This window comes from Narcine bancroftii, chromosome 2 (genome assembly GCF_036971445.1).
Source record: "Narcine bancroftii isolate sNarBan1 chromosome 2, sNarBan1.hap1, whole genome shotgun sequence".
NCBI classification, from domain to species: Eukaryota; Metazoa; Chordata; class Chondrichthyes; order Torpediniformes; family Narcinidae; genus Narcine; species Narcine bancroftii.
In genome coordinates this window covers 233,667,141-233,728,088 of record NC_091470.1, presented here as the reverse complement: position 1 = coordinate 233,728,088, position 60,948 = coordinate 233,667,141, and the positions used below count along the sequence as shown (strand labels likewise).

At 39.6% G+C, this 60,948-nt stretch overlaps 1 long non-coding RNA gene across 1 annotated transcript; it reads left to right on the top strand.

Moving 5' to 3' along the window:
* The first annotated feature begins 3,702 nt into the window (after window positions 1-3,702).
* Window positions 3,703-36,186, top strand: LOC138752628 (uncharacterized). The gene is made up of 5 exons (XR_011350783.1): window positions 3,703-3,812; window positions 5,214-5,452; window positions 11,806-11,940; window positions 23,107-23,261; window positions 35,042-36,186. It is a non-coding gene; the product is annotated as an uncharacterized lncRNA (long non-coding RNA).
* Window positions 36,187-60,948: the final 24,762 nt, after the last annotated feature.

Here is a 60,948-nt window from a genome sequence, read left to right as displayed (position 1 = left end):
AGTTTTAAGTTAAAAACCAGACAAGTGGTCAAGGAATCTACCATATGCGCAACTGCAAGGACATTTGAGATGAGTGTGAATTCGATAAAAGATTGGAGAAAGAATGAAGATGCTTTAAGAAAAATACCAAAGAAACAATGCTGTCTTTGGTGTCTCGGGTTGTCTTATATGCCAAATCTACATTGAGTATCTTTTGTTTTTGATGAATTTAAGAGATTATTTTTGTGTATGGTGTATAAGACGACGTTGATCTTTAAGTGCTTTTTGAGGATTTCAGGGGTTGACTGATGCACCAAAATATTTACTCGGTAACAGTTAATCAATCGCACATCCTGCAGGTAGTAGCTGATTTTCAGGCTGATTTTAATGCTCCTGTACCTGCATCAAAGATACTGCTAGATGAAAATTCTTTGAGCCCTATGCAAACAACACTCCTGGTAAATGTTGTCGAGTGAATTTCTAGCCATTTTGATAATCCTCTCTATTGACTTCTGGTCTGATGCTTTGCAGATACCAATACTACACAATGATGCAGCCAGACAGGACACTCTCAATTGTACTCCTGTGAAAAGTTGTCAAATCGGGGGTCAGTAGCCTTCCTCAAACTTCTCAGGAAATGTAGGCACTGCTGCACCTTTCTTATTAATGAGGGGGTGGGGGTGTTGCAGGGCGAGGCTAGTTTCCATTAACCCCCTCCCCTATCTCTGTCTTTTCCTATCCCTCTGCACCATTTCATCCAACTTAGTACCCCTTTCCTTCCTTTTATCAGAGAGCTACCCTCTTGCCCTAACATCTCAGCTTTTTCCTGATCTACCCTCGCACCTATATCCACCTATGATCTCTTAACCGTTAGCTTTCAACGTTCAAATCCATTATCAGAGTGCATACATCACATCACATAGAACCCTGAGATTCTTTTTTCCTGTGGGCTAGGCAGAATTTCTACCTATAACCTATAACATGAATTCAAGAAAAAAAGATATGCATACAAAAATAAAAATGTAAACAAAGAAAGAAACATAAAAAAACTGACTGTACAATGCACAAAAAATAAATATTCAGTAATAAATCATTGCAAAGCAAGAGTATTTAAATGAGTCCCTGATGGAATTTGTTGTTTAGGAGTCTGATTGTGGAAGAGTAGCAGTTCTTCCTGAACCTGGTGGTGTCAGTCTTCTGGAACCTATATCTCATTTCTGATGGCAACAGCGAGAACAGAGCATGTCCTGGCTGGTGAGCATCCTTGATGATTGCTGCTGTGCTCCATGGCAGCATTCCATGTAGATTTTCTCGTTGGTGGAGAGAGTTTTGCCTGTGATGTACTGGACTGTGTCTATCCCATTTTCCACTCAGATGTATTGGTGCTCCCATTCCAGTCCATGGTGTAGCTCGTCAGCACACTTTACACAATACATCTGGAGAAGTTTGCCAAGTTTTGAATGTCACACCAAATGTCTGTGAACTGAGAAAGTAGAGGCACTCTTCACAATGACATTTGTGTGTTTGGTCTAGGAAAGGTCCTCTGAGATCTTGACTGCCAGGAACTTAATTTTAATTTTGCTCACTTTCTCCAACTCTGATTCCCCCAATGATCACTGGATTGCAAACATCTGGTTTTCACTCCTTAAAGTCGACCATCAGCTCCATGTTGTTGGACTGAGCCACACAGTCAGAGGTGTAAAGCAGAGATTGAAGAACACAACTCTGCAGCGCTCCAGTACTGACGGAGATTGTGGAGATGTTCTTACTAATGGTAAGTGATTGTGTCTAGATATGAGGAAATCCATGATCCAATTGCACTGTGGGGAACCGAGGCCCAGGTTTTGGAGTTTGCTGATTAGTTTTGAGACAAAGATGTTGTTGAAAGCTAAAAAGTATCCTGATGAATGATCTTTGTTGTCCACGAATTCCATGGCTTTGTGTCGAGCCTGTGGAGTAGTATCTGCTGTCAACCTTTTGCTGTGGTCGGCAAATTGAAATGGATTGATGTGGCCACTCAGACAAGAGCTTGAACTCCTCCCCCTGCTGCTTCCTCCCTCCTCTCTTCTTCACCTCCCCCTGACTTTCACATTTTTATTCCAGGCCCTGCCTGGTTTTGCTTCTTCCTGAAAAAGGGTCAGGCTCAAAACAGTGGTGCCTCTTCACTTCCTCCAGATGCTGTGTGACCTGCTGAGTCTCTCTCACATGTTCGTGTTTTGCGCTTGAGCCCAGCATCTGGAGACTTTCTTGTTTAATCTCAAATTACATTGACTCCTTTGATGGTAACACTTGATCCCCTCAATCACACCTGAGTCATATTCCTCCATTTTCTCTGTGGGTGTGGCCAGTGCCAATGAAGATTTTGTCATTGGTTCTCTAGGACTGTAATTAAGATATGGTATAGCCATGTGCAGAGTGAAAAGTTTTCTTTTGCATGACATTTAAAGCTGAGCAAAGAGATGCCTTGCTCAGGTGACATTATGAAGAAAACAAAACAAGTCATGAAGAAAGTCCCTTCGTGGACGTCAAGTGGTCAACGATCATATTGTTTCGCAGTGCATAGCTGCCTCTATTTCCTGTCATTGTTCCAGCAGCAGTGAGCCTCCAAAAGCTGAACCCCAGCCCCCGTACCCAGCTGCCTGCTCTCTGTCTCCTCCACCCCTGGTCACGATTTCCCGTTGGGAGCCACTGGCATCTGTGGCCTGGTTGGACGTCTGCTGTTCAGACTTAATCCTGATCCTGGTTCCATGAGGCCAACAGGAACTGAGGGAACCAGCAACCTGGTGGAAAGCTTGCAGCTGCCGAGACTGAGCTCAGGGTTCAGTCAATGGTCTCCAGGTTACAGCATTCATAACCAGCAGGTCCAGCTGAGCAGATGAGTGAGCATGACACTCATTTGAATTCTCCAACTCTGTCTCTCTCACCACATTCTGGTATTCTCATGTGTGAAATGTGACTGTTACATCTCAATCTGTCGGATCCCAGACGAATCCCCACTTTGTTACGTCTCAAACCAGCAACAACGGAAGACACGATTAAAAAGGGTTCAATTTTAACTGTAAATTTATTAATAACTATTAACAATATAACATCTTAACCCAATTAACCTCACTATAAGTATCTATAACAAATATGCAGATGTCATATATTTATAAACAGTGTATATGTAAAAAATAACCCTGACCTTAACAGTCTGTGCTCAATAAAAAAAATAACCCAGACCCTAATAGTCTGTGTTCAACATAAAAAAGAGAAAAATTCATCCCAAAAAAAAACCCAGATCAGCCAGTCAAGTCAGTCAGTCTGAAAACACAGTCCACATAATTCAGTCCCAAAGCTCAATGTCCAAATTCAGTTAACTGAATAAAAAGGGTGCCGTATTGAATGTTGGAGAGAGAAATGACTGATGTTAAGTTGCTGTAAGATTATGGCTTCTTTCGATGACTTCCCTCTGTTCTCAAATTGTGGTTTTTAACCCTTTATTTACTTATGAGGCATGTGCCCCTCACACAGCTCTCCAGTTAGTTTCCACCACTCCAACTGCAGTTCTGCTGCTCCAACTGCTGTTCCAACTATCGTTTGAAACGTTCCATTGTTTCTCTGTCTCTGCAGCTCGGCTCAGCTGCACGACAAGTCACACAGATTTCCCAGCAGAATTCCATCCTTTATGATGACAGTCCAGTCCAAAGGGTCAGTCCACAGTTCAGAACATGACTCACAAAGTGAAAATCCAACTGGCGTAAGTGTATGCGGCGCACACAACAAAGACAAGAGCTGTGATGATGTATCCACAGATCGACCTTCAACTTTTCTGTAGTTTGCAACACTCTAGGGTGATTGGCACTGTTCTACATGGGAAATGGCTGCTGGGGGGAAATATAGGAACGAAGACAGACATACAAGAATATTTCCTATTATTTTTATGAAGAGAATTGTGTAAAAGTTCATGTTGAAACTTCAATGTAGCACTGAGATACTGATACACTGTCAAAATTATTGATCTTCAGCTGTTATTCTCAGCTGAAACACCATTTCAGCATTCTGGCTGATACAAGAGGTCCCACTTTACAATTGTGATTCTCCTTTAAACAATACTTAATTGACGATAAAGACTGACAATGAAGCATTTCAAAATATCCTGAAGTGGTGAAGAAAGTGATACATAAATCTTTTTAAAGCCATTTACTGTTGGTGCCCATTAAACATCAGTCACTGATACTTAATTTGGTCCACACATAGTTGATAGATCCCTGTGTCACTCTCTGCCAGACTTAGATGCTGATCTCCAGTATTTCCTCTTATGTAGTCAGTTTGGCGGGCAGCAACCTCCTTTTTGAAGAAGACCGCAGAGCCCACCTCACTGACAAAAGGCAAAGGAGGAAAAACCCAACACCCAACCCCAACCAACCAATTTTCCCCTGCAGCCACTGCAACCGTGTCTGCCTGTCCCGCATTGGACTTGTCAGCCACAAACGAGCCTGCAGCTGACGTGGACTTTTACCCCCTCCATAAATCTTCGTCCGCGAAGCCAAGCCAAAGAGTCAGTAACTGTAAGATCGGTGATGAGCCATTGTCCCCTTGCTTGTCATATATGTTCTCTTCATTGCAAAAAAAAGCTAGTGGGTAATGATGGAAGTTTGCCTAATGCATGTTGTGCACTTGTTGACGCTGATGATCAGGAAAAGCATGAGATTGTATGTGGATGAGAGTGAGTGGCAGCTGGAAATGGCTAAAAATGTCCAGGTGTGCATGAAATGAGAAGGACCAGCCTGCTTGAGAACCAAACGTTTGTGATAATTAGTGAGATGGATTAAGGCTGGTGAAACAGAGGAAATTGGGGGTTCATTGATTGTCATGAATGGAATTTAGGTGCATGTATTATTATGCCCACCATCTCTGACCTCATTAGGTCATTCAATCACATCATGCACTAAATGCAGGAGTGTGTTGCAGTGAATCGACTTCTGATTCCTGGACCTCTTTCAACTAGGTTTTCTTTATGACAGCAGGTGGTTTGTTCAAATGCAGTAGAACGGATCCCTCTCCAAGACCTCACTGCTAAATACAGTGTACCAAGAGAGGCATTGTGAAAAGAGAGAGCATTAGTTGGGGCAGTGGGTGGAAGGTGATGTGGGCACAAGGTGCAGTGGTTTTTGATAACCTGACCATTTGATAATCTTTTTGTCTATGCAACCATTCTTCCGATTTCCCAAAATGTTATCCTCACGTTGTAGGTTCAGCACTGAACAGGCTTTTGGATTCTCCACAAACTGGTGATCTTCACAACTGATCAATCAATGCCAAACTTGTAAATAGAATTCCATGTCTGTCTAGTTTACCTTGCTTCTAGGCTTTGCACATTGAAGAAGGAACCTCCAGAAAGAATAAGTGAACTGGGAACATGTAATATTGTCAATCTAGAAGCTACACATACTGGAAAAGGATCATGGCAAACATGGACCCTCATGAGAAGGTGACTCAAAGATTCATTGTCAAAATATTTTAAGAAAATACTCAGATGATAAGGCTCAGCTAGCAAGAAACATGTAAAGGTTGGAATGTAGACTCAATGCAGGAGAGTTGACCACTTGATGAGCAAAACAATACCATAAAATCAAGTACATCAATTATAGAGAGAATGGGGAGAAAATATTACCAATCTGAAGTCAAGTCACAACAGTTAAGCAGAGATAAGCCACTGCAAATACCACAAAGGAAAGTTGGTTAGCACAGTACAGGCCCTTTGGCCCTTGTGCTGACACATATATTCCTTTAAAAAAAAACTAAACTTTTTCTACCCTGTAACCCTCGATTTTTCTTCCATCCATGTGCCTGTCTAAGAGTCTCTTAAATGCCTCTAATGTTTCAGCCTCCACCACCATCCCTGGCAAGGCATTCCAGGCACCAACAACTCTCTGTGGTAAAAAACGTACCCTTGATGTCTCCCCTAAACCTCCTTCCACTTTGTACAGATGTTCCCTAGTGTTTGCTGATCCTGCCCTGGGAAACAGGTGCTGACTGTCCACTCTATCTATGCATCTTATAATATTGTAGATCTCTATCAAGTCTCCTATCATCCTTTTACTCTCCAAAGTGAAATATCTCAGCTCTATTAACCCTGCCTCATGTGTTGTTTCCCATTCCAGGCAAATCTCTTCTGTACCCTATCCACAACCATCCTGTAATGAGGTGACCAGAACTGAACACAAATCTCTAAGTGTGATTTTACCAGAGATTTGTAGAGTTTCAACATGACCTCGCTACTTCTGAACTCAATCCCCCTATTAATGAAGCCCAGCATCTCATAGGCCTTCTTAAGTATCCTATCAATCTGTGTCGTGATCTTGAGGGATGTAGAGATTTGAACCGAAAGGTCCTTCTGTGTATCCACACTCTTAAGTTACCCTGTATTCAGCCTTCTAGTTAGTCCTTCCAAAATGTATCACCTCACACTTATCCAGATTGAAATCCATCTGCCACCTTTATGCCCAAATGTGCATCCTGTCTGTATCCTCTTGTATCTGACAAAAACCTTCAGCTCTATCCACAACTCCTCCAAATTTCATGCCATCTGCAAACTTACTGACCCATCCTTCCACCTCTTGATCCAGGTCATTTATAAAAATCACAAAGAGCAGGGGTCCCAGAACAGATCCTTGTGGCAATCCACTAGTCACCGACCTCCAGACAGAATACATTTCTTCCTTTACTTTTCTCTGCTTTCTTCCTGCAAGCCAATTTTTTATCCATACAGGTTCCACTGTTCCCATACCTCATTAGTCTGACATCGGTGGTTGGGAAGATATTAGGGTTGGTCCTCAAGGATGAGGTTATGAAATACCATGAGATGCATGACAGGGTAGATCCAAGTCAGCATCGTTTTTTAAAGGGTAGATCCTGCCTGACCAACCTATTAGAATTTTTTGAAGAAATCTCAAGTAGGATAGACAAAGGAGAGGTTGTGGATGTTATCGATTTAGATTTTCAAAAGGCTTTCAATAAGGTGCTGCATATTAGGCTGCTAAATAAGATGAGGGCCCATGGAATTACAGGTAAGTTATTAAACTGGATAGAAAAGTGGCTGATAGGCAGGAAGCAAAGTGTTGAAATTAAGGGTTCCTGTTCTGGATGGCTGCCTGTAATTAGTGGTGTTCCGCAGGGGTCGTTATTGGGGCCGCTGCAGTTTGCAATTTATATTAAGAATTTTGATTGTGGTATTAATGGTTCTGTGGCCAAATTTGTGGGTGACACCAAGATAGGTGGCGGAGCAGGAAGTATAGTAGAAACCGTAAAGTTGCAGAAGGATATAGACAGATTAGGAAACTGGGCAAAACTATAGCAGATGAGATTTAACATAGAGAAATGTACAATTGTACATTTTGGCAGTGGAAATAAACAGGCAGAATACTATTTGGATGGGGTGAAAATTCAGAGCTCAGATGTGCAAAGGGACCTGGATGTCCTCGTGTAGGGAAACCTAAAAGTTAATGACCAGGCGAAATTGGTAGTGAAGAAAGCGAATGCTATATTGACATTCATTTCAAGAGGAATAGTGTACAAGAGTAAAGATGAGTTGATGAGACTCTATGGGGCACTGGTGAGACCTCATTTGGAGTACTGTGTGCAGTTTTGGGCCCCTTATCTTAAAAAGGATGTGATATTGTTGGTAAGGGTGCAGAGGAGATTTACTAGGATGATTCCCGGAATGCAAGGGCTAATGTAAGAGGAGCGTTTGGCAGCTCTTGGATTGTATTCATTGGAGTATAGGAGAATGAGAGGAGATCTCATAGAGGCATTTTGGATTTTGAAAGGTTTAGATAGGGTGGATGTGGGTAAGATGTTTCCCTTGGTTGGTGAATCGAGGACAAGGGGTCAAAGTCTGAAAATTAGAAGTTATCCACATGAAACAGAGATTAGGAAGAGATTATCCAGAGGGCCGTGGATCTGTGGAACTCACTGCCACATACAGCAGTGGAAGCCAGATCATTGGGAGTATTTAAACAAGAAATAAACAAGTATCTCATTAACGAGGGCAGCCTTTTTATACTTTTCCATAGCTATGCTGAAGCTAAAGGAGTTTAAGTCACTCTCACAAAATGCTCCCCCATCAAGAGGTTCGCCACCTGACTACTCCCAGTACAGTACAGTGATAGCTCCCTTTGCATTTCTGACTTCCACCCACACCAACTAAGCGGACTCTCCCTCTGCAGCATCCACCCCTTTCTATAGCTATGATAATATCCTTGACCAGTAATGCTACTCCACCCCCTCATACCTCCGATTCTATTCTTTTAAAACACCTAAACCCCAGTATCTTCATCAGCCAATCCTGCCCTTCCTCCAGCCAAGTTTCAGTAATGGCCACAATATCATACTCGAAGTTCATTCCCTTTATTCCTAGCATTGAAATAGATATATTTCACCCCTTCTAACTGGCTACCTTTATGTTTTGTCCCCTGCCTGTCCAACCTCACCAATTTAGAAAACATAGCATCATGCTTTTGTCCTTCTACCCTAATCTCTGAACTCACATTCTGATTCCCACCCCCCTGCCAAACTAGTTTAAACCTTCCCCAACAGCTCAAGCAATCCTGCCCACCAGGATATTGGTCCCTTTCCAGTTCAGGTTGAGCCATACTTTTTGTACAGGTCAGACCTTCCACAGAAGAGATCCCAAACATCCACAAATCTGAACTCTTCAGCCTTGCATTCATCTGCCACAACTTCCTGTTCCTGTCCTCTCTGATACGTGGCACAGGCAGCAATCCTGAGATTACCACCCTTGAGGTCTGCTTTTTAATTTCTTTCCCAACTCCCTTTATTCCCTCTTCAGGACCACCTCCCTATCCTATCTACTTTATTGGGCCCCACAAGGACCAAGACATCTGGCTACTCAACCACCCCCTCCAGAATGCTATGAACTCAATGATAGACATCCCTGACCCTGGCACCTGCGAGGAATCATACCATCCTGAAGCCTCGATCTCATTCACCAAACCTCTTATCTGCTCTCCCAATCACCATAGCTCTCCTCTTCTCCCCCCACCCTTCCCTTCTGAGCCAAGGGGCCAGCCTCTGACCAGAGACATGACCACCAAAACGTCCCTGGTAGATTGTCCCCCCAACAGAATCCAAAACAGTATACTTATTGTTGAGGGGAATGACCACAGAGGGTGCTCTGCATTGTTTGCCTCTTCCCCTTCCCTCTCCTAATAGTTACACAGTTAACTGTCTCCTGACCTTTAGGGGTGACTGTCTCCCTGAATTTCCTCTCTATCACTGCCTCTGTTTCCTGAATGATCCTGAGTTCATCCAGCTCCAGCTCCTTAACAAGGTCTCACAGGAGCTGCAGCTGGATGTACCTCTTACATGTGTAGTCATCAGGGACAATTGTGCTGTCCCAGATTTCCTACATCCTGCAATTGAAGCATTCGACTGCCCTAGCTGCTGATTCCATAAACCCTTCCTAATTTAAAGTTAAAGATCTTACCTTATTGGGATCAAGTTTGTCCTCAGCCTCTGCTCAATGAAGCCTCTTGAGCCAAAGCCTTACCACTCTGACTTAGTCCACTCCCTGAGAATTAGCGCAGAAATTTAAAAGCAGCATCTGAATATTGTAACCATTGCAAAGCTTGTACTATAATTTGCTGGAAGATTTTTGGGTTGTTAGAATATAGTTTAGCCTTCACTTGAGCATACCTTCCAATGGACAGGACCAGAATAAACCTACTTGTTCAAGAGCTTCTGCACAAATGAATGGGTTTTCTTTTATGAATCATCTCAGTCTGAGACATGTGAATGAGGGTAAACATATAAAATCCTTTGAAAACATATAATTCCACATCATCATTACCACCTCTCTTCCCATCCCACTGCCACATTCCCAACCTGCTTTTTGAGTGATTATTTGGCACAAGCCTGGATTTCCCACATTTTTTGAAAATCTATTATAGGGCCATGTATTAGGTTTAAGATTCAATCAAATCAAGAGTTGGCTGAGACTTCCATTATCACCAAAGGTACTTTGATTGAAATCCAGTATGCTCAAAGTACATTTCACTCTCATATAATAAAACACAGATGAGTTGTGCACAGGATTGTAATATTTTCATATTATAATGCATTTTGAAACTCATTCCCACTGCAGGCACTTATGTTGATAAACCAAGGGCACTTGCATATGTTGTGAATTTCTAAATTTGTTACCATGTTAATGCTATCACATTTTATAAAGAGTTTCTGCAATAAACGTGCTTTTAAAATTCATAACAACCTCTACATGAACATGTAGTAAAGGCAGGAATCAAGAGAGAGCTCCACAGTAGTTCACATAGCTGCTGGCATCTTAAAGTCAAGCACAAAATTTAAAGAAAAAACTAGCCTGATTCTCTTTTTTTTTCTTTTTAAATATTATTATTGATTTTCATAGATAAGCATGTACATAGAAAACATTTGTGAAATACATAATATTAATAATAAATGACAACTTTTTAAGTCATCAAGCTATAAAGCATAAGTAACCATCATTCCAAATTACACCAATAAGAATTTTTTTTTCACCTACAGCATTCTAAACCTTATCCCGATCCCATGGTGTATGACTAAAGAAAATATGTACTTCGTTCATAAAATATAATGGCAACTATAAAAAAATTTAAATAACACAATGTTTCGAGGTTATTAAAGTAATTCAAGAATGCTCCTCATAGCTTTTGAAGCTTTATATTTGAATTATTAATTGAATAATGGATCTTTTCTAAATTTAAGCAGGACATCATATCCCTCAGCCATTGAGCATACATGGGGCAGCATCCTTCCATCTAAACAAGATTGCACGTCTAGCCAGGGGAGATGCAAAAGACAGAGTATGACATTTAAATGGAGATAGAAGAATATCATCTTCTCCAGATGGACCAGAAAGAACAACCTAAGGATTAGGCTTTAAATTTACATTTAGAATTAAAGTTTGAAATACCACCTTCCAGTACTTTTCAAGACTATGACATGTCCAAAACATATGAATTAAAAAAGCCTCTTCTCTCTTACACTTATCACAATAAGGATTTATGACTGAGAAGATACGAGATAATATAACTTTTAGCATATGAGCCCTATGTACAACTTTAAATTGTAATGAACTATGACGGGCACATAATACAATTAACTGTCTTAAAAATTTGATCCTAAACTTCACCTGTTAATGTCAGGTTTAAATCCTGTTCCCAGGCATTTTTAATTTTAACTAGAGGGGCATTTCTCAAACCCACCAGTTTATCATAAATAATGGATATTAAACCTGTGCAAAAATGTTGTAGCTTAAGTAACACATCAATAATGTTCGCATTAGGTGCCCAAGGAAAATCCAGTATCTGAGATTTAAGAAAATGTCTGATTTGCAAATACCTGAAAAAAAAATAGTATTTGGTAAATTGAACTGTTCAACTGATGCAAAACTATTATTAATGAAAAGATCTTTGAAATGTTCAATCCCTAATCTGAACCAATCATGAAAAACAGGATTTTGTAATGGTTGAAAAAGATGATTGGATAAAATCAGGCTTGAAAGAGAAAAACCATGAAGTCCAAAGTGCACCCAAACTCTAACAGTATATCTGACAGTAGGATTATCATTTGATTTATTTAAAGAGAGGGGAAGTGATGATCTAAGAGGAGCTGGAATGGAAAGGTTTTTAGCAGAATTCATTGCTACACATACTGAACTGTTCACTCGATTATGAAAATGTAACCAGAACATAAAGTTGTGTATATTAACTGCCCAGTAGTAAAATCTGAAATTAGGTAAAGCCATATCTTCGTTCCTTTTAGGTTTTTGAAGATGAACCTTGCTTAGAAGAGGGTGCTTACCCTTCCATAAACAAGACAATATAATTGAATCAAGTGAATCAAAAAATGATTTAGGAAAGAAAATTGCTATAGACTGAAAAAGGTATAAGAATTCAGGTAAGACATTCATTTTAATAGAATATGACCGAGCAGTAATAAAGAGAGGAGAGACTATTGTGTTAGAGACTGTTTCACTTGGTTTCTTAATATAAGAAATGTTTCTTTAAAAAGGAATTTATTATTTTTTGTAACTGTAATTGCAAGATATTTTAAATGGTCTTCCACAATCTTAAAGGGGAAATTGGCATATAGTGATGCAGGTGTGTTCAAAGGGAAAAGTTCACTTTTATGCAAATTTAATCTATATCCTGATAATTTACTAAATTGGGAAAGTATTGACAACATGGACAGTAAAGGAGTTCCAGTGTTTGATCAAGAGAGCAGAAGATAATCTGCATAAAGGGAAACTTTAATTCCCTTTCTACTGAAATGTCACTACACTCTCGAAATGCAATCGTTAATGGCTCTAAGATAAAATAAAATAATAATAGACTTAAGAAGACACCCTTGATGGGTTCCCCCTTGAAGATTGAAAGATTGTGAATGTTTAAAATTGGTGAGAATTGAAGCCATAGTGTTTGAATACAATAATTTAATCCATGAAATAAAACCTGATCCAAAAATGAATTTTTCTAAAATTGTGAGTAAGTATTTCCATTCAACTCGATCGGATGCCTTTTTTGTATCAAGGGAAAGAACATATTTTGGGGACCATACTCAAAGGTAAATACAAAATATCCAATAAGTGACGTATATTAAAATAAGAATAAAAGTTTTAAATAAAACTGGTCTGGTCTTCAGAGACGATAGATGGTAAAATATTCTCCAATCTATAGGCCAAAATTTGGCAGAAATTAGTCTGTAATAGGAGCACTCTATTGGGGGTTTACCTTTCTTAGAAATAAGAGATGTGCATGCTTCATTAAATGTTGTCAGAAGATTACCTTGCCTCAACGAGTGTGATAACTCTGAATTTAATTGAGGTGAAAGTAGCTGAGAGAAAGATTAGAAAAACTCCACAGGGAACCCATCAGGTCCTGGTGATATTTCAAAATTTAGTGATGAAATGGCAGCAACTATTTCCTCATACAATATAGGCTCATCTAGTCTCGTTTGTTCATTCAAAGAAGGCATGAGAATATTTAAACAATCTAGAAAAAATTCCATAGAATTGCTATTATTTGTAAATTCAAAGGTATAAAGTTGAGAATTCCTGAATGTCTCATTTATCTCAGAATATTCTGTAGTAAAATTATCATCCTCCTTTTGTATCCTTTTAATTTGCCACATGGCTGCAAAACCTCTTAGCTCATTAGTTAAGAATGTGCCTGATTTATCACCATGGATACAAAACTGACTCCTATTCCTTAATAATTGGTTTTCATTGGATACATTGAAAGATGATCAAATTTAGTTTGAAGTTCAACTTGCTTTGTATATAACTCAGGATTTTTAGTTTGAGCATATTGTTGGTCAATTTGTTTAATTTGATTTACTGATCCTAATCTTTCTTTATTGGTCTTCCTTTTTTAAATTCACAGTGTAAAAAATAATTTTATCCCTCAGATAAGCTTTCATAGCATCTCAAACAATCTGACTGGGAATTTTCAATATATTGTTTGTATCAAAGAAAAAGGTTATCTGCTTCTCCATAAATTTCACAGAGTCATTATCTGATAGTAAACTCGAATTGAAACACCAAAGTCTTTTTATTTGAGAAAAATCATAGTTAACACATCGAGGAGATGATCTGATATTACTATAGTTTGATAACTATAGGACCAAGTCAGAGGGATCGGTTGATTATCAATAAGAAAATAATCAATTTGCAAATAAGTTTGATGAATAGGTGAAAAAATGTAAAGAAAATGCCAATCAGAAATGCCATAATCTGATAAAAAAGAATGAATTAATGAGGTAGATTTTCTCATTGCGGGGGTTTGAGAAAATAACGATCCAACCAACAATTAAAATCCCCATTAGGTATATAAATCTGATAAGGAAGAAAAAAGTTAAAAAAAAACCCACATCATCTCCATTAGGGGCATAAATATTAGCTAAAACTACCATTTTATTATTCAATTTCCCTGAAACAATGATATTTAGACCATATGTATCTGATATGACTTTGTGGTGGACAAAAGGAATAAGAATCAAGACACCCCTGGCTTTAGCCTGGAAGGAGGAATGAAAATGTTGTCCTCTCCACTTTATCATAAGGCAGAAATTATTGAAACTATGAATATGTGTTTCTTGTATAAAATACAATATTAGCTTTAAGCTGTTTATTATGTGAAAATACTTTTTTTCCTTTTAATCAGATAATTTTTACTGTTACAAGCCCAGAGAACTCCAAAACCCAGCAGCAATAGAAATTCACCAAGACGATGGTTACTTAAGCAAAAATTGCTTTTAATTTTCTTTAAACATAATTAAAAGATTAAATTTTAACTTATTACTATGAACTTAATCTAATTTAACCCCTTTCTAATTCTAAGTGTACATGGATTTAATGCGCATATGTTTAGGAAAGTTCTTTGATTCACAGTCCAATCTCACTTCTCACTCCTCCAAGTTTACTGGTATCAGGCAATTCTTATAGTGTGCACAGAATTTAACATTTATGAAACTTCACCAGGCTCTGGTGCTTAAAAGTTAAATGGTTACTGATCAGGAAGGTTCTTGTTGGTTTCAGAGAGAGATTTGTTGCTCGCTGGACACACACAAACTGATTTCCTCCGATCAGTCACTTCAGTGTCTTTCCAAAGAAACTTTCCCCATTGTGGATTTTAGAAATGATAACCTGTTCTTCCAGGTCATCACAGAGTTCCTCTTGTTTCCCTTATTTCAGGAGAAACACTTTAGCCAGCCATTTCCTCTTGTAAGGACTACAAGAGTTTTTTTTTTAAACAGGCTGAACTCAGAACTCACAACCCTTCTTCAAAATGGGGTTTTTGTACAAGCCTGCCAGCTTGCCATGTTGCAGCCTCTCTCTCTCTCTCTTTCTCAGAGAAGAATCCTGTTTGTTTTTTCCTCTCTCTGCTTGTAAAAAACAAATACCTCTCCCAAGACTCCAAACCCAATCTTTAAAAGATCTTATCAGTATTTGAGGCTGGACTCTGTTCCATTTGCACTTCCTTTTGAAGTTCTTTCCAAAGCAGTTCCATTGTCTCTGCAAAATCACCCAGAATCTCTACGTCCAGCTTCAGAAAAGCTCTTGCATTTTAAATGAGATGTATTTTGTGAAGTGTTACTGTTTGTGAAGTGACCTACACTAAACCCCCACAATCTATCCCTTTTAAAGTCATATTTATCCATAACCATAATAATATAACCCGTTACAACACCTTTAATGTTCCAAATCAGAAAGTTAATAGAATTATCCATAATTTTCCCTTATTAATGTAAATTGATCTGAACAACTAATATCTGGCCACCAGGTGACAGCCTTCAAGTAAAAATATGAAAATGGTGTTATGTTGTAAAAATTCATTATACAGGCACTGTTTGAACATATTCCTAAAGTCATAGCAACCTTGAAGAAAAGAAAAACCCACAACCTGGCGTGTGCCCCCTCCCTCCAACACCCCTCCCTTCCTGAACCCAGACAGATGCTCGGGATTTTACAACAAACTTATCCAAACAAATCATTTCACACCCAATTAATTCTCCCAGCTGGAATTTGTTAACATTAGCTCCATTACTATAAATTTAAATATAAGCTATTCTTCCAAATGATAATTTTTCTATCTTGGCTACATCAAAACAATAATTACTTTACAAATTTCTCAAATATTTTTCCCTGTAAAATAAGTAATTCAATAAATTTAAGAAGAATAAAAATACTCAAGTAATATTGAACCAATATTATGGAAAGAGAAGTGAATATATATTCCTTAGTATATATATATAAATAAAAGAAGAAAAAGGGGAAAAAAACTTACTTGCATAAATACAACCCTATTATTTCTATTATCCCAGAAATAAAAACAAATACATGAGAAAAATTGCCCAGACAGAAAGAACCAACCAATACACGATCAATAAATGTCATGTTATAAATGTTGGAAAACCTTAAAGTTAAAAATAGTCAATCACCTTCAAACCTCAAGTAGATGTTCCTGCAGGACATGATGTAGTAATAATTTCTTCTAGGTAATTTCTCTTCAGCAGAATGCACCAACTTCCTCTGATTATTAGAAAATGTAATATGGAGACGAGCAGGATATAGCAGGGAAAGCTTTAAGCCACGTTTATATAGCTCCGACATTATTTCTTGTATTCGCTGTGCTGCTTCGTGACTTAAGGACAGTAATCTTTTACATTCTTCTATGTTGACTGTGATATTCAAGTGTCCCTCTTCGATGGGCTTCATAGATCAAAGACTCCTTTTCGCCCACTTACTGTGGATTCAGCCAATCCGAGGATATGCAAATTCTGTCATCTGCTCCTACCTTCCAGATAGACAACTTTCTTCATTAGTTTCAGATTACTGTCACGTAATCCAGAGCATGTATTTTGCACCTATCAATATGTTGAATTAAGTTGCTTAGTTCATCCTCAATTGTTCACCATGTTCTTCAGTTAGTTCTTGGACTTGCTCAAGTTTAGCGTTAATCTGACCCAAGACTTCTTTAAGATCATTAGTTATCGTCCTTCTGTGCTGATTAAGCACCTCAGTATATGCTCTGTGGTCAGATTCATTAACATTTCTTCTTTCTTCCCGAATTTGCTTCTTGTAGTCATTTCAATAGAAGGATAAGTAGAAAAAAGAAAGACGCGTAATATAGAGTACGGGTCAGAGCCAGCTCTTCAGCGCTTGACGTCCTGCTTTGCGGAAACTGCCAAAATGTTTGGCCTGGAAGTCAGCCTGAAGAAAACTGAGGTCCTCCATCAGCCAGCTCCCCACCATGACTACCAGCCCCCCCACATCTCCATCGGGCACACAAAACTCAAAACGGTCAACCAGTTTACCTATCTCGGCTGCACCATTTCATCAGATGCGAGGATCGACAATGAGATAGACAACAGACTCGCCAAGGCAAATAGCGCCTTTGGAAGACTACACAAAGAGTCTGGAAAAACAACCAACTGAAAAACCTCACAAAGATAAGCGTATACAGAGCTGTTGTCATACCCACACTCCTGTTTGGCTCCGAATCATGGGTCCTCTACCGGCATCACCTACAGCTCCTAGAACGCTTCCACCAGCGTTGTCTCCGCTCCATCCTCAACATCCATTGGAGCGCTTTCATCCCTAACGTCGAAGTACTCGAGATGGCAGAGGTCGACAGCATCGAGTCCACGCTGCTGAAGATCCAGCTGCGCTGGATGGGTCACGTCTCCAGAATGGAGGACCATCGCCTTCCCAAGATCGTGTTATATGGCGAGCTCTCCACTGGCCACCGTGACAGAGGTGCACCAAAGAAAAGGTACAAGGACTGCCTAAAGAAATCTCTTGGTGCCTGCCACATTGACCACCGCCAGTGGGCTGATATCGCCTCAAACCGTGCATCTTGGCGCCTCACAGTTTGGCGGGCAGCAACCTCCTTTGAAGAAGACCGCAGAGCCCACCTCACTGACAAAAGGCAAAGGAGGAAAAACCCAACACCCAACCCCAACCAACCAATTTTCCCCTGCAGCCGCTGCAACCGTGTCTGCCTGTCCCGCATCGGACTTGTCAGCCACAAACGAGCCTGCAGCTGACGTGGACTTTTACCCCCTCCATAAATCTTCGTCCGCGAAGCCAAGCCAAAGAAAGAAGAGTTGTACAATAAAGAGATGAGCAGATGGAAGAAGTGTAAAGTAAGTAGGAGAGTTAGACTGCTGCTCTTAACCCATGATCATCCAACCAGAAGTCGAGAACTATCTTGACAACCTGAAGCACAAAACAAAATTTAAACCTTTTTCCAAAAAAAAACTGCACATTAAGGTGAAATTTATTCGGATTCATCAAGAAATTCAATAATGATGCTGATGCTAGGAATCTGATGTAAAATCAGATGGAAGTATTCAGACTGCAACTGTGTACGGAGAAATAAAGTCCGCCTTTCAGTCACACAACTTCTCAGATCAGTCTCATCTGCTGAATGCTGACCATATTTACTGTTTTTATTTCAAAACGAAAAGGAAATTGTATTACGGTCTTCATAACTGTGGACCATGAAATAAAAGTGTATGTCAATATCATATTGAAGACAGACTAACATCATAAAATGTCATGGCCAAACATATCCTGAGAACAAGGAGCAGAGAGTCAAGGTGATGTTAGACTTTTGGAAAATAGGATCTACAAAACGAGTTGGGCCAGACCTCATGATGTCATGCAGGAATAGTTGTTTCTCAACACATGCAGACCTTGATCAGCCATTGAATATTTAACACAAGGAGAGAAATCATAATACAGATGCAGGCTGAATGGAGCCACAATTTCTCGTCCCTATATTACTTGGAGGCTTGCATTCAAAGCTTTCCCCCTAAACTCATTATTATTTGAAGAGAAATAGCAGTGGTCCTCCCACCTTGCCATCAAGTTGGTCAAGCCATGAGAAGTTTCAGGAAGACCGTGACAGGAGTATAGCTGACCCTCCTTCAGCAAGCCAAGTGAGAGGAGTAATTTTGCCCTGGTGATCAGCGGTGAAGAATCATACAGTTACTATGTGGTTTTTCTATGTGAAGGAGGCTACATCAGCTGTAGCAATAAAAGGCACCAAATGAAAATTAGTGCTTGGAGGTCAACCTTCTGAACAAGGAAGCATTCAAACCCCCTTCAACTACCGGTTTTCTTTCAACAAGAGTTCTGTAAGTACATTTCCACAGCAAATGCGTGAAGCCAAGCAGTCAAAATGTAAAGCCTGGTGTGAAGGACGACTTGAGCTCCAAAGACAGTCAGTGGATTTTGCATGTGACCATATTAAAACTGCATTCATTTTAAATTCAGTTTATTTGATTTAGTTTGATGGCAACATTACCATTTCAATTCTGAACTTTAGTGCACAATTTGGTTTAATACCTCATTTCAGTTCTGAGAGCACTGCAAAGTGTTAGATGTTGATTTCTGACAAGACATTAAACCGCATCTCATCAAGTAAATGTAAAAGGTCCTGTGACTCTTGAAAGAGAAGTAGGAATCATTCAAAGCATTAAGCAATGCTTTATATTCACAGTAATATTAAATGATCAATTATCTGCTTATTATCCCCTACTGTGCAAACTGATCACTGTTTTCACATGTTAACAGCAGGGATTGTAGTTCAAAAGCAATCAATTGTCAATGTTGGATTATCATTCATTTGAGACAATTGCTTTCTAAATATTGGTAAAACATGAAAGTTCACAGACACCGTGATTGAAGCAAAAACACAATGCTGGAGTAACTCAACAGGTCAAATAGTGTACTTTATGTAGCAAAGATAAAGATACATAACCAACGTTTCGGGCACGAGTCCTTCATCAAGGTATAAACAAAATGTAGGCAGGTGCCTACACAGAATGGGGGGGTGGGAGTAAAAGGGGGAGGGAGCACAGTTCCAAAGGCAGGAGATAAAAGGTGGATAAGGGAGGAGGGAGGGCACACCAGCAAGCAGGGGGAGGAGAGGTAGCTCTGTGAATGGAGAGGGAACGGGAAGAGAGCTAGAAGAAAGAAGACAAAGGCAAAGTGAAGGGAGGAAGAATGGAGAGTAGCCTAGCAGAAACCAGAGAAGTCGATATTAATGCCATCTGGTTGGAGTTTGGCCAGGCAAAAATTAAGTGTTGTTCCTCCAATTTATGGCGGACTTGGTGGGACTGTACGTGAGACCATGAACAGACATGTCTGTGTGGGGGAAGGGTGTGGAAATGAAGTGGGAGATCCTTGTCACGGATGTGGACAGAGTGAATGTGCTTAGCGAAGTGATCTCTCATTCCGCGTCCAGTCACTCCGATGTCGAGAAGGCCACAGTGGGAGCACCAGGTGCACTAGATAACTCCCACAGATACACAAATGAAGTGTTGGTTCACTTGAAAGGACTGTTTGGGGCCCTGAATGGTGGTGAGAGAGGAGGGGTGGGCGCAGGTGTGGGCGCAGGTGTGGCACTTCCTGTGGTCTCAGGGAAAGGTGCCAAGGGGGCAAATGATGGGAACGGATGAGTGGACTATGGAGTCACAGAGGGGGTGGTCTCTGCAGATGGCAGAGAGGGGAGGAGAGGGGAAGATTGCTTGGTGGTGGGATCATGTTGTAGATGGCAGAAATCATGGAGGATCATGCTAGATGCAAAGCCTGGTAGGTGATAAGTGAGGAAAAGGAGAATCCTGTGTATGTTACATCTAGGGGCAGAGAGGGCCTGGCCAGATGAGCAGGAAATGAAGAAGATACAGGTAAGGACTGAGTTGATGGTGGTGCAGGAGAAGTCACTTTGTGGAAGAAGGAAGACATTTCAGATGATCTGGACTGGAAGATCTCATATTGGGAATAGATAAGGAAGAGACAGAGAAATTGGGAAAAAAAAGAATAGAATCCTTTCAGGTGGACTGTGCGTGAAGAAGACTAGTCAAGGAAGTTGTGGGAATTAGTGGCTTTGCAAAATATGTCAGTGGAAAGCTAGTCTCCTGAGATGGAAACAGAGAGATCAAGAAAGAGGAGACAATTGCAGGGGATGGACCAGATGAATTGGAGATTTGGATGGAAGTTGGCAGCAAAGTGAATTAAGTTGACAAGCTCACATGAGTGCATGAGGCAGCACATATGGATATGTAATCCATATCAAAGAGTAAAAGTTATGTAGGCTTTCAGCATGGATTGCTCCACAAAGCCCATAAACAGAGAGGGATAGCTGTGAACCATGCAGGTGCCTATGGCTACTCCTTTGATATAAAGAAAGTGGGATGATTCAAAGGAGTTGTTCAGCCTGGCAGAGGATGGTGGTGGTGGAGGGTGACTTGTTCAGTCACTTGTCAAGATAAAAACAAAGGATTTTGAGACCTTCTGCATGAGGGATGGAGGTGGAAATGGATGGACGTCCATAGTGAAAATGAGGCAGTCAAGCATTGGAAGTCATTGAAGAGATGCAGGGCACTTAAGGTATTGTGGATGCAGGTAGGGTGGGATTGGACCAAGGGACAAAAGATGGAGTCACAGTACGACAATACTAGTTCAATTAGGCAGGAGCATGCAGAAACATTGGATCTACCTGGATAATTGGGTTGTGTATCTTGGGTAAGAGGTAGAACTGAGCAGTGCAGGGATGGGGAAAAACTGAGGTTGGACATCATGGGAGGAAGGTGACCACAGGTGATGAGGTTGGAGATAGTGTTGGAGACTGTGACTAGAGGTGCTGTGGTGGGGTCCTGTGGAAGGGATAAATAGGAAGAGGTGTCTGAGAGCTATTGTCTGACTCGGCAAGGTAGACATCAGTGCACCAGACCCACAACAGCACCATTCTTGACTGAGGTTTTGATCATGAGATTGGGATTGTTGCAGAGAGAGTGGAGGGCTGAACATCAGAGAGGGGAATAATGTTGAGATGGTTGATGTCACGACAGCAAAGTTGTCTTCATTCCTTCAGCTTTCCACCTCCTTTCCTTCCCATGCACATATCTTTCCCCCCCTTCCTGCTTGCTGTTGTGCCCTCCCTCTCTCATCCACCTATTATCTCCTGTCTGTGGCACTGCACTCCTCCCCTACCCCTGCCCCTCCCTCCCTCATCATTTTGTTCAGGCACCTGCCTACATGTTGACATACCTTGCAGAAGGGCTCCAAGCCCAAAACATTGGTTCTGTATCTTTATCTTTGCTATATAAAGAACATTTTTTGACCTGCTGAGTTTCTCCAGCTTTGTGTTATTTCTCTTTCTAACTGAAGTTTATTTGTAATGTAATTACATTTTTATATAAAAATGTTTGGCCTGGAAGTCAGCCTGAAGAAAACTGAGGTCTTCCATCAGCCAGCTCCCCACCATGACTACCAGTTTACCTATCTCGGCTGCACCATTTTATCAGATGCAAGGATCGACAACGAGATAGACAACAGACTCGCCAAGGCAAATAGCGCCTTTGGAAGACTACACAAAAGAGTCTGGAAAAACAACCAACTGAAAAACCTCACAAAGATAAGCGTATACAGAGCAGTTGTCATACCCACACTCCTGTTCGGCTCCGAATCATGGGTCCTCTACTGGCATCACCTACGGCTCCTAGAACGCTTCCACCAGCGTTGTCTCCGCTCCATCCTCAACATCCATTGGAGCGCTTTCATCCCTAACGTAGAAGTACTCGAGATGGCAGAGGTCGACAGCATCGAGTCCACGCTGCTGAAGATCCACCTGCGCTGGGTGGGTCACGTCTCCAGAATGGAGGACCATCGCCTTCCCAAGATCGTGTTATATGGCGAGCTCTCCACTGGCCACCGTGACAGAGGTGCACCAAAGAAAAGGTACAAGGACTGCCTAAAGAAATCTCTTGGTGCCTGCCACATTGACCACCGCCAGTGGGCTGATATCACCTCAAACCGTGCATCTTGGCACCTCACAGTTTGGCGGGCAGCAACCTCCTTTGAAGAAGACCGCAGAGCCCACCTCACTGACAAAAGGCAAAGGAGGAAAAACCCAACACCCAACCCCAACCAACCAATTTTCCCCTGCAACCGCTGCAACCAAGTCTGCCTGTCCTGCATCAGACTTGTCAGCCACAAACGAGCCTGCAGCTGACGTGGACATTTACCCCCTCCTTAAATCTTCGTCCGCGAAGCCAAGCCAAAGAAAGAAAAAGAAGAAATTACATTTTTATATAACTGCACATTTTAAAAATTTCTTCTTTTGAATTGGTAAGTAAAAGTGGAAATTCTTTGTAAATTTAATTTGGCAAATTATTATAATTAAGAATATTATCTTTGTCTAGTGTTTCTTCTCCAGTGTCCGTATAAAAATGACCAAAACATTTTTAGCACAAAACAATTTTCGGATATTTATCACTTGCATGTTCTGTTAAAAAAAAGTTTCTTCAGATCAAGTTATCCTTTGATTTATCAATTGATCCAGTTGAATTCTGATATTCCTGTGTGCAGAAAAACAATTTTGACAGGCTGAAGGGTGATCTGATGATAGATAATGCAACATTTTTCGCTTTAATGAAATGGGCAAATACCTACAATTTCATGACTAAACATGCAAAATGATTAATTGTTAATTTTTAGAAAAACTCCACATTTTTGCTTCTTTTAATGTTGTATTTATTATTCTGTTCATGCAGCTTTCTCTTGAAATTAGACAAAAACAACGTCCGAGCCTCTCATTGTATCATATCTGAAATGAAGCAGGGCACAATGCATAGAGTTTGTGAAGCTGGAGGTAGGCCTCGCAGGATCTGTTCGTGCCAGATGGAACGCTGGATACAGGACATGCTATGTAAGATCGATTAATTAAGTATGGGAAAGTGAGTGGGAGGACCTGAATGGTTGGCAGTAGTGAGACACAACTTTCATTTGGAGCCATGAGCAATGCAAACCCCATATACAAATGATGGTGAAGACTGAAACATTAGGGCCATTTAACAAACATATGGATGAAAGGAAAATAGAGGGCTCTGTGGGAGGGTGGGTTAAGTATTTTTTTGTATGGAATATAAGGGTTGGCATAATATCAAGGGTCAAAGGGCTGTACTGTGCTGAATTGTTCTATGATTTTTAGAGACCACCACTAAAATGGTGAGATTCTGGATTTTTAATTATTACAGAGGCATGGTGCCCTCTCAACTTGAAGAGGCAAGCTAGACTTCTCCTAGCCTGCAGTTACTTGGCTCCATTTATCCCTCCCACACAAACCATTCAAGGCTGTATTCACATTCGCCCTTGAGAGCATGGGTGTCCATTTTTGTATACAGGAAGAACACCAGCCCAAATGCTCCCTCTTTCTTTAATTTTCCATCACAATTTCTCGGTGGACTTTAAGATCATTGGAAATACACAAGTGTTATGCTATCTAATTATGTTTGAGTGAGTACTTCAACAATGCTGACATAGGCCCTACATTTTCTGAAGCTGCTGTTCTACAAATTACGTAAATCATATTCATAAATCTCTGATTAACTTAATTTTCCATCTGCCAGGAGCTGTCAAACTGCAGTGCTGGCATTTTTCCAACTCTTCATCCTCTTCAAGCACTTGAATCAGGTATACAGTGCATTTCATAATTTTGGAAAATGAAAGAAGGACGTGGTCACTTTGCACTCCATTTGCCACAGATACCATTAATGGAAACAAATCTGAGAATATCTCACCAGCTTTTTAACTTTTACTTCATAAAGCAGTCCGATTCTCATTTTATTAAGCACTTAAACCAGGATGCTAACAAATGCTAACCACACCTTTGTCAGGGTGTCTACAGTATTTTGATCTCAGCACAAAATCCTGCCTCCCTCAGGTCCTAATCTGCTCAGAACTCATTTCTGATCTTCCATTACTTGCAAGCATCACCAATATAGAGCCAAAAATGCCCACGTGTAATGCTGGCCAATAAATGAATTATTTTTCTTTTCTGATGATGAAACGTTTGTTGCTTTAGAATGGTTGAAAAATATTTGATCAAATATTTTTTCTAACCCATGAACGACAATGATTTACACATATTACCAAACTTTAATTGGCACATACTAGTTGGATACAAGGCCCATAAAACTCTATATACTTTGATAAGTTTGGGTTTACTTACATTGTAGAGAGAACAATATACTCTCTTCTGCAAGTTTAAATTGATTTTTTTCTTGCACTGATTCCTGGGTAATTTATTACAGGAAACTAATGAATGCAAAGACTTATTAACAACTCTGTAGTGTATTAAAGTTTATTTCATCACACAATTAGACACTACAGCAAAAAGACTAATCAGTTGAGAAAACAGGTAGGTGAATTGTTAAAAATGTTCGAGTTGTTAACCTGGTTCAACCCATCTCCAATCCAGTCTACTTCAAGTTTAACTCGCTATGGAGAAGAAGGATGAGTGATCATTCTGCTTCCAGCACCTTGTTGCGTGGAAGGGTGAAAGGTCAGATCTGCACGGGTAATACTTTCATTGTTCCAGCTGAGATCCAGGAGTTTCTTGCCATCCCAACAAACAAAATTCTAAAATCCCAAGATCCATCCAACATTTCCTCTCACTATCAGTCTGACCTGCAGTCTTCCTGACAGCTCCCACACCTTCACAAACAGAAAATATTTTCAACCCCGCCTACCACCTAGGTGAGAACACCCAAATAATAGATGCAATACTCCCTACCAATCCCATCCCTTGCCTCCCTGCAATCTTCCCAAATGCACTCACTCCCATCAATCCATCCAGGCCATCCCCATGGAAACTGTCCATCTCATCCATTCATAAGCTGATCAACCACCTTCGATAATAAATCTGCCACCTATCACCCTCAAATCCACATTCCTGGCAAAGGGCTTAGGGAGGAAACATTGATGGCCTTTTGCTTTCTGCAGATCCTGCAAGATCTGCTGCATTTCTTCTGTGTATTGCACCCATCACCCCTTCCCATTCTGTCCAATACTTCCTGGGATATGTTCAATTTGCTTCAAGATCTTTGCAAATCTGTTCAGCATCCACCTCCCACACCATCCTAACGATCCATCCAAACTCCCTCAATCTCACTATGCTCATGTGATATTTATAAATGACCCATCCAAAATCTGTCAAAATTAATCTCTTGCAACCCCATCTACCACCCCAGCTAACAGCCTTGCCTGGTGTCCATGAATCTCCTGACCTCTGAAAATAAGTGCCTCTCTCTTAAACAATCCTAACAGTTGAATATTCTCAGCTGCTGCCCATCACTGATCCTCCCACATCCAAATCCTTGAGGTGACTGGAAAGAATGCAGATTTGAGGTGACTGGAGACACATGAGAGAATGCAATGCAGGAATCTGAAGCCACACACAGTCTGCTGGAGGAACTCAGCAGATCGAGCAGTATCAGTGGGAGGGGAAAAAAAACCTCGACAGCATTCTCCGACTGATGCTGCTCGATCTTCTGACTTCTCCCAGCAGATCGTGTGCTGCTACCTGAGAGTATCTGACTCACACTCCCGGCTTCCAGTGACTAACCCAGACCTTACACCTCCTCATCTCCCCAGGTGACAAATTCTACACTGGAAATGAATTGTAGGTTGGCAGTGGGAAATTGTGTTATTTTTTGTTTCAAACTTGGTCCTATTATTGAGTTCACTGCACCCCAAATCCAGTCCATTACTTCTCACCTCCCTGTATTATCAGAGAGCTTGCTGCAATCCATCTTGAAAAAATATTATTATAAATAAAAGCATAAAGCAGCCTAATTCAATCACTCAATGAGGACTTCAAGGGACATCCAATTCAGTGCTGGGATTTCTTTCATTCAGTGATGGAATGTGAGCTTAGTCGGCAAGGCCAGCTTTCATTGCCGTTGAGAAATCACGTTCTCAAGATGGTTTACATATTTTGTTGGGTAAAAGGTTTTTTTTAAATTTATTCACAAAGACGATAAAGTTTTGGTGATGTTTTTCCAAGTAGAGTGGAGTGTCACTTGAAATGGAAACCACAGATGGTGGTTGCTTATGTGCCAAAACACATATTAGAATGCTATGGATACATTTTAGCCTTATTATATATAGTTATTTTTTCCATTGTAACATAAAAACATGAAAGAGCGCACTTACAAGTTCTGATTTGATGTAGAGTAGATGAGCAACCCTTCTCACTAACATTCTAACATGGAAATGACAGTTTTGCCAAAGAAATTTCCCTTAATTTTAACATTGTTGATTACAGATCACTTTGATATTTTTTTGTTGGGCAGAGAGACTCCATTTTTACAGGTCACTTCTGTATGAATTATGAAATTTGTCTTGGGCAGGTTGGTAAGATAACATTGAATGTCAGTATGGGGAAATGTATTTGACTTGCATGTACTGCCAGTCCGTAATGAAAAGTGGCACTCTGACATCTGTTTCGATTTGGATGGTTGAAGTAGCTAGCAGCTAGTTCAAAACAGAATAACAAATTTAAAAATATTTTCTTGGAAGCTTGTTCATTCAGCTGAGCACAATTTGGGCTTTGAGCAATTGTGTAAAATGCACAATAGACAACTGTTAAATATTCTGCTTGAAAGTTTGGGGAGACTATGATTCCATTGCTAATATCATGCAGAGTACCTGGAATGTTGGGCAAGATCAATAATCACTGCTGTGGATGTAAAAGAGCTCTTGGAGATAGGAGCTGTAAATATAAAAGATTTCTGTTCGATATCTCTCAGTAAAAACATACGTACAGGGCAACATGGCAACATCTTCCCAAGATTCAGAGTACAATGAATTTGATAATGGTGAGATGGAATGGTAATTGATGAGTGATTCACAGATCAAAACCAGTTTTGTGATGCAAGGTTACAGGGGAGCTATCAGGAACATCCCATGATCTGCCCAAATTAAATTTTGATTACCGTTTACATCCTATGGATGCTGCATGACCTGCTGAGTTTCTCCAGCACATTTGTGAATTGCACTTGACCCCAGCATCCACAGATTTTCTTGTTTAACACCACTCTTTGCATTTGTGATTCTTTAGTGCCATATGCTATAAATTTAAAATGCCTTGTTCATTCACAACTTGTTCCTATGGATAGTTGTTTTCATGTGTTACTGTAAATATTTATGTATAATGCGACCCGTGTATAATGCCACCCCCCATTTCTGAGGGGAAAAAGGGGGTAAAATTTTACCCCCATATATAATATGAACCCCCCCTCCTCTCATCTGCCCGAGTCACGCTGGCGTCTCTCACCACCCCCCTTCCTCTTGGCCGCCTGATTCGCATTGCCGCTCGCCCGCTCACCTGAGTCGTGCTGCCGCTCGCCCGCCCGTTTGCCCAAGTTGCGCTGACATTCACCCGCCCGATGGCCCGAGTCGCGCTGACGTCTACCGTGCCCGCTCACCTGCAGAGAAACATTTTTAAATTTTACTCTCGAGTATAATGCAACCCCCCTATTTTTGAGGGGAAAAAGGGGGAATTTTTTTCGCATTATACTCGAATATTTATGGTAAGTGCATTCCACACCTTCTCACAGTATATTCATCTATTTCCATTATCCTGATCTTTTAGTGCACCGTTGCTTGGTATCTTAGTGGTTCATGGGTCCCTCAAAGAGATTGACTGGAATCTGATCAATATAGCCCTACAATGCCATCTAATACACGATCCCACTACCAGACATGACATCTCTTCCCCTTTCCTTCCCTTTCCACCTTCCACAGGGACAGCTACCTCCATGACTCCCTCGTCCACACCTCACTTCAAACCAATAAACCTCATGGCCCCTTCCTACCCTATGACTGCAGGGAAGTGTTAAACTCCCCCCCACCCACACCTCCTCCCTCACCACCATTCGAGGCCCCAAAAAGTCCTTCCAGGTGAATCTGCAGGGCTCATCTACTGCATCCATTGTTCCCGGTGTGGTGTCCTCTACATTGGAGAGTCTGGACACAGACTAGGAGATTGCTTCATTGAGCACAATGGCAACAGAGGGTTCTCCCAGTGACGACCCATTTAAATTTCCTGGCCCATTCCCATGCTGATATGTCTGTCACACACTGCCGGAATGAGACCACCAGCAAATTGGAGGAACAACACCTCATATTCTCCTTGGGGACCCTTCAACCAGATGGCATTAACATCAACTTCTCTAGTTTCTATTACCCCCCCCACCATCTATCCCTGTCTCATTTCATCCCTCTGTCTCCTTTCCTACAACTCTACATTTACAGAGCCACCCCTTCCCCCAATCAATTCTCATCTCTCCCTCCTGTCCTCCTATCCATCCCAATTATCATCTTTTGTCTGCTAGTGTGTGCTTCTCACCGTGCTCTTTCCTTCCTTCTCCCCAGTCTTTCAAAGGAGGTGCATGCCTGCTTTTTACTCATACTTTGAAGAAGGGCTCAGGCCTGAAACCAGTTGGATATCTTGACATCCTATGGACACTGCGAGACCTACTGAGTTCTTCTAGCATTTCTGTGTTTTTACTACATTCAAGTTCCTGAAGAATGTGTGTTTCACTCAATATAGCCTTTCTACCCTGCTGTTGTTTGTGTTGGTGCTGTGCAATTGCTTAGCAAAAGGAGGTGTGAGGTGACCCTACAGGTCACCCTTGGGGAAGCTGCAGTACCTGTTTACCCTCCCAATCAGGGTCACATGAACCCATGGATTGCAGATGGTGGATGGTTTTTACAAGCAAATTCCACAAATTTGAATTTATGGTTGCAAAACTAAAAACACTGGGCAGATGAATCTGTTGATCAATGGTCAGGTTACCCATCCAGTATGGACACTGAAGAAGGCAATGGGAAACCACTTCAGTATTTTTCCCTTGTATAATCATGAATTCAACATCGACTACAGTCTCAGCTCAAAGATGTGAATGGAGGTTTCACCAAAGAAGCTTCATCTGGTGGAGGATCTCATGAGCCACAGGTGAACCTCAACCGCTATCCAGCGACTGTCAGCAGATTAAAAGCAAAGAAGATCAGACGAGCAACTTGGAATGTAAGAACTTTTAACCAACCTGGTCAACTAGACAACATCAAACAGGAAATGAAAAAGATTAAAAATCAACATCTTGGGAATGTGCAGGGAAAGGAGGTGGTAAAACAAGCTCAGAGGGATATAGCATTGTTTATTCAGGAGGAGAAATACACGAGAAAGATATGGGAATTATGTTAGATGAAGAACATGCAAAATCATTAAAAGGCTATTGGACAATATCAGATTGAATGTGACTTGTGAAACTACATGCAAAATGTTTTGACATTAATATTGTTCTAGTTTATGTCCCCCAAGAGCAGACAGCATTATCAATTATATAATGAGCTAGAAACAGCATTAAGACAATGTAAAAGCTCATAAAATACCATTATTCAAGATGACTTTAATGCAAAAGTAGGAAGGACCAGGGTCGAAAACAATATTGGGCGTAACAGCATAGGTGAGAGAAATGAGAGGTGGAAGTCTGTAGGTCACTGAAAAAGAGTATATAATTGGTCATTCTGTCTTCAAACAACACCTGAGAAAACTATGGACATGGAAGAGCCTTGGGGATTACATGAGAAACCAGATTGATTGTGTGCTTATAAGGAGAAGGTATAGAAATACTCTGAAATCATGCAAAACATGCAGACTGCTGCAGTGATCACGTGCCAATAATCCGTGTGATGTACCTGAGACTCAGACGGTTTAAAAGACCAAGATTAAAGCCAAAGCTGAATTTGGGACTATCGAGTAAAAACACTGACATCAAAAAAATAACAGTGAAAAACAAATTTGAGGCTCTACCAAACATCACTATTAGAACAGCAATGGGAAAACCTCAACGACAGCATAACAGAAGCAGCTTAAGAGGTGATTCCAAAACAAGAGGAAAGAAAAGAAATGGATGACAGAAGAAATTCTGAATCTTATGGAACAAAGAAGAAAATGTCAGGAAAATGAAGAAGCCTTCGCATCCTTGCACGCACAGATAACAACCAAGTGCAAGGAAGCAAAAGAAACATGGGTGAAGAACAAATGTGAGTTAAAAATAGTTAATAGACCAACATCAGTAAATGTGTGCACGAAAGAGGTCACAAATTGGAAGGAAAGTGGGGCAACAACAGGATGTATAAAAGCAAAAGATGTTCAAACAGACAATACAGATATTCACTGGAAGTTGTTTGTAGGCTGGTTTTTGCCTGGAAAAAGGAAAAAAAAATTATGCAAAGATGGTCAAATGCATCAATGATCTATAGGACAACAAAGACCAAGAGGACAACTTTGATATTGGAAACAACAAGGGCCCAGCAATATTGAAAGAAGTGGAACATGCTTTGAAGAAAATGTGAAAGGAGAAATCATCAGGACCAGATAACATTGAACTGTATGAAGATTTTGGTGTAGAAAAATTAACAAACATTTTAAATAGAATATATAACAGTGGGAAAGTACCAGAAGATCTTTTAAAGATATTATTCATTGCACTGCCAAAGAAACCAGATGCAACAGAGTGTGGACAACACAACCTCACATAAAGTCGACTTAGATTTATCATGATTGGAATAAGAAGGAAAATGAAACCACAGATCAGTAAAGAATAGTGCGGCTTTGTCGAAGGTAAGGAAACATCAAATGCCATTGATATTCTCAGGACTATCATCAAAAGGTCAATAGAAGTACAACAAGACCTATCCTTCTCTTTCATTGACTACACAGTGAAACATCAAGTCATCATGAAAATGCTTAAAGATATTAATATCGATGGAAAAAAAATCTTAGAATAATCAAGTATCACTACTGTCAACAAAGTGCAGCCATACGGATAGACAACGAGAGTCGTGAATATCAGCCAATAAAGTGAGGAGTCAAGCAGGGTTGTGTTCTATCCCAAAACCTGTTCTCCCTGTACCATGAAAACATCATGAGACCTATACAAGACCTACCTGGAATAAGTTGAGGAGGTCACAATATCAGCATGTTCCGCTATACAGATGATACAGCAAACAGAAGTAAATTTACAGAAATTAGTATCTACCATCAACACAGAGAGCAAAAGATTTGGCCTAACTTTAAACAAAAAGAAAACTGAAGTAATGGTAAAATCAAAGAAAACTGATACTCCAAATTGTAGGATCATATTGGGAATTTAAATCCTGATACAAGTTCACAACTTCAAGTACCTTGGATCATGGGTAACATCTGATGACAAATGTGAAATAGACATAAAAGCAAGAATAGCATTTATAGAAATGAGAAACATCCTAATGAACATTTGACATCTGCCTTTGAACTCTCAGCTGCTACGTTGTTCCTATAATGATGTTTGGGCGGGAGTCATGGACCATCACAAATGTAAAGAATCAATGTAGCAAAGATGTGGTTTCTCAGAAGAATGGTAAGTATATCATATATGAACAGGATAAGAAAGAAAGAACTTCTACAAAGAACAAAAATAAAACGTTAATTACTTAAAAGAATCAGAAAACAGCAATCAAAATTCTATGGACACATTATATACATCAGACACCATCTGGAAGGAAAAATAAGCAGGGACAGACAGAGAATGAAGACGATAGATGGATTAACATCATGGTTAGAAACAGCGGAGGCAACAACTACCATTCAGAGGGTCAGAGACTGTGATGGATGGAGAGATACGATCGGCCACACCAAACGGCAAGGCACCTAAATGAACGAACCTTGCTGTGCCCAACATTGTACTCCCTATACCTGTGAGCAAGACCTCATGGTCATATTAAATTTGCCATATCCCAACATTGAACAAGTATATCTGTCCACATATACATGTTTAGGAATCGGTTTAAATACCTCGGTAAGCTTTCAAGGCCGCACACCCTCTATGGGAACATTACAGCTGCATTTCCAGCCATAAGGGATTACAGTGATAATCCCTTTCAATTTCCCTTCCCAATATGTCCGTCCATGGTCTCATGCACTGCCAGACTGAGATCACCTGCAAATTGGAGGAACAATACCTCATAATCTGTCTTGGCGCCCTCCAACCAGATGGTATTAACATGGACTTCTCTAGTTTCTGTCAACCCCCCCCTCCCCCAACTCCTGCATCTATTCCTATTTCTCCTTTCATCCAGCTCTTGCTCTCTCTTTACTTTTCCCTCTGTCTCCTTTTCCCCCAGCTCTGCATTCACAGAGCCACCCCTTCCCCTGATCAATTCTCACCTCTCCTGTCCTCTTATCCATCATGCAATTTCAAAGTTGATTCCGACTTGTAAGTATTAATAAAAGAAAAGTGGTTCAAACAGACAATACAGATATTCACTGGAAGTTGTTTATAGGCTGGTCAATGATTCTAATATGAATTATGCAAATTTAGCTGCATCTTACTGCTTATAAGACCTAGAGAAACATAAATATTCAAGTGAAACCTTTCCACTCTTCAAAGTCTATGCCAAAGGTTAGGTCCTTGTTATCCTTAAGTCTCCAGGATAATTTTTATCAGAAATATGAGAAAAGTTGGCAGGATCATTTTTCTTCTACAGATGTTTCAATCTTCTGAAGTATCACATACAGTGGAGTTAATGACAGAAACAAACATGGAAAGATGAAGTAACCAAGATTTTTTTTTCAGTATAGCAAAGCTTAAGCTTGTTGACTTAATGGAAGACAAATTAGTATGTTTTCCTAATAGTGAGGACCTGGGGGCCTCTGGAAGAACGAAAGCTCCCATGTATACAAATCATTAATCTCTATAGTCCAGGTGAAAAAAAAAAGTAATTGAAATTGCTAATAGATTATTAGTTCTAAGCCAAAGCGATTGAATGCAGACCTAAGTTGATCTGCTTCAGTTATTCAAGCCACAAATAGACCCCACTCCAGACTACTGAAAGAAGGTTAAATTACATTGCAAAATTGTACTGATGATCAAGGGATTAAATATTCTAGTGCTGTAAATGTTGTGCATATTCCTTTGAATTTAGGATGTTAGGAGATGGGAGAAGGGATGAAGTTCTGCAGCATGAGTTTAGGAAGCGAGGAGCCAGTTTAAAGAACAGGGCCGCAAAGATTGTATTCTTTAAATTGCATCCAAAACCATGAATAAATAAAGTTTCAGGAGGTCCATCAATTATGCCATTATAAATAAGGTTCCTGGGTTATTGTGAGCATTTCAGGGGAAGGTAGGTGCTTTAAGCAGGACAGATTGCATCTTAACTAGAGAGGAACCAATGGGTGGGGTCATTTATGATGTTGGATATCTTTTTGAGGCAGCCCCTCATATAGATATCGGTAATGGATGGATATTGGAGCCTGTTATGGTCCTGGCTATGTTTGCTATCTTCTGCAGCTTCCTGCAATCCTAGACACTTGATTTACCAAACCAGGCTGTGATGCAACCAGTCAGCATACTTTCCATAATCCACCTGTAGAAGTTTGATAAGAGTATCTGATGACATATTAAATATTCTCAGACTCTTTAGTTAGTAGAGGAGTTGGTGGGCCTTTTTCATGGTTGCCTCATTGTGCTGAGTCCAGGAATATGGACTCCCAGGACCTTACAGGTTCTGAACTTCTCCACCTCTGTCCCATCAATACAGAGAGGTGAGTGAATCCTCGGTCTCTTATTAGTGGTGTTTGTGGTTAGTGTTCATTGTCAGTAATGCAGTCAGGGTTCTAAATTTTCCATCCTATGTAAGACTTTGCTTTAAAGGATCATCTCAATATATGTACATATAAAATATTTTCCTCCGTTCAGTTTACCTCCTGAATTTTGTTTTTGCTCAATAATAGATTCTCCGTAAATTTTTTTAAATGAAAATACTAGATTAAAACACACATTTTAGAAGAGATTAATGGATTTTGGGATATATTTGGCAGTAGAAAAAAGATCAGTACAGTTGACCAACATTAACCTTTGTTCTATATGGTGTACAGTTTGGGAACATGACCAATATTGATAAAATACAAGTACCAGTGTGAGTTTTAATGAGAAGTTTTCAGTCTCACAGTTTACACCAAAGAGTGTAGAAATCATTGCTGTTGGTATTATCACTCTTGATGTCTTTTAGTTAAATTACGCCATAAGCATTTGAGCAATTGAGCCAGTCAGAGCTGGCAAAGACTGTCGGGGCATTTTCAGTGTAGTCTGCAACAAATTACAAGTGAAAATGAAGTAAGGGATTATATAGTCATGGTCAATGTCTCTTTTGATTTCTGAATTTCATTCCAGACACAGGCAAATTGTTTTTGGGAGACACGAGGTGGTAATTGGTGCTGTCGGCTATATTAGTTCCAGGATCCTGTGAGGAGATTCCTCTGCCATCTGTAGCAAATTTACAAGCACATCATTCACGTTTAGCAAAATACCCCAGAGAAACTAAGCAAATATATTTTTGCCATTAAGTCACAAATTATCCCATTTCTTTATTGATCTTTCCATGATTATTATGATTGTCAAATTGTCTGGAAATTTCAGGGCCAGTCTGTGATTCAATATAATCTTTATCCATTTTTGCTCTGAATTAACTTGTTTTATCGACAAATATTTAAGTTGCCATTAATAATGTCTTCCATTTCTCTCTAAAAGCCAGCATCCAAAAACTAATGGGCCACCTTGTACCACTGACATTCCTGCTTTTATTTCAAATTTCAACCAGCTCCAGCCATTTCCAAGTTCTCGTTGAATCAGAGATACAGCCACAGGAAGAAGTCAAGTGACTCAAATGACTAAAATTCTCAAGCAACCAAGAGCTCAAGAGAGAGGAAGAGTTGAAACAGGTGACATAAAGCAAAATAATCTTGCCATGAATTTCTGCTGGGTGATCCTCATCTTCTACAGTGACTTCACCAACAGATCAGTGGAATCTATGTGGAGACTGCATGGTCTGTCAATCAACCACAGAAAAACTCTGCAAAATGTCAAGAATGAATTGAAGAGGTTTGAAGCAAGCAGTGCCCCTTTTATTGGCTGCTGAAGTTAATAGAAAGGCTGTAGTGAGTTCTCGATTTGACAACTGACTAATTACACTGAGGGCATTTCCACAATAGGATGATTCAGTCAGGATCTTAATATGACAGTAATGATGGAAGGCAAAGAAAACGATCAGTCAGTGCTCTGGAGAATAATTTATTTGTTAGTTTTTCCCTTGGCAATGCTGCATTTGACCTTCTCAGTGGTTGGGAACAAGGCTGAGAGTTATTAACAAAATAGCCTTGTTGAATTACACATCACAGTGATAGTCCGCAGCCAAGATGATTAGTAGATGGTGTCAAATTTTACGCATATTCTCGAGTTCCATGAGATAAATAGAGCTTTCTAAACAGTGGAGCACTCAACGGATGAGGAAATGAGCCTCAAAGTGTCCAGTTACTGCCCTGCTGTTGCACCCTTAGAGCTGATTTGCCAAATATCATTCAGTTCCTGGTCAGTGATGACCTCACTACATAAATGATGGGGAGCTCAGGGATAGCAGTGCAGCTGAAGATCACAGGATGAGGGCTGGTCTTACTCCTCTTGTTAAGTGGTCACTAGCAGTCATGCAGAGGCAGAATATTTGTCTGTCACTTGTCAGTCCAAGGTTTCATGTAGTCCAGATTCCAAGCACAGAGTAGGCACATTTGCAGCATTTCTACCAAACGCATGCCAAAGTGACTGAAAGGTGCCCTGAGACATATGCATAAAAGGCTGTGTTGTTATCTTGCAGATGTATAAACAACTGTTTTAGCACATATGGCAATGATTGTACCAGGCAACATGGAGAGAAACAATAAAAGACTAATCTGATGATCGGTCACCAACCTACAGGATTTCCATCACTTTTTATATTTCAGATTTCCAACATCTGCAGTCAATTGCATTTGGAAATTTGGACTGTAATTTGGAAAAAGTCATGATAGCCAGGTAAATGTTGATAGAATGGACATCAGATTTCTGTCATTCTGAGAAAGAACATATGGTAAATCATGTGCATTCCTTAATCAGTTAGTAAAGAGCTCATTACCCAGAAAAGGCATCTTTTGTAGAGCCTGAATTTGCAAATATTGTCAATTCATGTCCACAGAGGTAATGAATAATAACTAATGTCTTTCAAATCGTCATTCTAAATTAAAACCTAATTCACTGGCAAAACTCTACTCACTGAGATTCACCATCTTTCAGGATTTCAACTTCAGTTTAAGCTAAATATTATTTCCCCTTTTAAAGTTATCGTGAAAAATGCGATGCATCTAAATTGACAACCTGATATTTTATGGTTCATCCACAGAAATACAGAGCAAGGTATTTATATTTGTAAATAGTGAACAATGCCACAGGAAGCATTATTTCTCTCCTTTAAGACAATAAGCCCTTCTTTAGTCTCCTTGTTTCACAATCAGATCCCGAATTTATTGTCATGAACAAGTCGTGAAATTCACTCTGATGCAGCAGCATCAGGAGTGAAAACATTCATATTATAACCATCTCACAACATTATGATCAAAAAATAATAATATTGCACGAAAAGTAAGACAGTATTTTGTTCATTCATTATTCAGGAATCTCATGGCAGTGGGGAAGAAGTTGTCCTTGTGCCGCTGAGTGCCCGTCTTTAGGCTCCTGTACCTTTTTCCCAAAGAGAGCCGAGTGAAGAGGGCATGGCCTGGGTGGTGAGGATCTTTAAGGATAGAGGCTGCTTTTTTAAGACATGTAGATGTCCTCAATAGAGTGAAGTCTGGTGCCTGTGATGTCACAGGCCGAGTTCACAACCCTCTGGAGTTTATTCTTGTCCTGAGAGTTGGCACCTCCATACCACGTAGTGATGCAACCAGCCAGAATGCTGTCCGTGGTACACCTATAGAAGTTTACGAGAGTCTTTGGTGACGTGCTGAATCTCCTCAGACACCTCACAAAGTATAACCACTGGCGAGCCTTCTTTGTGACTGCATCAACATGGAAGCTTCAGGACAGATCCTTGGAGATGTCGACACCCAGGAATTTGAAGTTCCTGACCCTCTCCACTATGGAGGCCTCGATGGGGACTGGGTCGTGTTCCCCTGACTCCCTCCTGAAGTCCACAATAATCTCCTTGGTTTTGCTAACATTGAGCGCAAGGTTGTTGTCGTCACACCATTTAACAGGCTGAACTATCTCCCTCCTGGATACTTCCTCATTGCTGCTTGTGATTCTGCCGACAACTGTGGTGTCATCGCAAACTTGTAGGTGGCATTGGAATTGGGCCTGGCCACGCAGGCATGGGTGTATATCGAGTAGATTCCCAGTTTCCATTTCATATTAGAGGTCAATTCTTATTGCACATCATTTCCATATATATATATGTGTCTATGCAAGTTCGGATCATTTTTCTAAGTTACAAGTGGACTGCTTTTACATCTTAGCCATTTGCATGGTATGCAGAAGAAAATTATTTTAAAAGATGGAGCAGGGAGGACATCTAGTGGTAATGCACAGAAGAGTGCACTGCAGACATTATTAATAGTCCTTATACATCAAATATGCTCCTATATATTGATTGATTACATCTTTGGATACCCAATGAGATTGAAACACTGTAATAAATTTGGCATTTACTAAATCTAACATCATCTGTGGTTCTCCTACTCGTGAATCAGCCATGCATTTCTGGGTATATTGGTAAATATAACATTTTCTTCCAGAGCGTTAATGTCATGTGCTTCCTGAGTGTCACATGACAGTGTGTCCAGCACTTTTTGTTTTCATTGCATATCTCAGTATTTCTCAACCTGCAGTCTGTGGGCCATCGGTTGACCATAGGTTTATTACTGGATGTGCACAGCAATAAAGTGAAATCAAATATTACTCTTGTAAAACAAAAACAAGCAAGGCGTCAAGCAAGGTTGGAAATTTGTTTATAATGCAAACAAAATTCTTAAAAACACTTTACCAACAAAACCAAAATCCCATCAGTGATCTTGGAAGGGGTTCGAGCACCCGTCTCCCCCACAGCAATCCCACACTTCACCTTACTGATGGGACATGGATGATTATAAGTGAAATTAGACTTAGCATTGTCAATGTGTGAAGAGAGATTGAAAATGACTGATGTAACTAAACTGTTTTTAAGTTGCAACCTGGCCGCAAGCAATATTAAAATTGATACACATTAAATTATATATATTGTTCTTTGCAAGCTAGGTACAAAACATAATGTAATTCCCTTGTTTTGGAGGAGTAGTTACTTAAAGAGGGTGACCCTCACTTTCTCTAAACATTTTACAAGATAAAAACATAGAGAGCCCAGGTCATTGACAATTAAGATGAACCCTTCACTTGGACAATCATTGCGAATTAAATAATGTTGGTTTTAACTGATGGAGTAAACCACAAGCATTTTATCATAATTTAATATCTTTGTGTTGATTTAGTCATTTGAATTTATCATGTGGCTTACTAAATGAAGAAAAGAATTACAGATGGAAAAAATTTGAAACAAAAGCCGGAAATGCTGGAGCTCTCAGTCAGTCAGGCTGAGTGCTTCTGCCATTTTCTGTCTTTGGCTTAAAAACTATAAACTATTCATTACGAGGGTAATTGCATCATCAAGAGCATGACTGACTACTCCCTAGGTTGTTAAAACGATCTGTTGAGATTTGCTGAACAAGTCTGGGAGGCCTTGAGAGAAAGCAGCCATGTCGGACTGAGCTCTGAGTTTATTCACTATTTCTCAGTCTGAAGGTTACACAAAGAGCCATGGGGCATGACCCGATGCGCAGTCATGCAGTGTTAATAAACTCTGGGCCTCTGTGCTGGATGTATTGATAATAAACTGAATGACCATAGTTGCCTTCAGTTCGATTGAGGAGGCAAATGGAAGTAAGCCAATATTTCTACTTCTAATCATTGTTTGTAAACTCCTGCAGGGAAGTTAACATGTTCAAGCAACAGAGCAGAGTGGGATTCAGCTGTCTCGCACAACTTGAAGAATTGGCCACTTTGGCAGAGTGCCTGAAGGTCTATTCTAGTAGGAGAATGTCTGTGGAGAATCTAGGGGACACTGCCAAAAAAAAACTTAGGCTGTTAATGGTTAGTTAAATGAGCATAGTCTACATACTCCGCAGAAGAAATTTTAGGTAGAAAGCGATTTTGCCATAATAATATGACCTTCTAAGTATAGGTAGGAGAAATGAAATGAAAAGTAAATGATACCATAACATATTCTCCAAGATATGCACCCTAGTGACATAAGCTTCAAGGCATATCACCATGTCATTCATATCTCATGTTATTATGGTTTGCAAAGGGGAAGAGTTACATTGTAAATAGACAGTTTCCCTGATCAATCACCATGCGTCCAATTGCATACTGAAAGCTGCCTCATTTGTTTATTTTTTAAATGACTTAAAACACAGACCAACTAAGTCACCTTTGAGAATCGTTATCTTCCCCATTCATCCGTTCCTTTCTACACTCCCACCAAACTCTCCACAACCCCATAATCCCTTCCCCATCCTGATGCATTCACCAACATGAATGATTTCAGTGACAGATTAACTGGGTGACTTGAATGCACTCATGGGCAATTAACTGAGATTGAAGGTGATATCAAAGAGCCATTAATGCATCTTCATAGTAATTTGTAGGCTACAATATTTCAATTATGCTGAGAACTGCACCAGAAAAAATAAATACCTAAGAGATTTATAATACTAATATATTTAGAAAAGATTAATCTCAAATTCTCATGTGTATATTTAATTAATATAAATAATTGGCTCTTTGCTAAATATGTGTTTCTGCTTAGTTACAAAGCAAAATGCTGGGATGGATCTAAATCAGAAGCATCTATGGAGAAAATGATCATTTGCATGTGAAGGTCGACATTTGCCTGCTTGTTTTCTGCCTTGTATTAAGAATTCACTAAAATAAATTTGGGATTGAAGTTTCTCAGGGCCTTTTGCTCTTTGTCTAGGGTCTTCCAAGGTATATTTAAAAGATAATTAAAAAAATATACAATATAGAAATAATGAAAAAAATTGTTTTGCATTAACACCCATCCCACAGTCCCACCCCTACAGCCAACTCCATTAAGGGGAGTTATATAAATGATTTATATATAAAAAGAAAATATTATAAATATTAATAACATTTCAAAGTATATATAAATGCATATATTTCAAACATGGAAACCACTTAATAACAAAAGAAGAATTATCATGTAAATTATAAGTATTTTTTCCATAACAACACATACTTTCAATTCATTATGCCAACGTGCTAATATTAATCTCAGTATTATCTTTCCAAGTACCAGCAACACATTTATGTGCTACTGATAACACCAAACATACAAAAGCAATTTGAATTTTATCAAATCCCATTCCCCTTAACAGATACAAATTTCCCAACAGGAAAATGTATGGATCTAATGGTAATATAAAATTATATAATTTCTCCAAAACTACTTTAATTCCTTGCCAAAATGATTGAACTTTAACACAAGTCCAAACACCATGTAGAAAAGTTTCAATACATGAGCCACATCTGAAAAAAGAATCTGAATTACTAAACCCATATATTTTTTTTAAAACTTTTCCAGGGTCAAATAAAATTGATGTAAAAAAATTATAATTAACCTTTCCATATCTTACATTAGTCAATTTAATTACATTGTCCTGACACATATTCACCCAATCATCTTCGGGAAAAATAAATACTAAATCACTCTCCCATTTAAGTTTAGATTTCTCCCAATCTGTCTTATCCATACTATCTTGTAACAAATTATACATAACTAAAATATAACCATTTTTTGGTATAGAGGAAATCAAAGATTCAAATCTTGACAAAGTAGGTAAAATCATCTCTCTACCATAATTATCTTTTATCAAAGCTCTAAGTTGATAATACGCAAACAAAGATTATACAGGTATATCAAATCTTTCTCTCAATTGATTAAAAGAAAGAAATTGCTCTTCTACAAAACAATCTTGTATTGATTTTATACCTTTAGAATCCAAAATCTTTAAATGATTATTAAACATTGAAAAAAAAATAAGCTGATTATTATACAATGGAGTTAAAATTGATAATTTATCTTTCGACCCTTACACCCTGTTTTTTTTTTTACCAAATCTTTAGCAAATGTTTCAATATCGGCATATCATATTGCTGTAACAAAATCAAATTCCAACGAACTATAAATTCATATATTTCAACTCTAGAAATACACACCATCTCCACTTTATCCCAGCTGGGAGGCTGATCTAAATCCATCAATCTACTAATAAACTTCAACTGGGCCGCTTCATAATAGTTTTGAAAATGTGGTAATTGTAGTCTACCCATTGTATACTTCCATGTAAGTCTATGCAATGCCACTCAAGCTAATTTACCTTTCCATAAAAACTCTTGCACTACTTTATTCAAATCATGAAAAAAGCCCTTAGAAAGTAAACAAGGTATTGACTGAAATAAATATTGAATGAGGAAAAATAATAATTTTAATACAATTAACCCAACCAATCAAAGTTAATGGAAGATCTTTCAACTTAATCAAATCTGCTTTAATCTGTCTTAATATAGGTACATAATTTAATTGATATAATGATTGTATTTGTATCCATAAACACACCTAAATATTTAATTTTATTGTCCACCTTAATTTTTTAATTGTTTTAAATTCAGAATAATCTCCCATTCCAATTGGTAAATTTCACTTTTATCCCATGTAACCATATAACCATATAACCACTTACAGCACAGAACAGGCCAGTTCGGCCCTACTAGTCCATGCCATAGCAAATCCCCAACCTCCTAGTCCCACTGACCAGCACCCGGTCCATACCCCTCTAGTCCACTCCTATCCATGTAACGATCCAGTCTTTCCTTAATTGTAACCAATGATCCCGCCTCGACCACGTCTGCCGGAAGCTCATTCCATATCCCCACCACCCTCTGCGTAAAGAAATTTCCCCTCATGTTCCCCTTATAATTTTCCCCCTTCAATCTTAAACCATGTCCTCTAGTTTGAATCTCCCCCTTTCTTAATTGAAAAAGCCTATCCACATTTACTCTGTCTGTCCCTTTTAAAATCTTAAACACCTCTATCAAGTCCCCTCTCAATCTTCTACGCTCCAGAGAAAAAAAGCCCCAGTCTGCACAACCTTTCCCTGTAACTCAGACCCTGAAATCCTGTCAACATTCTCGTGAACCTTCTCTGCACTCTCTCTATTTTGTTTATATCTTTCCTATAATTTGGTGACCAAAACTGTACACAGTACTCCAAATTTGGCCTCACCAATGCCTTGTACAATTTCATCATAACCTCCCTACTCTTGAATTCAATACTCCGATTTATGAAGGCCAACATTCCAATGCCTTCTTCACCACACCATCTACCTGAGTATCAGCCTTGAGGGTACTATTTACCATAACTCCTAAATCCCTTTGTTGCTCTGCACTCCTCAATTGTCTACCATTCAATGTATATGACCTATTTAAATTTGCCTTTCCAAAATGCAGCACCTCACATTTCTCTGTATTAAATTCCATCAGCCATTTCTCAGCCCACACCTCCAGCCTTCCTAAATCACCTTTTTACTTTATCTCCAAATTTGAGCAAACAATCTTGCAATTGTTTCAACAACTGTTCCGGTTCCGGAAAATATACCAATTCATCATCCGCAAATAAGGTAATTTTATATTCATCATTCTTAACCCACATCCCTCTAATTTCTTCATTTTACCTAATAGCCTGAGCTAACGGTTCAATAACCAGCACAAATAAGGCTGGTCACAATGGGCATCCCTGTTGAGTTGAATGAGTCAATTTAAATGGTAAAGAAATCTGTCCATTTGTCGCCACCCTAACAATCGGGTTCGTATATAAAGCCTTAACCCAAACAATAAAAGAAGGGCCAAATTTAAATTTCTCTAACACTTTAAATTAAAAAAATCCCACTCAACCCTATCAAAAGCTTTTTCTGCATCTAATGCAACCACCATAGGATGGTCGTTTCAATATGCATTGACCAAAGTAATTAATCAAAATATATTGTCTGATGCATTTCTATTCTTAATAAAACCTGTTTGATCAATATGTACCAATTTGGGTAAGTATTTAGCAAGTCTATTAGCTAATACTTTTGCTATAATTTTATAATCTATATTTAATAAAGAAATATGAAGACTCTTTTAATGGATCTCTTATCTTTTTTTGGAATGACAGTTATTAAAGCACTTGAATATGATTCTGGTAATTTATGATCTTCAGTAACTTGATTTAACACTTCTTCAAATTCATTAGAAAAATCATCATAAAAGAGTTTATAAAATTCCACAGGGAATCCATCATCCCCTGGGGACTTTCCATTAGGCATTTCCTGAATAATTTCCTTAATTTCAAAGTCCATAAATGAAGATTCCAATTCCTGATCCTCATTTCCATCTAATACCAGTAACTTTAATTTAGATAAGTAAGAGTCAATACAACCATTATCCTGTTTCCCCTCAGAAGTATATAATTTTAAATAAAATGAATAAAGCTGGTCATTAATTTCTTGAGGTTTATAAGTAACTTTTGAATTCTTCTCAACAGCATTAATAATCCAATATGTCTGTTCAGCTTTCAATTGCCAAGCAAGTAACTTATGAGTATGAGCTCTTTCACTCAACTCATAATAATGTTTAGATCGATTAATTAAGCACTTAAACTGATAAGTATTATAACGTAATTTTTAAAAATCTTGTTACATCTTTCTGAAAATCTTTCTCTAACTCAGCAATCTTATTTTTTAACTCTAAACTTTCTGTCATATATTGTTTCTTAACTTTCATAGAATAACTAATAATCTTCCCCCTCAAATAAGCTTTTAAGGCATCCCATATTACAAAATGACTATCCACAGAATTAACATTCTTGGTCAAAGATAAAGATATATGTTCTTTAACAAAAGTAACAAACTCTAGTTTTTTTCAATAACATTGCATTAAACCTCCATCTAAACGATGGACATACTACCTCCAAACTTCCACAAGAAAAAAGTAATAATGAATGATCTGATATAACTCTACTTTTATATTCAGCTCTTAATACTCTACCTTGTAAATGTGCTGATACCAAAAATAAATTAATTCTAGAAAATGAATCATGTCATGAAGAATAAAAAGAAAAATCTTTCTCTGTAGGATTAACTTTCCTCCAAATATCCACCAAATTTAAATCTTTCATTATCACATTAATTTGTGTGGCCATCTTTGAGTTCCTTATACTTTTTGGATTTCTAACCAATAAAGGTCCAAAATACAATTAAAATCACCACCCACTATGAGATTTTCATTAGCTTGAGTTAACAATTGAAAAGCTTCTAAAATAAACCACTCATCATTTATATTAGGGGCATAAAGATTCAGCAAAGTCCAAGATTCAGCAAAAAGTTTACAGTTCACTCTTAATACTCTGCCAGCATACCCCTCTGAAGATTCCAATTCAAATGGTAATTTTTTATGAATCAAAATCGCTACTCCTCTTGCCTTAGAATTGAAAGGAGAAAAAACATGACCAACCCAATCTTTTCAATTTCAAATGTTCCTTTTCAGTCGAATGTGTTTCTTGTAAAAAGGCAATATCAATTTTCTTTTTTTTTAATATAAGCCAATATTCTCTTTCTCTTAATTGGATTATTTAATCCCTGAACATTAAAAGTTGCAAAATTCAATATAGACATCTTTTTTAACTACTAATATATTTACACACCATAAAATAATGCTCCCCTTTATAATTCTTCCATAATAAACCCTCCAAAAAAATAAATAAAAAGCAGAAAAATACAAAAAAAAACACCCAAAGGTCATAATACCCTAAAACTATAGGTGTGGTAAACCCACTAGCGGCAGATGACTATCAAAGTTTTCAGTGTCACCCACCCCCTCTCCAGCCAGATACATATTTATTATTTAATCAAACACAATAAAATATAGTCCATATATTCAGCCTAATGATTCCAAACCCAATGACTGCTCCAGATCTTCAACATCAAGACTTTATGTCAACTCTTCTTTCTTTCCATGCTTTTCATTCTTTCCATTCCCATGTCCATTTCCATTTACCCTCCTCTTAGCAGACAACAGAGGAGAACGCCCATTTCTTCACAATTCAGCAAAGAATTAGCAAAAACCAAAGCATCATGATCATTCTCAAAGAATTGAGATTGAAAATTTCCACAAAAATCCTTCAAAATGGCAGGATAATGAAAAGCAAACGTAGCCTTTTCGCGACAAAACATCTTTGGCCATATTAAATTCTCATCATCTTCTTGTAACCTCTTGGCTCAAATCAGCATAAAAGAACACTCTGTTATACCGAGATCAATTCTGCCGTGCTTTCTGTACTGCCATACGTAAAATCATTTCTCTATCTCGGTATTTTAAACAACAAACCAAGACTGCTCTTGGTGTTTGCCCTAGAAGTGGTTTTCTTTTCAGAGCTCTGTGAGCCCTATCCAGTTCCAAGCCTTCAGGAAAAAGCTCTTTACCCAGCACCTCTCGGATCCAGTGCTTAAAAAAATTTATAGGATAAGCACCTCTGGAAGACCCACTATTTTCATATTATTCTTTTGGCTTTGATTTTCCAACAAATCAATCTTCTTCATTAAATCCCATTTTTTAATCCCCCAATCGACAAAAGAACCTTCCACTTTTTCCATTTTTTTTCTATTACATTCTACCTGATTTTGACATTCAGAAAAGGCTGTTTCAATTTTCTTAAACTTGCACTTGCACAGTATCAACTAATTTTATACATCTATTAATATCACTCTTAACTATAGTCATTTCTTGTTTCACAGTTGACATTTCATCACACAGGGTATTCATTTTTAATTTCATCTCCATAAATCCTTGATTCACTTGAGTTGATATTTGTTTTGACATATTATGCATTTGACAAGCAATCCCTTCCAAAACAGATAACACTGAATCCATTCCAGATTCCACTTCCATTTTTTGAGATCTACCTCCTTTACAGGATCTACAGGCTTCTCCTCCTGGACAAATTCTAATAAGGTAAGTTCCTCGACGGCCGAGCTGACCAAGGTGTCGGCGCCATCATGCGGAGGCAGGATCGGCACCGGAGTCAAACTCGAATGGGCTGGAGTCCTCTGAGGCTTGGAGACTCCCAATGACGATTCCATGGATTCAGCTATGCATGTAGGCCTCAATTCTTCTGCACTTTTGTATGGTAATTTTTTTCTGAAGTTGAGGTTTAAATTTTTTCACATTAGATGCCATCATAAATCACTGTTATTTAAACAACTGTAAATATTATTTTTAACCACTTTTATGCTTTTAAAAAAAAACGGGAAAACGGGTATTTAGTGAACCAGCTGGGGAAAGGTGGAATACATGACTTTCTTCTATTCCATCTTGCCACACACCTCCACTTTGTCTATGGTCTTGTGCAGATATTGTTGTCCATGATAAGACCATTTTCCTGCTGCGACATCATGAAAATTCACCTACTGACACTGTCATCATTGAATTTTCCATGATCATATTGTTAGATATGCAGAATTGTATCACAAATGCATTTTAATTTAAAGGAAGACCTTGTGGTCTGGTTTCATATTGCAATATTGCTCTTCTTAACGTGAGGGAATAGCTATTACTATATTGAATTACTATTGGTACGAGCCAAAAGGACCCCAAAACCCAGCAGCAATAGACATTCACCAAGACAAGTAGTTTTTAAAACAAAAGTTGTTTTTAATCAACTTTAAACATGAAAACAGAATCAAACTTTAACTTATCTCTCTACTTTAATTCAAATTAATCCCCTTTTAATTCTAAGCGCATGTGTATGTAATGTGTGTGTGTAAATTTAAGAAAAGTTATTTGGTTCACAGTTCAATCTCACTTCTCCTTCTTCCAAGTTCTCTGGCAGGTCAAAGGGTCCATTTCTTCTATTCTCATTTAATAGGTTTCTTACTGCTATTTAAAAGATCCCAAGAAATTTTGTGTGCGTGGATAAGAATACATTATTGAGTTAATAGTGATTTCATCTCAGTGGAAATATTTCCCATAAATATATCTGATTTTCTGCAAAAGGTGGCTGTGATAGATGGATAGGTCAAAGGAGAAAGGAGGCCTGGTTCCCTCACTGAATGATCTGAGGAAGAAGTATCATTGATAGAAAAGCCATTCATTTCAAAATAAAGTGGCAAATAGATACTTCACGTCAACAGATTTCCAACCAGTACTCACACCAAATACCTTGAGGCCCTCTGTGATACAATAAAAACACAAAGCTGGAGAAACTCAGCAGGTCAAATTATGTACTTTATGTAGCAAAGATAAAGAACCAATATTTCAGGTTTGACTCCTTCATCAAGGTGTGAAAAAATGTAGACAGGCAGCCAACAGAATGGTGGTGGGTGGGGGGCAAATGCAGGGGCCGGGAAGGAGCATAGGGAGGAACACGATCAGAAAGACAGGAGGTAATATGTGGATAAGGGAGGGACGGCACACCAGCAAACAAACTGGGGGGGGGAGGGGGGAATAGCTCATTGAATTGAGAGGGAAAGAGGTGGAGAGCTGGAAGAAAGAAGACAAAGGGAAAGGGAAGGGAAAAGAACAGAGCTAGGACAGCTGAAACCAGAGAGGTCAACATTAATGCCAGTTAGAGAGTGCCCAGATGGAAATCAAGTGTTGTTTCTCCAACTTTAGGGTGCTCTTGGGGGAATAGTACATGAGGCCAAGGACAGACGTGAGCATGGGAGCAGGGTGTAGAAATGAAGTAATTGGGCACTGATGCAGACAAACAGAAGGTGCTGAGCAAAGTGATCTCCCAGTCTGCTCCCAGTCTCTCTGAAGTAAAGAAGGTCAAAGCAACTGCACCGGACACAGTTGGTAACTCAGGGGGATGTACATATAAAGTATTGCTTCACTTGAAAGGACTGTTTGGGCCCCTGAATGGTGGTGAAGGAAGACATGGGGGCGCAAGTGTGGCACTTCCTCCGGCCAGAAGGGAAGGGTTAAGTGGACAAGGAAGTCTCGGATGGAGCTGGTTCCTATTGAAGGTAGAGAGGGGGAAAGAGGGGAAGATGTGTCTTGTAGTGGGATAACATTGTAGGTGGTGGAAATTACAGAGTTTGTGTTAGAAGCATAGGCTAGTAGGGAGGTAGGTGAAGACAAAGGGAATCCTGTGTACTCTGGGTGCAGAGAGACCCAAAGCAGATGAGTGGGAATGTGGAGATGCGGATGAAGGCTAAGTTGATGTTGATGGAGGGGAAGCCACATTTGTGGAAAAAGGCGAACATTTCAGATGATCTGGACTGGAACACCTCATCTTGGGAAATGATGCAGCAGAGATGGCGAGAAGGGAATAGAATCCTTGTAGGGGACTGAGTGTGAAGAGGTGTAGCCGAGGTAGTGGTGGGTTGGTAAGATGTGTCAGTGGAAAGCTTGTCTCCTGAGATGGAGGCAGAGAGATCAAAAAAAGAGAGAGTGTTGCCAGAGTAAAACCAGGTGAATTTTTGATTGGAGTATAAGTTGGCAGCAAAGTGAATGAAGTTGGTAAACTCATCACAGATGCAGAAGGCAGCCCCGATGTAGCTGTCAATATAGCGGAGAAAGAGTAGAGGGGTCTTTCCTGGGTTGGCTTGCAGCATGGATTGCTCCATAAAGCCCAAAATCAGGCACGTAGCTGGGATTCGTGTGGCTACCCAGCCTACTCCTTTGAATTGAAGAAAGTGAGTTGAGTCAAAGGAGAAGTTATTAGAGTGAGAACAAGTTCTGCCAGGCAGAGGAGGGTAGTAGTAGAGGGTGACTGGTCAGATCTCTTGTCAAGAAAGAAACAAAGGGCTTTGAGACCTCCTGTATGGGGGGTGGAGGTGAAAATGGATGGACATCCATAGTGAAAATGAGGAGGACAATTTCATGGAATTGGAAGGAATTGATGGAGAAAATATGAGGTATCACGTTCCAGGAGGGGAGGGATTGGACCGGGGAGAAAAGATGGAGTCGAGGTAAGACTGCCCCTAGTTTGGTGGAGCAAGAGCAAGTGGAAAAATGGGTCTACCCAGATAATTGGGTTTATGTATTTTGGGTAAGAGGTAGAACTGGGCAGTGCAGCCATGGGAGGGAGGTGACCAGAGGTGATGAGGTTGGAGACAGCGTCGGAGCAGTGGTTTGATGTGCTGTGGTGGGGTCCTGTGGAAGGGGTCAGTAGGAGGAGGTGTCTGAGAGCTGTCGTCTCGCCTTAGCAAGATGGATGCCAGTGCGCCAGACCACAGCACCACCACCCTTGTCTGCAGGTTTGATAGTAAGGTTTAGATTGTTTCAGAGACAGTGGTGGATGAGTGTTGGGAGGAAGTGAGATTGGAATGAGAGGGGGGAGTGGTAAAGCTGAGATGGTTGATGTCTTGGCAGCAGTTGGAAATAAAGTGATCCAGAGTGGGCAGCAAGGCAGCTTAAAGTGGGAGAAAGGATCTTGGGTGGGGTGTGGGGAGTCACTGTTGTGGAAGTAGGACTGGATGCAATGGCAGAAGAGTTCAGCATCATGGCGTGCGCGGAATTCATTAATGTCTGGACAGAGGGTGCGAGCCAAGTGCCCAATCCCAGAGAAGGGAAGGTTGGAGTGGATAGTAAAGACCAAGCATGAATCAGAAAGGGAGTCAGTGTGGTGGAGGGTATTGGGGGAGGTGGAGGGTTAGGAAGGTCAGAGAGTGGAGATGAAAAGTAAGGGAAGTCAAAGGGGGGAGGTGGACGGTTGGGAAGGTCAGGGGGGATGTGTTGGGGAGGTGGGATGGGGATGTCAGGGGGTTGTGGGGGAATGGGGAGATCAAAGGGGGGAGGTTGAGGATAGGGAATTGGTGGGGAGTAGGGAAGTTCAGCGGGGCAAGTAGTGGAGGTCCATTGTGGCAGATGGAGGGTTTGGGAGGTCAGAGAGCAGGTTGGGTACAGGGGAGGTAGAGAGTAGGGGAGGAGATGAGAGAGTCTGAGGGTGAGAAGGAATGGAAAGCTCCGATGGGGAGATGGGTAGATAAAGGAGAGGTGTAAGGGGATGGAGAAGGATAAGGAGTAAAGGTGGGGGGAGATAATGGTACTGTAGTATCCAGCAGTGAAGTTGGGACCACGGTAAGTCTCTGCATTTTCGGGAGCCACGTGGTGAGGGCTGGCATTGGAAGCTACAGCCCAAGGGTGGATGGGGCCCAGGTAAGAGTCAGCATAAGAGAAGTTGGTAGCTCTGGAGGGCGGGCAGCCGAGATTAAGGCATCGGGAGCCTGCCTACACTTTTTCACACCTTGATGAAGGGGTCAAGCCCAAAACATTGGTCATGTATCTTTGTAATATAAAGTATAGCATTTGACAAGCTAAGCTTCACCAGCATTGTTTTTCACTTCAACCACCGTGTCTGTAGACTTTCATGTTTTACTACTGTACTACAATATATGGCTTCCATTTACAGAGCTGCTTTTTTTGAATATCCCAATGGTTTAAAAGTTGAAATTTTCAGCAAAACATAATTGATCAAATCGATGTCAAGCTGTTAGAAAGAATAGAAAACTTCTTTACGAGATCAGGAAATTGCAAAGGCTTTTAATCTTTATTTGTCACGTCACTGCAAATGCAACATATTCACCCCAAGGCTGTTAAGCAGCATGCATAGTCAAAACCACATATTTTAATTTGAATTTAATGCAGTGACATAGGCATTTTCTTGGTGTATTAAGCTTCATGCTTTACCAATTTAAATTTTGCACTGGAGGCTAATCTCTTTGGTTGCAGTAAGCTAGGAATACAATAATGGCTACATATTGCACTCCACTGTTGCAAATAGTTTATCTTCATTCCTACCTGGATTCTGACATTTGTTCAGTGACCAATGTAAACAATGCTTCATAATTCCATGAAGGTAAATCTCTGACCTCTAAAAGCCTCTAAAGGCAAATATACCAATCATATCCATGTCATGAAAGTTCATTGATGCCATTTCATAGATAATTGTCTGTTCCATGCAAGAGAAAGAACCCATTGGGTCTAGCACAGACTTTTAGTTTTGTATATCACAACAATGTGGAGTAAGGACCCAGTCCAGGGATGATATAATGTGATGAGTCCAATGTCCAAGCATAGCCAATTTTTTTTAATGGTTGATTGAAAATAGATAGAGGTTTTAGTCCACATACACAATGTGTAAAATCTAAAACCAATGCGGAGGAGAAATCTTCTTATTTAGCTTGGCTTCGCGGAAGAAGATTTATGGAGGGGTAAATGTCCACGTCAGCTGCAGGCTCGTTTGTGGCTGACAAGTCCGATGCGGGACAGGTAGTCACGGTTGCAGCGGTTGCAGGGGAAAATTGGTTGGTTGGGGTTGGGTGTTGGGTTTTTCCTCCTTTGCCTTTTGTAAGTGAGGTGGGCTCTGCGGTCTTCTTCAAAGGAGGTTGCTGCCCGCCGAAATGTGAGGCGCAAAGATGCACAGTTTGAGGCGATATCAGCCCACTGGCGGTGGTCAATGTAGCAAGCACCAAGAGATTTCTTTAGGCAGTCCTTGTACCTCTTCTTTGGTACACCTCTGACACGATGGCCAGTGGAGAGCTCGCCATATAACACGATCTTGGGGAGGCGATGGTCCTCCATTTAGGAGACGTGACCTACCCAGCACAGTTGGATCTTCAACAGCGTGGATTCGATGCTGTCGGCCTCTGCCATCTCGAGTACTTCGATGTTAGGGATGAAGTCGCTCCAATGAATGTTGAGGATGGAGCGGAGACAACGCTGGTGGAAGCGTTCTAGGAGCCGTAGGTGATGCCGTTAGAGGACCCATGATTCGGAGCCGAACAGGAGTGTGGGTATGACAACGGCTCTGTACATGCTTATCTTTGTGCGGTTTTTCAGTTGGTTGTTTTTCCACACTCTTTTGTGTAGTCTTCCAAAGGCGCTATTTGCCTTGGCGAGTCTGTTGTCTATCTCGTTGTCGATCCTTGCATCCGATGAAATGGTGCAGCCGAGATAGGTAAACTGGTTGACCGTTTTGAGTTTTGTGTGCCCGATGGAGATGTGGGGGGACTGGTAGTCATGGTGGGGAGCTGGCTGATGGAGGACCTCAGTTTTCTTCAGGCTGACTTCCAGGCCAAACATTTTGGCAGTTTCCGCAAAACAGGAGAAATATTCTAGAATCAAACTCATAATGATATATCTTCCTAAATTCTCCCCAACATAATTAAGTTTTGTCAGTGGAGTACAATATGCAGCCATTATTGTATTCCTGATTTACGGCTGCCTAGAGTAGACAGATTTCCATCTTTGGATATTTTATTTTTGATAGTAGCTTTAGTCAATAGGGTGTTACATGAATATTAGACATCATTAAGTTGTGAAATGCAATCATTTTTAAAGTACAAAACAAGAATATGAATTGAAACACCAATTCTAATGAAACCATCCCTAATATATAATACATGAGAAAAAAAATTTGAAGGAAGTCCAGAGAAGATGGACTGAATGGAATTCGTTCATTCAGATGCGTGGGCAATCATGTCTCTTCATCTGTCGTGGTCTCTGACCCTCTGAATTGTAGGTGTTAACTCCCCTGTCTCTAACGGTGATGTTAATCCATCTCTTATTTTCATTCTGTCGTCCTCTGCTTCTTTCTCCTTCCAGCTTTCCATTTGTTACTAAATGTTCTAATGTATCTCTTCACGTGATGGGTCCAAAGAATTTCGATTGCTATTTTCTGATTCTTTAAAGTAATGAATGTTTTGTTTTTGTTCTTTGTAGGAGTTCTTCATTGGTTATCCTGTCCATATATGATATGCACAGCATTCTTCTGAGAAACCACATCTATTCCATTGCATTTTTGAAATATTTTATTTAATGATTTTTAAATCACAGTGGTAAGTAAATTTCATTCAATAAGAGACTTCAAAAATTACATGTGGTATAAAAAACAACAACCCCCCCCCCCCCAACATAAAAGAAAAAAATAATTGGAGAGTGTCAAGGTGATAAATTGTGTTTGGTGATGTTTTTAATAATAAAAATTATAATACTGGAGGTTATCAAGAGATGGGGGTCTTCAAAGAGTCTGTTAAACATTCATACCCACATTTTGCAAGTAGGGTACCATATTTTCCACAATATCTCATATTTATTTCTTAAATTATAAGTAATCTTCTCAAGTGGAATACAGATGTGAAGTTCCACATGCCATCTCTCCATCCCTCATCCCAGAGATGAGAAAGATGGAATTATCTAGAGATATGACAAAAAATAATAATTTTAGATATCAGTTGGTTCAATATAAATTTTTGCAACAGTTACTGATTTGACTCATTTTTTTTTTTTAAATTGAACCCTACATTATCAGATGTGGTCAAGAGATTGGATTTTTTTTTGCATTTTACTTGGAAGTGTCCTCAAGCTAAACATTTATGGTTGGAAGTTGGACATTTTTTTTGGAATGAATAACAGGGGTTAGGTTCCCACGGGATCCGATGTTATTTTTGTTGGGTAATATTAGGACTATAAGACCTAATTTGAAATTAACTGTGTATCAAATTGAGTTTGTACAAATTGCTTTTGCCATTCCTAGGAAGCATACAGCTATAACTTAGAAATCTGACATAGATTCCATTGCATTTGTGATGGTCTTTGACTGGAAGCCATACATCAACATAGGAAGAATGTAGCAATGAGAGTTCTAAGGTGGACGCCAATTGCTATTTTCTTGCTCGTTAGGATGTTTCTCATTTCTATAAATGTTGCCTTCCCATTGATTTTCTTGCTTTTATGTCTATTGCACATTTGCCATCAGCTTGTTACCCATGATCTAAGGAATCTGAAATTGTGAACTTGTTTCAGGATTTCTTTTCTCAATACAGTCCTTCAATTTAAAGTATCAGGTTTGTATAACATTACCATTGCTTCAGTTTTCTTTTTTTTTGTTTAATGTTAAGGAATTGCATTTTCTTTTCTGAATTTGACTACTTTAATGAAAATGATAATGACTTTTGTCATACACACAAGTATAATGCACATGTGCCCAATAAATGTTTCTTGCTGCAATGCAAAGTATTTTGGTTATAAAACTGCAATGGTATGCCTTAAATTATCCCAGTATGGAAAGAGATATGGTAAAAAAAAATCATAAACATTCAGTTCACCACAAATTTATAATTGTCCAGTGACAATAAATTTAATATTAATTGCAACTCTTATTTGACTGTTGTTATTTAATGAAGGCTGTTTCAAATTCAGTCATCCAAAAATCAGAAATAGTTTTTGACTCCTTTCCAAATGAGCTGGTAACTTCAAATGAGATGCAGCGAACAAAGAAAAATATAAAACTGAAGTACCTATTTTATTCACTGGGTCTTATTTTTAAAATCAGACCATGAACAGTTTATATTAATGTCTAGAAATCTCAGCAAAAAGCAATAACGCATAAAAGCTTTGGAAAAATAACCTGAAATGTCTCTCTGAAAATCAGAAGGTATTGCAGCCAATTTGTCCATGGAAAGAAAAAAAAACATTTGTAAGAGCATTCCAAGCCTAGAAGCATTTGATAACACTGTTGCAAGAGCTGAAATGACCTAATGGAATAGCTTTATAAATTAAATCTCCTTTTGTAGATCCTCGTCCATTAGGAACACTTATCAAGAATGTGAACAAATACATCTCAGCAACTTGCAGGATTTTCTCGTTGTTAATTTTATTAATGTTAACATATGGAAATTCCTGCAGGACCTGCATTCAAAATCCTGATATGAAATGTCCTCACTCGGATTGTGAATTGAAGAATATCCTTAATGCAATTTCCCATTGAATTAATTTGTAAAATAAATCCTTCTGTGTCCGTCATTATGTAGCAGAAATCTAAAAAAGATGCAACATATTAAACATTTGTGAAGTAATTATATGCTGCATCACATTGATCCCTCACTGGTGATTTTATGGAGAACTGCAGTGACTGTAACTGCAATGTGCTTGTCTGTGTGAACCTCTTGGACACAATGCAACATAATGTCAGAAACAAACTGGAAGTCAGATGCTAGTACATCTGACTCCTGTTCCACTACTCAAACCAATAAGTTCAGAGCTGAAGCTCATTCATGCTGACTTGAAAGGCTGGAGACTCTTTGAAAATGGGTGTGCAACCAATGTAAAATATTCTATTTTTGAGTCATCCAGAAGCAACAATTAATAAGACTCCCCGCATTACTTCAGGATTTCAAGAGGCACAAACTTTGCACATTAAGATAACCAGTCTACCAAATTAGCACTTAAATTAACTCTTCAAAGCCACTTCCTAAATGAATTGTTCAACAAGTTGACAGGAGCATTAACAGTTTAGAGCGATCTGACAGAACCTGTTCCCATTTGATTAACAGCTGACCAATAATAATCTGTCAAGCTTACAACAGAAGGCATAAACTTTGCAGTATGAAACACTGATAATGGTCTTTCTCTTTGAACCTGAGCAAAAGTTCCCTTTCTATGTGTCTTAAAGAACTCAATTAATTCCTGAGACTTCCAATTTAATGTGTTAATTATACCTTGAAACATATGCATTAGACACGGATATTACAGTATATTAAAAGACAAGACCTTCTAGACAGGTGTTCCTCTGTTTGTAAGATATGAAGTTTCAACTTATATTGATTAATGACTGTACATGTGAATTTCAGATTGGCATCAATCATTTGCATTTCTTAAGGACAATGTGTGGTCTTAGCAAGGAATTGTCATATTATTCTTCAAATTCAATGAGAAATGCTGATCAATTTGTCAGAGATATGTCAAAATTATATAAATACTGTGCTGTTTCACTGTGATCTTTGACTGAGATTCAATATTGACAAGGGTGAAAGGTCAACCTGACATCAATATCCATCATTCCAACGAGCATGACTTTCTAAATGTGCTTTGTATGCTCTATGGTTCTGTGTATATTTTTCTATTTTGACAGTGCGGACTATCACACCAAGATTGAAAACAGGTTTGTTTCTTTTGCTTTATCTCAATTATAATGCTTTTTATTAATTAGAACATATAACATTACAGCTCTGTACAGGCCCTTCATCCCATGTTGTCCCAACCTATGAAAACCTGCTCCACAACAATCTCATTTTCTGCACCTCACCTATAACCTGACATTTTTCTTACATCCATGTTCATATGTAAGAGAATTTTGAATGTCCCTGTTGTACTAACCTCCACCATCACTCTGAGTGAAAAACTTCTCTCTGATATCTTCGCTAAACTGATATCCTCTGGTACTTGCTATTGTCACCCAAGGAAAAGGTGCTGGCTGACCACCCTATCTAAGCCACTTATAATCTTGTATACATCTATTAAGTCACCTTTCAAAAAGAAAATGCCCAGGTCTATCAATCTTGCTCCAAATGGCATGTTCTTTAATCCAAGCAACATCTTGGTAAATGTCCTCCACGCATTCTCCAAGTGTGGTCTAACCAGAGTTTTATAAAACATTCTGATGTGATATTAATGTAATCTTTCATAAATGCTGCATTTTAACTGTTTTAAATGTATTTTTTTTATTTTGAGATTTAGAAGGAGTAAAAAAAAACATTTTTGAAAAAAACAATTTCTTAAAACTTTATCAGATTGAGGAGTGGAGACTCAGGATTTACCTGAAAATGCCTTGAAAGCTCTCACACATCTACTTGATGAAATGGCTGCAGTAACAAGGCTTGAAACTCAGTTGGCTATGAGGATAATAAAATGTAAGTGCCGAAAATGCAGGGAAGAGGATCAAATATCATTCTGCCCAATTATAGAGGTATAATGCATCAAATAAATACCTGCAGTGTTGGAACCAAACTACAGTTGTCAAAATATTTGATTCTATTCCCTGGTTTTTATTTCAAACGACTAAACATCATGCATCTTGTTAACATAACTATTCTTCTGATGTCTATTTCTGCCAAATTTGTAACCATAGTATTTATTAATGTATTTACAGCTTTGTAACAAATAACACAGAACAGTGGTGTCACTAGGGTTAGTGTCACCTGGTGCAGTAACTCATGGTGTCACTCCCTCCACCCCCCATGGACCGAGCGTGTGTTCCTTGTATATCTGGTGTGGTGGTGGAGGTGACACTGAGCTGGGCCGGGGTGGGGGGTGACATTAGAAGGTTCAAAGAGTCAATTAACATAGAGTTTTAGCCTTGTAGGTAAATTGATACATGGAAGATTGGCTAACAAAAAATGTTTTTGTTATAACTACAGGGATATTTTTATAAAAAATAATAAATTTCTGCTGAAACACTGCACAAAAATGTTATAGACAGTCATTTTGGTGTGGTGTCACCCCCTCTGTTGGGGGAACCTGGTGTGGTCCACTTCCCCCTAGTGACGCCAGTGGCACTGAAGTAATCTCCATTAATCCTGTAACTCTGTCTAAAAATGATGAGATTAAAAATTAAACACCCAGAGCTCCAGGCTGGTATCTAATGACTGCGATATTGTGTGAATGTGACATTAGATCAGAGTGGGACGGCTGCCCTTAGTGAGCTTTCTTTACTGTGAAACACTGGCTGCTTGCGTGGAGGTGGTAGATGGCGTCTGACTTTGCAACCTGTGGAGCAGAAAACCAGATGCCGACAGAGAAAATGGATTCACTAAATGTAATTTTGAATTTCTTTTCTCCACTAATTTCTGTGAGCTATTTTCAAATGATACAAGATCTTCAACAACGATGAAGCAACGGTCTCACTCTTGTAGTTTAATATTTAAACAAAAATACTGCTTTGTAGAGCTGTTATGCATAAAATTAAATGGACCCTTTTAGACAAATATATTGATAGTCATCTTAATTTTCATTTTGCAATTACAAATAATTTATGACAGACTTTCAGAAAAATGTAAATGAATAAACTATTGAAAAATTGAAATCAGAAATCAATTTGTTGATAAAAGTATTTGAAAGTGTAATTGTCTTTTACATTTGTAATCTACACTCATTCTGAACCCCTCCAGAAAGAATAAAATAAGTCAAAGTTCAAAAGAGCAATACGTATTCAGAAGGCTTAAAAAGTTCAAAATTTAAAGTTCAGATTTATTGGCAGAGTGAATGCATGACATCACTGTAGCATGATCAATGACCACTTGCAGACATGAAGCAAGTAGTCAAAGGCTTTATTGATCAGAAGGCCCAGACTGCCTCCACATGCTGCTGGCTCACGTCCAAGGCAGCTATGAGGGAGGAGACTAGGGCTCTCAGCCTTTATTAAGAGATCTTATGTGGAGGGGTTACAGGTACAGGAGGTGGGCCAGCCTCCCCAGCCCAGTGAAGACATGCCTGCAGTACCAGGTTCCACCACAATTGCTTTCAACCCTGAGATTCTTTTTCCTGTGGGCCAGGCAGAATTTCTACTTATCAGTAGGGCAAAAAACTGTTCAAGAGACATAAACAAAGTGACTGTGCAATACAGAAAATACATATTTAATTATAAATAAGGTGCAAAGCAAGAGTCTTTAAACGAGTCTCTGATTGAGTTTGTTGTTTAGGTGTCCAATGGTGGAGGGGTTCCTGAACCTGGTGGTACGAGTCCTGTGGCACCTATACTTTATTTATAATGGCAGCAGCAGGAACAGAGCACACCCTGGGTGGCCTGAATCCTTGATGATTGAGTGGGACGGATCCTTGATGATTGCTGCTGCTCTCTGACAGCAGTATTTCATGTTGTTTTTCTCGATGGTGGGAAGAGTTTTCCCTGTGATATACTGAGCTGTGCCCACTACCTTTTGCAGGGCTTTTGCATGGGTATTGGTGCCCCCATACCAGCCTCCACAACACATATGTAGAAGTAGCCAACGTTTTCGATATCATGCCTCATCTCCACAAACTCCTGAGAAAGTCAAGCCGCTGATCTTTATTCACAATGATATTCATGTGTTGAGTCCAGGAAAGGTCCTCTGAGATAGTGACTCACAGGATTTTAAATTTGCTCACCATCCCCACCTCTGATCCTCAAAGATTACTGAATTGTACACCTCTGGGTTTCCCCTCTGAAAGTCCACAATTAGCTGTTTGGCTTTGGTGTCATTGAGTGGGAGATCGTTGTTAGTCCATCATTCAGCCAGGTTTTCAGACTCCCTTCTGTCGGCTGACTCATTACCCCTTTTTATACAATGCACTAGTGTGGTATCATCAAAGCAAGTCAAGCAGTGGCACAACCCTGTGGTGCTCCAGTACTGATGGAGATTATGGAGGAGATCATCTTACCAATATTCACAGATTGTGGTCTGGACGTAATGAAATCCAGGATCAAATTTCACAGTCGGTTCCTGCGGCTCAGGTCTTGGAGTTTGCTGATCAGTTTTGAGGGGATGATGGTGTTGAATGCCAAGTTGTGGTCAATAAAGATGTAGAAGATAAAGTCGATTAAAGACACTAATGTATGCATATTTGCTGTCTAGGAGTTCCAGTGATTTGTGTGCAGCTGGTGAGATGTCATCTGCCGTAAACCTGTTGCTGCGGTATTGGAATGGATCCATGTCACTGCTCTGACACGAGTTGAGATGCTACAACACAAGCCTCTCAAAACACTTTATCACTGTGAATATGAGGGCCACTGATCGGTAGTAATTTATAGGCAGATCGCCATGCTTTTCCTGGGCCCTGTACAATTAAGGTCTGTTTGAAACATACAGGTACCACAGGGTGATGCTGAAGATGTCCGTGAATAAATTATCAAGGCTGAGCACACACAAGTGAAATAATATAACTACAAATACTGCATATAAATTATAAATGACCACTAGTGATTACATCTTCTTCTTTGGCTTGGCTTCGCGGACGAAGATTTATGGAGGGGGTAAATGTCCACGTCAGCTGCAGGCTCGTTTGTGGCTGACAAGTCCGATGCGGGACAGGCAGACACGGTTGCAGCGGTTGCAGGGGAAAATTGGTTGGTTGGGGTTGGGTGTTGGGTTTTTCCTCCTTTGCCTTTTGTCAGTGAGGTGGGCTCTGTGGTCTTCTTCAAAGGAGGTTGCTGCCCGCCGAACAGTGAGGCGCCAAGATGCACGGTTTGAGGTGATATCAGCCCACTGGCGGTGGTCAATGTGGCAGGCACCAAGAGATTTCTTTAAGCAGTCCTTGTACCTTTTCTTTGGTGCACCTCTGTCACGGTGGCCAGTGGAGAGCTCGCCATATAACACGATCTTGGGAAGGCGATGGTCCTCCATTCTGGAGACGTGACCCACCCAGCGCAGCTGGATCTTCAGCATCGTGGACTCGATACTGTCGGCCTCTGCCATCTCGAGTACTTCGACGTTAGGGACGAAAGCGCTCCAGTGAATGTTGAGGATGGAGCAGAGACAATGCTGGTGGAAGCGTTCTAGGAGCTGTAAGTGATGCCGGTAGAGGACCCATGATTCGGAGCCGAACAATACATAAAGTATTGCAAAATGCTCAACACAAATTTAGTCTCTGTACTAAACTTTGCACAGCTCTAACGTTTAAGTCTAAGTGTAGGTTAAACTGCCCTGTATTTCTCTTTAACTGGGACGGTGAGTGTAACACACTACTGTATAGTGATCATTTAAAGCAGGGGTGTCAAACTCAAATTCACAAAGGGCC